Genomic DNA, 72,089 nt, shown 5'->3' on the forward strand with positions numbered 1-72,089 from the left:
GTTAGTAAAAGAAAAATCTATTTATTGAATATATTTCGAAAGAGAAAAGAAAACTATGAAAGTATAGATTTTCCTCGAAATGAAATCCTTTACCAGAGCATTAGATAAAAATGGTTACGATAACTTTTCATTTCACACAAAATTTGTTTTTTAGAAATATATTGAGCAAAATATACTGATGCTACAACAGTACTTCCTTTAAGGGACACCTTCAAAAAAGGGGCACCTGTATTAAAAGGATATTTTTTTCTCTTCCCAGTCCATTTTGACTGGGGATATCTATATACAGGGTGACAAGTAAAAAACTTGAACAGACATGATTCATTATAGTTTTAATGCTTGTAAAGCGGCTGTTTTCAACCTTTAAGGCTCTGCGCCCCCGTTATGAGCACTGATGGGAGCTCATGCCCCCCCCCCTCCGTCAATACGTGGGCACAGTCAAAATTTGAAATTGAAGATAGTTGGGATAGCTGAAGCAGGTAATTAAATAAAAATATTGATAATTTCATAAACAAGTTTAATATATTACTATACATAACTTTGTTTTGAGCATAATTTTATTAGAAATACAGGAAATCAAAGAACTGAATGAAAATAAATTCGAAGCAATCTAGGACCTATAGATGAGGTTAATTATTCACCTCTAACAGCAGTAAAGTATGTAAATCTGATGAAGATCATGAAAAACTTGTTGGATAATCCATCTTTTGTTTCACAAAACCTTTTGCGACCAAGGTAAGACAACATGTTCCAAAATGAGTTTGAGGTACGTTTCTTGATTAATTTTATCCCCTGATCAACAAAAACAAGTGGTGTTTTCCCAATTGTACATATCCCACCCCAAGCTGTTACAGAATTGGGTCGTTGACGCCAATTAACAATATAAGAAGGTCTTGGAGATAAGTGTGTGTGTTAAACCTCATAAAACTTTGGAATCCTTAAAGAAGTCCAAAGCCACACTATCAATAGATCTATTTCAAACAAGTCTAAAGAAGTTCTTCTGCCCTTATATAGAAGTTTGGTAAGACCTCATTTGAGTATGCTGTTCAGTTTTGGTCTCCTTATCTTAAGAAAGATATTAATGTATTGGAAAGGGTTGAAAAGCGAGCTACAAAGCTAATAAATGGACTTTCTCATTTAGACTATAATTCCAGGCTTAGAAGGCTAAGAATGTACAGTCTTTAGCAAAGAAGAGACCGAGGGGTCATGACTCAGTTGTTTAAATTTATTAAAATGAAAAATGTTGCGGGGCTGAAGTTTAGCACTGAAAACGGGACAAGGGGTCATCGTTTTAAGCTATTTAAATCTCAGGCTAACATGGATGTTAGGAAAAATTATTATTTTCGCAGGGTAGTGGAACCTTGGAACAGCTTACCGGAAGAAGTGGTAATGAGCAAGTTTTAAGAGGGCCATTGATCTTCACTGGGGATTGTAAATTGACTAGGACCAGTCTAGCTGGGCCCAGAGCCTGTTGCTGGTCTTCACTTTTGTATTTGTATTTGTATAAATCCTTATGAAAGGAATGTGAAAAAATATCAGTAAGTGAGTTGCGGCCCATTGCCAAAACCTTGTGACACGTTTAAAGCTCTGTGTTGTGGATAAAGGTAGACATATTGAAATTTTGTAAATATATTAGACGAAATAATGTATTCATATTTGTTTTGAAGTTTTGTTGTAATATTTTCGTTAGGGTTGAAACTTTAATGTATCATGTGTGTCCAAGTTATTTCTTGTCACCCTGCATTTACCTCTGATTAAAGTACGCTGTTTAAGGGACAGTCAAAGAAAGGAAAATACAAAGATTAAAGTTTGAAGGACTAAAAAATGTTGAATTTTCCGGAATTCAAGGGTTGGTTTTTGTCTAAAAATTAACTAGTGAAAGTTTCGAATTAATTACAGGCGCAAGGAGAAGCAAGTATCTATTCTTTTGAAGGAAATGGAAATAGTTGCTTGTTTAACTAAAAACATAATGTAATTACTGAATGAATTTTTAGTTATTGAAAAAAAAAACCGTGATACATAAATATGTATAGTTACATATATAGCACTTGTCAATTAATGTGTGCTGCTAATATTCAGAGCAAAGATCATTGTTAAGTTACCACGATGGTATTGAAAATTGTCAAAAGGTTTTTCTTTTTTTAAATTAAAGTATTTCGCTTTATAACAATTAGAGAAATAATTCAGCATATGAAGTGTTTATTACAACTATTTTATAAATACAAAATAATCACAGTGCAGTGTAAACAAATACGTGACATAGGTGTGCAATTTAAACTGATATCTGCTTTCTTTTTTTTCAAATTTGTATTTTGTTTTAACTGTGGTTATGAACTAAATATGGAAAATGAAAAGCATTTTGAAAAAAAAAATACTTTCTTTATGAGTTAATTTTTTTTATTTTCGATTTTAATAAGTTGGAAATTAAAAAAATGTTGACAAAACCTTTAAAAAAATACAATATTTTTAAAAGTATTTTCATAAAGAATTCAATTTAATATTTAAAAAAAAAATCATGAACGTGAAAAAAAAAAGATCTTCCGAGATTCTTAAAATAAAATATTCCCTGAAATAAGTAAAATACAAAAAAATTGTTAAATAAATTCCTACCCTTCAAAAAGAAAACACATTAATTTCGGTAACTGCTGCATCTTGTCATCCATTAAACATATGTTTTAAAACCAAATCAAGAACTTCACACAACAAAACAGCACTGTTTACTCACCCCAGCCAGCTGAAAACAGATCCTTCAATAACAAACAGAATTTCACTTCCAGAGATAATCCAAACGATTCCTTGCGTTTCAATGTTTCAGCAGATTAGAAAAATTCTCACCGTTCAAGCGGAACACGCTCTAGAGAGCTGTCGAGTTAGAATTTTAGGAGTTTACGGATCGCACGGATTATTATCGCTTTTCTTCACAACGGGAAAGAAATTTTTGGCAGTGATCCTTGTCGCCGCTGTTCTTCTGCGCTCCGGTGTAGCTTGAGCATCACGGGAGAGGGTTGCCAAATAGGTGACAGATTTAGGGCGCCAACCTTCGCCAAATAGATTGAGTTGAGTGGGTGGGCAAATAAGAGAAAATTTGGAAGCGAGAAGAGAAGGATATTCAAAATACCTTTTTTTCTGCATAAAATAAAGTCGACAAAAGCATTTTTTATGCTAAAATAATAATTAAGACATAGCATGGTTAAAGTGTTTGTACAGGTATGAATTTGACACTTTTAAATATTTTAATTAAGCTTTTAAGTAAATGAAAATGGGAACCGCATAATTTTAAAACGACGATAGATATGTATGGCTATGTACCCGTGTTGGAAATACAATAAAAATATAAATAAATATTAAAATTTAGAAGGAAAGAAAACTAAATAATCATGAAAAAAAATGAGGTAAGCGTATTAAAATATGCACATGATTTGAAAAGCCCATCAGTTAAAAAAATATAGCAGTTAGTTCTGTATTCAAGATAGGTACGTTCTCTGTACTCGAGATTTTAGGATTTATACTTTATTGAAGGTACATAATCGCTTAGAAATATTAATATATAAAATTTATTGTTAAAACTAGACTTATTTAAAATAGAGAGAGAAAGGAATGTTAGTTTTTTTTTCGTTTACTCCACATTTAGATCAAACAGAACAAATGTATGAATAATGAGAAAAAACGTATAACATTAGTTTTACATTAAACATTATTTTTAACATGTAACGCAAAAAAATGCAGTTGCATTTAAATAGAAATTAAAAAGGAAAAAAAAACTTCACACTTATTTAAATATTCTTAAGTAAAAAAAAAAAAAGGAAAAAAAAGTTAACCCTAGACAAACTGTTATCAGTAGTTTATTGATTTTATAAAAGTGAAATGGACTGTCTTGTTAATCTTTTGTCTCGGATTGAGTTCTTTCTGCTTGGGTAAGTTTAAATTTACTTTCAGTAGTTTTTGTAGTTGAAAAAAAAAAAAAAAAAAGGTTTAGTCTTAAAATTAAAAAAAAAGAAAAGAAGACGGATAAATTTTGTAATTATGTAGCCATCATGCACATAACGACAAAAAAAATGCTTTAATCAAAATTAATTAAAATGTCTTTCATAACATACTGTGAGAATTGATAGTATATGATTATTAAATAAAAGTATTTTATAAAGAAGTATTTATGTCAGAGTAGTTATAAATGTCAGAGTTGTCATGATCACTGAACTATTCGTTTTTTTTTTAAATGAGACTAATTTTTGTTCATAAATTATGAATTTGATGATTGAAAAAAAGTCCGAGACAATATTTTTTTTTTTGATGAAAACAAGAGTTGTAAGAGAGGTTGAATGGATACCGAAATTTTATATTCAACATATTTAACAGCTGTTTTTGTAAAAAACATAAAAGAACGTTTTTATGAGTTTATTTATTTTTTCTGAATTCAAAAAATCTTGCTTTATCGTTCAACGCGAGTAATCTCATTAAAACGAAATTATTTCGCAAATGATCATTAAAAACGTAACGCATTATATGGAATCCGTCTAACCTGTTTAAAAATAAACACATTTATACTTGCTATCATACCCTCTTAAGACTTCGACCATAGATGTTAAAAACCTTATAGTACTTAAACACGTGGAATTATATTTCAGTAAATTTAAAATGCTAATATTTAAATTACGAAATATTTTAATTCTATGACCTTTTATACACGAAAATATGTTTAAAATAATAGCAATCATTACAAAATGCTTTATAAGAATGCGTTTAATTTTAAGCTGAAAATGATAATGTTGCAAATGTGAGTTCAATAGATATTCGCAACTCCAATAGACTATAAAGGGCGCTTCAGCCACTGTATAATGGCGGATGAAAAAGGTAAAACGAACAAATGGCGTAACTTTTAACTTGCTTTGAAACTTAATGAATGACAGTAATTTTTCATCGTGTTTGTCGGAAACTTTCTTTTCTATTCCTCTGAAATTACATTACAACACAAACTGTCTGAAGCCTGTAATTTTCCCCAAAGAAAACACGTGGAATGAAATGTTTTACCTTTTTCTTTAGTATTGTTAATCACCGCAAGGTAGCGTATTCGAGCCCTGGAATTGCGAAAAGGTAACAAAATCATTTTACTTTTAAACGGCTTTAAAATGAGGCGAAAAAAAGAAAACTATAATGTTTAGACCAAAAATTACAGCATTTCATTAAAATTTTAATAATGCCAAAAACAAAGATGCTTGTGATGTAGATCCACCATTTAGGGTTGAAAATAGACTTTTTTAAGTATCCAGAATTCGAAGATTAAACTAGAAATTCCCAACACTAAATCAAACAGACTCTTTTGTGTTAAATCGAAAAAAAAATACATTTTTAGAATTGTTACTTCTATTCTACTTCCTCTGTGCACAGTAACGTGAATTATTTTTCACCTGTTTGCAAAGATGCTTTTTCTTTTTTCTTTTCTGTGCTTATTCTAAGTCAAAAGCAGTTTCCGATCCAGTTTGATATTAATACCTAAGGGTTTTTGTTCGCGATTTGCCCTGGACTAAAACTTCGCTCGTTCAGCTCCATAAAAAGTCCTCAGGTCAAAATGAAAGATGCGGCTGATGTCTCCTGTTTATTATAGGACTATTCCTATAAAACTTATTCGACGCGAATCAAAATAATAATAATAGTAATAATAAATAATTTGAATTTTGACATCTTGAATTCAAATTATGTTTTCCGCAATCACGAGTTTGTGTATGTATGTGAGTGTTTGTGTCTGTGTGCAGGCATGAGTGTGTGGGTATATGTGTGTAAGGGTGTGTGTGTATGCGTGTGTGTAGGATATGGACGCAACCTGGAGACGGTTTTCGCTAGAGGAGCAGCATCGTGAGGCCGGTCGGCGTTGGTGCTGCAGAGGGAGGCGGGGGAAAATAAAACAATAAGACATCAAAACTGTCAAGTGAGAACAATAAGCAATCGTGATTGCACAAAAAACTACACATACAAACAATCATCTCGTCTCATTTTTCAATGCTCAATTTTATATTTAATTTTGTATTTACCCCCAGATCCTAGGAGTACCTGTTTTCCATAAATACTCTTGGTTAAATTTAACTCCTAGTGCAATTGTGTATCCTAAATCCCAGCTGTCTCCATAATACGAAAAACTTGTCAAAATTGATACTTTGCTTTAGGCCATTTTCTTTTGTTTTGTTATTATTGTAATAATTTCATGTTATTAACATTTTAAATATTAATTCAGACCTATCAATATTGCATATAGTATTTATTTACTTAATATTAAGTTTATTTATTAATTAAATCATTTGTATTCGTTCATCAAATAATGCCCTTGTTTATTTTTACTTATTTTTTTTCTTATTCGTTTAATACTTATGTTACTGATTTTTTTTTCATACATTAATAAATAATTGTATTTATTTATTCGTTAATTGTTTTATTATCTATTCATTTATTCATTCATTATTTTATTCACACATTAATTTTATCAAAAATGGTTTTAATAGTTAAACGGAGGATTTTTCATCAGAAAAAAAATGTTATATTTCACTTGGTCTCGGGGAGGGGGGATTTCAGCCAAAAGTATAAACAATATTTCGCTGCAAGATAAGAATTCCTATCGCCAACTTTCGTGGCCTTGTTAACTTTCAATTCTTTGAACACAATCCTAATAAACACAATCCTTTTATCTCCAACGCGATTACGTAATGACTGTATAGAAGTGGAGTAGCCTGCGCTTTACTGCATCATCGATGGAGAAGGAATGTGGTCGTTTTTCCGAAATTTTAAAAGTAGGTTTTTTTTTTCTAAAAGAACGTGCATAAAAATATTAGATTTGACCTTTTTTTTAAATAACTTGACAAAGTTTAATATTTTAAACAATTATTTTAATTGGTGCGAAGATTTAATTTCCTTTTTTACGCATCTGCATATGACATCACAAGTGACGAACGGCCATTCACTGATGCCATTAGCGCAGATCGCAGTACTTATCTCGCATCTTTACTCACATGTACTGGATATGGTTGATAGCAAGCGTAGAACGCAATGCTTACTTCGCTTCTGAATTATCATATTCTGGAAACGCGGTAGGCAGCAAGCGTAAACATTCAGCGCGTCAAAGCTCATCTCCTGTGACATCATAAAGACCACGCCTTATTCGAAAAATCAAACATTTCAAAAAACTAATTAAAAATGAACTGTCTTGAGGGTAAAAGATTTTTCTCGCTCCATGTTTTTTTTTTTTTTTTGCTTATTCTATCAACTTCAGTGACTGAAAGTAGTATTTTCGACTAATGATATGCATAAATTATGAAGTTACTAAAGCATGAACTTGCAAAATTAACTCAGCAAAAGTTTTGAGATGTATTTTTCTGGTTTGTTTGATTTTAGTATCTGGACGTTCCATTAACATGACTTTTTAAGGTGAACCTAGAGACTTATGCCCATGCGTGTGAGACAACATCCCTTATATTTGATTCGAGTATTAACAACTTTGACTTCATCACATCGTATCGAAATTTCTGCACTCAATTTTTCAAATTCACGTTTGGTATTGTTTAAATCATCAATTTTCACACATATTAGTTGTGCATTTTTTATGACGACCAAAATTACAAATTTATTGATTTACATGGTTAGGAAATTTTACTTACAGAACACGTTTATACAGATAAACTTATCGTCTCAAAACAATTGCCAGATACTATCTGTATTCGTTTCTTCTTAGAATTCCAACTTATAAATACAATATCCGTCTACTGTTTACATTTCATTTCATGTAGAAAAAATATTTATATGCTCAGAAAACTAAAAAATTGTGTATTTAACAAATATAAGGTGGTTTCAGTAAGTTATTTTGGATTTTTGTTCTTATTTTTTAATGTATTTTAAATTAAGTTTTTGACTACATCCTTACTGCACCGCTCCAGTTACACTGGTCAACAAAGGAAAAACAATCATGTATGGAAATAAAAGGATGAAATTTAATGTGACCTTAATAGTCACGCTGAGCAGTAAAAAAATGTATTTAACACACATAAAGTGGATTTTTATAAACACATATATCTTTTTGTTATATTTACACCAAAATAGCTTTTTGATTGCAGCCATATTGCAAAACTCCAGTTACTCTGATCAACAAAATAGTAACAGTTATATTTGGAAATATAAGAATTAAATATGATGTGAACTAATAGCCACGTTGAGCAGTAGAAAGATGTATTTAACATACAAAAAGTGTTTTTTTGTTTATATATATATATATATATATATTTGGTAATATTTACTTCAAAATAAGTTTCTGATTGCAGCCATATTTCAAAATTCCAGTTGCTCTGGTCAACAAAAGGGAAAAAATCCTATATGGAAACATAATGATTAAATTTGATGTGACCTTAGACTCACGGTCAGATGCAGAGGGATATAAACGGTAGGGAAAAAAAGTACGTTGTCAGAGAATACGAGTAAAATCTGTTGGTTCACGAGATTTTGTGAGTAATTTTGATGACATCATGAATTATGTATCAAAAGTGCGTGATTAGAAGTAACTTAATTCCATTTATTTTCAGTGCTTACAATTCAAACGGAATAATGGTTTTTCCTTTATAATGAAAATTGAATTTGGAACATGACGTAAAATCCAAATTTGAAGCAACATAATTATCTTTCAAGTATGAAATTTAAACAAATATACTCGACGGAGATGTTTTTGCGTCGAGCGCAGTTCATAATTCGATTTCAGTGAACAATTTCGCTTGTTTACTGAATTGGAAAATAGAGGCAGCTGATACTTATTGACATGCGCTAAATAAATATTTTGTACATATATTTATCTGTATGTACTGTCAAATTGAAAATAATTTTTAAATTCGTGAGTAATAAAAGCGAAAGTTAAGCTATGAGTTAACAAATATTCTTTCTGTTGTTTTTGGATCAACATATTAGTGAATTTAAAATTTAAATTTATTACATGATTCAAAAATATAAGTACAAACTCATTGAGCCGGTAAGAAATACAAAAACGGTTAAAAAAAAAAGGTGAGACTTACTAGAGACTTACCGTACTAGAGTTTGTGTAGACTCATAATCAGTTTTAGTACATTCCTTAATCTAAAACAGTCTACTGCAGAGTCGTCAAGAAGCTAAAAGTACTTCATCATATTGTGAATATGCCAGAAAAGATTTCTACCATTATCTTACTAATTTTGAGATTTTCATTTAGTTATAACATGCTTTAAAATCACTGATCAATTAAATGTAAACATTGACTTAAAAGAGTGCCTTTTCAAGTACAATTTCCCATACATCATGTTTCATCATGATTCGTCATAGCAGTAACACCTATAAGACTATTCAAAATGACGCAGTTGCTATCATTGGACCGCTAGGTGTTTTCATGAATGGACCACTTGACAAAGTGATTCACTCATGGAAAATCTCTAATATTGTTGTAACTTCATCTCAATTACTTTTGAAAATTGCTCAATTGTTTTAAAATAAATATGATAATGAAAAAATAATAATCTCAGTAACTCATGAAAACTCTAATACTTTATTATAATTTCAATTCAAAATTTTTTATAAATTTTGTTTAAAAGTTAAAACATAATAATACAGTTTCAAATACTTTTGCTGTTCCAGAAAAATGCAAAAAATAGTAAAATATGGCCAGTGGACAAGTGAGAGTACGTAACGTGCTACAGTAGCTTACAGAAATGGTATGATCGCACGGACCTTAACGAAGTTTGCCGACAATATAGAGTTCTGAATGCAACTTTAAACAATCGCATGGAAGATAAAAACCGGTGTGTTGTTACCTAAGTCCTTTATTAGAAATTTAGGAGTTAAGACCTTCGAAATAGAATAATTGAATCATATTTTGAAAAGACGTTTTTGGAATTACTTCCGAAAAATTGGGGGAATTGGCCTGTTAAGAGGGCTGAGAAAAAAAAACATGTCCCATAGATTTAATTATGACAAAAATTCTATTAGTACTATATTTTCTGGTAGTTTGAGACTTAAACTTCTAATTTCAGTAATAAAATGGTCAATAGATTTTTCGACGTTTTAGAGAGCAAGTACAATCTTGCGTCGAACGAATGTTTTCAAAGTGTATTCAACAAACACTCCCAACAGTTCAAAAGATATTATCTAAGAACGGTGTTACACAGGTTGGGAAAATATCCATTGTTGAATGAGGTATGATGACAACAGTTGTGTGACTCCTGTTTTTTTTTCGTTACGAAAATAAATCATTTTAGAAAATAAATCTATTTTTCTATAACTTATTGTTATTTGTAGTGTTTATTGATCGCCTGTTACAAATAATTGTAAGTTAACGCATTGATTTTTTTTTTTTTTTTTTTTTTAATTTGAGAATGTGATCCATCGATGGAAACTCAATGTCCATCCATAGCAACCGGTAGCCATGAATGGACCATATGCTAAAATATTTACTTTAAATTTTCATTCTTTACTGTGCATATTTATTATGAAAATGAATATTATTATTAAAAGAGAAATATACTGAGAAATTTTTCCTATAATTGACGTGAAATTTGAGTTGGGTTTCCTTTCTAAAAAATCGAAAACTGTTATGTGGTTCATTGATGGCAACCTTTCCCTGAAAGGCTCTCCAACCTACGGCCTGTGAGCCGGATCCGGTCCGCGAACAGATTTTCCAACGCCCACGGGTAAGCTTAGAAACTGAAAACACTTTTTTTTTTAATCGATAATGTATTTCTTTTTAAGCATTTTAAAAGAAAACTAAGCCTAGAAAATCTCAAAAACCACTACTACGCATGATTGTAATAAGAGGGGAGCAGGAAAGGGCAGCAGTCTCTCCCTATTCGAGAGCCTTAAATTTCACTTTTCTTTCTAAATTCACCAAAGATAGTTTAAAATTGCATTTTTGGGATTTCAATTTCAAAAAATTGCTGGAGGATAGTCGCTTGCCTGTTCTTTTCCCCTCATTTGAGGAAAAATATCCTTAAATGTTCTTTTGGTGATTTTAATTTCAAACTATTTCCGGGGAGAGATTCCAAGGGGTCTCAACATATTTAGCTTAAATTGCGTTTTTGAAACGGCAATATTAAAAAATTTCTGAAACAGCTACTGAATTCTGACCATCATTTCCTTAACTTCACAAATCACCAAAGATTATCTAATATGTATTGCGTCTCCAAAATTAATTTGCAAGGAAGAAAAACCTTTGACTTCACTAAAAATAACCTTTAACTGACTTAATTTTTGAAAAATATCTTGGGGGAGAGTATTGCAAGCCCTCTTTCTCTTAATTTTACTGAAATTGCCTGAAAATGCGATTTTTTTTTGTGCCATTTTTAAAATATCTCTGGAGGTGGACGCTGAAACTTGTCCCCTATCATTTCTAACACCATCGAAAATTGTCCAAACTGCGCTTTAAAGCGTTTAATTTGGAAAAATTTCCGCGGGATATGACTAGATCCCCACATCTCTGTCCTTCTTCTGATTAAAAGACAATATAAAATTTTAAAGTACTTTTGGTGCCTATGCTTTCTTCAAATCAATAAGCTGCACATAAATTCTCGGTGTTAAAAACTTATCTTGCATTTTATAATTTCACTCATTCTCTTTTTTATTAATTAAAAAACAAAAAATCACTGGACGAAGGGACAGCAAAAAACTGCCACCTTGTAGTGCATTGGCTACACTTATGCTACTGTGCGCTTAAAATAATGTGGGTGTTTGGGGGGGGGGGCTAACATTAACTAAACCATCTGAACAGGCCCGCTTTGCCTCCAAAAATTTACAATGTGGCCCTTGAGCGAAAAAGGTTGGAGACCCCTGCCATATAGTATTAGTATGACAGGATTCTTTTCTTTTTAGAACTGTTTCATGCGAAGCAATGAAGAACAAAAGAGCTGCTTTTCCCCCACAGCAAGTACTGATGTAACTGTGCATAAAAGTAACATATGACTTATCCTTTCAAAACCCAGTGTCTGCTCAGGAAGTAGCAGTTTTATGTTCCTAGATATTATTTAACACATCTTTTTTACCTCTAATCTGCAATAGTTTTTTCATAAATATTCAGTAATTAATTTTTCTTTTTATTTAAAAAAAAAATACTTTTTACTAATGGTGATCGTTTATGTCTTTAAAAAGTACCTCTTAATACTTCAAAAATCTTATTTAGACTATGTCTTTATTATACTCAATTGCAATCCTCATATATATAATAACCAATGATCGAGTAACGTTCCTGACGTCATCAACAATGAAATCGTGCCACGGCATGATAATGTGATAATATGTTTTGGTAATGCTTACCATGCAGGGAAAGGCTTTATCGTAATAAGGCTGAACTGGATCCGATAACTTAACTGTTTTACTGGTAAGACTGTGCCATTTCAGGAAAATGAAGGAACGAAAGAGTGGTCAACAATGAACGCTATCTACTGGAGTTAAGGGTTAATCCACTGGAGTTAGGATTAAAATTTTAACCATTAAAATGTCAGCGAACAGGCAATTGGTTCGTTCAAATGTAGAAGTAATTTTCAACCGTCATACTTAGACGGGCGATTTTCTAGTCATATAATAGTATCCGTTTCTTATTACAATTAAAGAATAATTTAATAAAAAAGTTTGTGGCTTAAAAAAAGATTACTAACTGCTGAAGAAAAATGTGTTTTAAATGTTCAGAAATAAATAAGGCTGTATGATTTATTTGTTTGAATATGTGTATAGAAATAAATAATTTTAGAAGTTGATAGTTTTATATTCTGAATATATAGTTCCAAAAATCATTTTTAGTAATTTACTTTGCATGTAAAAGTAAAATAACTAAACAAATAAAAAAGTTTTGCAGCATAAAAAAGGGGAAACAAAAGACAATACTCCGCAGAAAAATAGGCAATCATGCAGTGAATAAATTCAAATATTTATGCCTGTCACTTTTGGTTTCAATATAATTTAGTAGTTTGAAATATATAGATTTCTCCTCTGAGACGTTTAGGGATAAACGCGCCAAGTTAGAAATCCTGGCGGTAACATTGATTGCGCAGGTTAACGTAGCATCATCCCTAAATATCTGAGATACCAGAACGCACGTGCGATTCAAATTCAAGGGTGAATTTTACTGCACTGGATTTGAGGTTTAAAATACTCTAAGATTGAGTATTTCGGCTCAAAGAGGATAATTTATGGTCATGGCATGCTGTTACGAATGGTCAAAAGGATAAATATTCCAACATTTCAGAGTACTTTTAGTCCAGTCAATGAGTGCTCAAAACAGGGGTGTAGCGTGCATGGACTATGCGATAATTTTTGACTTCAGAATATTGTTAGGGGTAGTTAGTAAGTAAACATACTAAAAGTCCCCGACCCTGGGGGGTGAGCTAAAGGTGGGAGTGAGGGGGAAGAAAATTTTGGGTTTTTCAAGAAAATGTCGGAAACGATGGAACAAATGCGTTTAAAATAAAAATTCAAGCTAAATAAATTTACTATGAAACTGTTTCTACACATATGTGTCAAATTTCCAATAATTTTCCGGGTATACGTTGTGAAAAATCGATGATTTTCGGAAAAATTCTCTCTTTTTGTCAAACATTTGCTCCTAGTGCTTCCCAGGATCAGTATTGATGAAAATTTTCAATAACAAAGTTGTAGAACTTTAAATTTCCTTCAATTTGATATGCTACTTTGCTGTATTTTATTCAACCAATGAAAAGTTACAGAATTTCAAACACGCACTTTCATGGCAAAAAATGGAACACTTGCCAGTCACAAACTTCAAACTGACTCGAAAAAATCGCGCACTTCCTCTTTCTTCAATGAATTCGACAATCCTGATGGACAATAAAGAAGTATTTGTGGATTACTACAACTCAAATTATGTTTAAGGGTTGGGGGGGGGGACTTTGTGACAAGGGGGAGGGAAAAGAGTAAAAAGTGAGACATCAAGCATTTTTTAATACTTATATGTTTATAAAAATTAGTTTATGAAAAGCACTTTGTGAAAAATGGAGAGGGGGGTCAAAATGTTGAGAAAAAGTGTAACATAATTTATGAACAGTCCCTGACCAAAAAATCGGACGAAGATTCACAGAACTACGTCTATGCAGTATGAATTAGCTCCATACCCATTGCAATATTTAACGAAAGTGAACTGAGGAAGTGCAGAAGCCAGCATTAACTCAGTAAGAAATTTCTTAGAAGTAATTAATAAGTAAATATACTGAAAGTCCCCGACGCTGGGGGGGGGGGGGAGGGAAGTTAAAAGTGAGAAGGGGGAGCGAAATTTTGTGGTTTTCGATTATATCTCGGAAACGGCAGGAAAAATGTGTTACGAATAAAAGTAAAAGTTAACTAAATTTGTTGTGAAATTGTTTTCATACATATATGTCACATTTTCAGTGTTATGGTAGGTACGCGTTCTTGAAAACCAATACTTTTCGGAAAAAAAATTATCTTGTTCTTTAAGTCTCAGAGTGCCTGCGCCAAGCAGGCGCTCAAGGGATCGTGTGCAGCAATCATGTGACAAGGACCCTGACGGTTTTCTGTGTCTTGAAAATTGAAAATCCACCGGGTGAACACTTGAACTGCAGATTCAAACCTGATACCAAAGAAATACGAAGCTAATGCCCAATCACAGCGACACCCAGCTGACAAGCAATTAAAAACTATAAAGTTCTAGCATGTACTCAAATTCGTTACTCTTATTGAAATGAATATGTGACGCTATAGCAGGATAATGAAAATTTTAATAATAGAAATAAGGTCAATGTAGTTGACCGGAAGCACCTTTTTGTAATTTTAGTTTTTATTACATGATTATTAATCATATTTTGAAAGTGTTTATATGGAATATGGACTGACAGTAATTAGAAAATGAAAATATCAACTTTAAGGTGACATCTTGGTTCTATTCTGAGACGGAAAGGTCGTCAACAGCAGTGGAAAAGTTGTTCTTCGAAATTGGTAATGTATTGATGTCATCGTCGTCCCCTTCGTCCTGGATAAATATTTTGATTCCGCAGTTGCAACTGCCCTTGCAATGCAAGCTTGCGACAGAGTAGTCTAATGATGATTTTCTACAAGTGACCTCCTGGTCACTTGTAGAAAAGCAATCTGTCAAAATCATCTTCCAGATTCCGTCAGAAGCAACATCCGCTTCCGAGAGTTTCAGCACGAGTTTTAGTCATTCCTCCTTTTCCATACCCCTAATCCGGTACTTCACCATTAAGTTCCTAGCTACAGGTTATCTTGGTAGTAGGGCAGAGTTAGAGATCAGTCTTGATGTTTGCAGCTACTTTGATAAATGACCTGTAACGAAACTCATTAAGGGACTCTTCTGTGGCTATAGCACCATATCATGAGAGATAGATATGACCCCATCAGCGTTAATGGATTCAGGGGAAGAAGAAGTTTATATATACCTTAGATACATGTTGTATGATTTTAGATTTCTGGCAGAATGTTGTGATCACTTGAGGATTTGGCTATCAAGGGGACTACCTGGAGGATTTCCTCTCAAATGATAGCTACTGAAGAATTTTGCCATCTGATGATAGCCGTCTTCGCAATATCATCGTCAACATCACCTAAAGCTCGGAGCGTATTCGTCTCGTTTTTCAGCAGCTTCATCATTAGCGGATTTGTCAGCTGACTGTTATTATGAAACTTGGACAGAAACCTTCTTGTTTGACCGTCATTTCAATTTTCTAACTGACGTTGATGTCCATATGGTTTATACAGTCGTCTCTTTTTGCCTAACAGTTTTGTAGACTAGGTATTCTCAATAACAACAAATTCAAATTTAATTAAATCAATGTCGTTATCTATTTCCTTAAACAGTATGTATAGTGCTGACTTTCTGCACGTCCTCAGTCCACCAATTCATACTGTATATACGTAATTTTGCAAATATTCGTCCGATTCCTTGGTAAAGGGTTGTCCATATAAATAATGTCACACTTTGTTTCAACATTTTTAACCCTCTACCCCCTCCCCCTCCCCATTTGTCACAAAGTACTTTTCATAAACTAATTTTTATAAACATATAAGTATTAAAAAATGCTTGATGTCTCACTTTTTACTCTTTTCCCTCCCCCTTGTCACAAAGTCCCCCCCCCCAACCCTTAAACATAATTTGAGTTGTAGTAATCCACAAATACTTCTTTATTGTCCATCAGGATTGTCGAATTCATTGAAGAAAGAGGAAGTGCGCGATTTTTTCGAGTCAGTTTGAAGTTTGTGACTGGCAAGTGTTCCATTTTTTGCCATGAAAGTGCGTGTTTGAAATTCTGTAACTTTTCATTGGTTGAATAAAATACAGCAAAGTAGCATATCAAATTGAAGGAAATTTAAAGTTCTACAACTTTGTTATTGAAAATTTTCATGAGTACTGATCCTGGGAAGCACTAGGAGCAAATGTTTGACAAAAAGAGAGAATTTTTCCGAAAATCATCGATTTTTCATAACGTATACCCGGAAAATTATTGGAAATTTGACACATATGTGCAGAAACAGTTTCATAGTAAATTTATTTAGCTTGAATTTTTATTTTAAACCCATTTTTTCCACCGTTTCTGACATTTTCTCGAAAAACCCAAAATTTTCGTCCCCCCTCCCTCCCACCTTTAGCTCACCCCTCAGGGTCGGGGACTTTTAGTATGTTTACTTACTAACTACCCGTAACAATATTCTGAAGTCAAAAATTATCGCATATTCCATGCACGCTACAATGTGTTCATTGACTGGATTATTTGATTTCTTAGATACTTGTACCTCAAGTTGCTAACGTTCATATAATTTCGGTCATTTCTTCAGAAACAATTGCATGTGTTAAATTAAATGGACACTTTTCTTGAGTTTTTTTCTACGCTCTACCTAACGAATGGATATAAAACTCTGGCCAAGTTCTTAACTAAATTTTCAATATTAAATCAGATGAACATATTTTTATATAATAATAATCAAGTTGATTCCGATCATTATACATTATACTAAGGGTAAAGAAAAAATAATGATTTTTTACTGCATAAATAACAGCATTTCTTGGTTTTTAGCTGCGTAATGCAATAGTTTTCACGAAATTTCTTACAGGTAAAAACATAGCCACTATAATACTTGTTGTTGCTTTCGTCAATTTGCGGTGCGCTGCTTCACTTTTCCAACTGTACCGTAATTTGATGTGAAGTCCGACTGCCAAAATACACACATGCCATAAGGACCCGTTTATAGGATAGACAACCATTCACAGCATAATAACACATTCACACAAAGAAAGGACAAGGACAGGAGAGAGAAAGAGCATCGATGCCCGAACCCGGATTCGAACCCGGGTCCTTCCCATCGCAGGCCGCTCTATGATACTTAATTTTAGTTTTAGTGGTTGATAAATATTAAGTAGTAATTACAAGCTTGGTGAAATTGCATTCTCATTCTTGCTAATATCTCTTCCTCCCTCCATATTTTTATCTAATCAAATATGCATCTAAATATAGCTATTGTTTTGAAGATTGAAAAATGTATGCCGTTTAAGATTAATGGTTTAAGAACATTTAGTTTGGTTTAAACATTGTTAATTATGCTTAATAAACATATTCTTACTTAAACATTTGGTGATTTTTTTTTAAATTGCCACCCTTCGATCTTTATCGAATTATACTTGAAAATAAAATTATATTCTTTGAGTCTGAATTTTTTTCCTGAGTTTCGGGGTTAGTTAAAAGCTGAAAAAAAATGCTTATTTGGAAACACGCAGCCAAATTTTATTGAAACAATTTCAAGTAGTAATAAAACACTTTTTACACACTTAATGATTAAATTAAGCATATAAAACCAATGATTTTGTCGCCCGGAGCGTTGGAAATTTTTGCTCCATATCTGTACTGGTAACAAAATGAGAAATTCGTAATTACTACACAAATATAAATGAACTCTAGTCTGTAACAAGTGTTCAAAAGGTAGTAAAACGAACACATTTCCAAGTTTTGTGATTTCAGATATTAGTTTTTGCCAAATCCCTGATTTTAAAAGTAGTTTTACTTAAAAAGTTTAATAATTTTGTTGAAAACATCTATTTCTTAAAGTTAAAAACAAAAGTTGTGTAATGTTTCTATTTGCAGTAAATTGACCACAAATTTGAAAAATATACATTTTCATATTGTAATGGGCTGAAAAATCTGCCCTACGTGTAAATTTACTACATCTGTTTAATTCAGTTTAAATATCAAATTAGAGATTGATTACGACCATTAGAAAATTCAAGATTCTTTAAAGATATTTGAGAAAACATTATTGTGTTATCATGTAACTTTAATGTTAGAGGTTTATACATATTAGCTGTTATAACTGTGTTTTAAATACTTTGATGCATAGATTGAAACTTTCACCAAAGATATTTTGTTCTATATAAGGAAAAATAGGAAAAATATAGTCATAGTATTTATTGCAGTTATTCAGGACACATGTAAGCCATAGCTTAATTATTTTAAACAGACATACTTTCATTACTTTATCTTAATGTCGGTATAGAATGGAACACTCCTAAACTTGCACATAGCTATCTAAGGTAAGAACTAACAATTGTTATATCCGTTTAAAATGAATTCTAAGCGTTATTAGGTGACTAATCATTAATCTAGCCACCCTTGTACCACTTCATTAGTACTTGTCATCGCTGATTGCAAGTTTACATGTGGTTGTGTTAAAGCAGCACACTGGATTTCTGCACAATCTGGTCTGGGGTTGTACGTGTCGATCAAACTACACAGACGGTGCGACTTTCTTTTTATACAGTAAACTCCCGATTTTCCGCGAGCGGATTATCCGTGGGGCAGATTATCCGCGAGTCATTTAACAATCAGGAACATGTCTTTTCGCAGTAAAAGCAAATACCATTGGTTTTTTTTTTTGACGAAAAATTGAAAATAAACCCAGTTCTTTTTATTTTATTTATTTATTGTGTTTTTTTCATCGGTCATACATTTGTTCTTTATTGATATTTGATTCTGTTTTGCAAAATACAAAACCGTTTTACTGCACTGTATATACGTTCACTGTTTTAAGAAAGTATTATGCATCAATTACAGCTAAGTTTTTGAGGAAGAAAAATTTTTACCGTATTTATCCCTCAATTTAGCCTTTTTGCGGTTTATCCGCGATTTTTACTATCCGTAGCACTTGTGCCTTCCAATTCCGCAAATAATCGGGAGTTTAATGTACTAACCTTTGCGTTTCTATGCCTTTTACTCGTGATCTAGGAAACTTTCGCTTTTATTCCTTTTGAGTTACGAATCATTTTAAATTCCTTCTTAAAGGAGGAAAAATCGAAATGCTGCCGTATTAATGCATATTTTCAAACTTAAACATCACGTAAGGTTTTTCTAATGTTGGGTATTTTTTATCATGTTCATTGGCTCCTTGAAGGACAACTTGTTCCGCTTTTAAGGGTATCAGAAAAAGAAATATTGGACCTTTTGAGAACAAATTCTTGATTTCCATATAAATGCTCTTTCTGATTATTTTTCGCATAAAATTATATTATGATTTTTATCCATACATTTTTAAAAACATTGGTTTCATAATTCACTAGTTATTATGTTAATATCACGACACTATGTGAATCACTAACTAATATTTGTATTAATTAATGAATTCTAAGCTGTAGAGAAAAAAATTGTCTCGTAGGTAATAAATGGATAATAAAAAAAACCTAGAAATCTAAAAATTATTTACTTTTTTTAAAAATCTATTTGTGAAACAGCGGATAGGATTTTAATAAACCAAAATCGTAAGACTTGGGAAGGGAGGGGGGGGGGGAGAAGGGTGACATGTTGAAAAAAAATGCTGTTTCTCGTTTGAAATTTTAAATTTAATGCACATTTTAGTATGAAGAAAATTTCTTTTTAAACTACATATACTTTTCATAAAAATGTTTTTAAAAGAATCTAAACTAGTTTAAAACATAGCGAGAAAATAATTTGCAAATTATACTCTAACTTGAAAAATGTATACACTTATCTGGATATTCCTGAATAATTTTACAAAAAAAAATGAAATCCTCTTTTCTTGTCTAAAAATACCGCATATGTGCTTAAATGCCTTAATTCTCTTACAAAATAATTTTATTTATTTCTCAGTGCGTTGAAATTACTTTAATTAAGACAGGATTAAGTTAAAAATTCAAAGACAAGTATTTAGCCTGAAAGTTATGTAGAATGGCAAAGGAAACACTTTATCTTTCCTTAACTAAGGCTACGTGTATTTATTTTTCCTTGAAACAAAGTCACAGAATTTGAATATAGTAGAAGATTTAGAGCATTATGTGAAGCACTTATAATTGCATCAATTTTAATCCTATTGCTCAAGAATTTATTTTGCAATAGTGTTTCTGTAATTCTGAAACTAGATTTCTACTTAATTTTTCACTAACGATCCAATCCGCAAGCAAATGTTGTAACCTCCGTACAAAAAAAGGATTTTGATTCAATTAAAAACGTAATCTTGCATCAGGTTTATTTATTTATTTATTCATCGTTTCGTTTTTCCAGAATCATTAAAATTTAGATCTTTTTAGAGAACTGTTTTATCAGCTGCATGAAATGTCTTAAAGGATTTTTTTGAAAGTTATACATCTTCCTAAAAACATATATAATTTTGAGCGCTTTTACGGATCGCCCCAAAAGTTATAAATGACCACAAGTAAAAAGAAAGTGCAGGTCAAAAAAACGTTGCGTTTCATGTCTCAGAAAATATTGTGTGATCTCTGTACTAATCTTTATTACTAATAATAAAGCTGAAAGTCTGGATCTCTGTCTGGATGTCTGTGACGCGAGTAACGCCTAGAACGTTCGGCCGATTTTTATGAAATTTGGCACAAGATTAGCTGTAGCATAGGGGTTTGCACCTGGAAGCGATTATTATAAAATTCGATGTTGTTATTTTTCTATCCCAATTTTAAGAACATTTTATCGAGCAAATTATCAGAACATGGACGAGTAAATTACCATAACATGAACGAGCAAATTACTATAACGTGGACGAGCAAATTACCATAACTAGGACGATCAAATTAACATAGCAAATTGGCAAGAAATGTATCGTCCATTATTTGTAAATATACAGGCGAACCAAATGACCTTTTAATTTTCTACTGCGAGCAAAGCCGTGCGGGTACTGCTATTGTCAAATATTTAAGTTCAAATTGTTTTTTCATGCTTGTGAGATCTCTAGAGTCTAAACACAATGTGGGGACTTGGGGAATGTAAAATGTTAGTTTCTTTTTTTTCCCTTTTTTTTTCTCTTCAAAGTTTTAATATCCTCAATTTGCGTCTTATTTTGATCCTTCATGCTATTGAAAGTTCCCAATTAAGACCAACGGTTGGGAGAAAAGGTTTTGCATGCTAAACGCGGACGCGATATATATTTCAATTACGCAACACCATTCTGTTCATTTTGAAAATTAAAGCTCTTTACTGCACTTTAATGTCTTGCAAATGAGTTTTGGAACGCAATTGCCTCTCGACACGTGACTTGTGGTGACTTCAAATTCCAATCCGAATCAAACTGTACGGCTGCTTTCATAGCCTATGCTCTTAAAAAGGTCCGGTAAACAGGACATGCCGAGCAGTTAAAGCTATCAAAGCAAGTGGTAGCGGTAGCTATTTTTGAGCAATCACGATTGCTTATTGATCTCATTCGACTGTTTTTGGCGTCTTTTGATTTTTCCTACCGCCACCCTCCGCACCATCACCGTCGACGGGCTCCTCACGATGCTGCTCCTATAGCGAAAGCCGTCTCCAGGTTGCATCCATGTCCTACACACACGCGCATACATACACAACTGCACGCACACACACACAAACACATACACACACACATACACAAACACATACACACATACACATACACACATACACACACGCATACATACAGACACCCACACATTCACACACAAAAACATACACACACACATACACACAACTGCCCACACACTTATGCCAGCACACAGACACAAACACACATGCCTACACACACATACACATAACCCCTACACACAAACACATACCCCCACACACAAACACATACCCCCACACACAAACACACACGCCTACATACACACACTCGTGATTGCGAAAAACATAATTTGAATTCAAAATGTCAAAATTCAAATTATTATTATTTTTTTTTTTTTACACATGAATGGTACATGCTTATAAATCCTTTGCACGTGATTAAGTTCCTTTTATACCGAAGAAGACGTTATTTCTACCTCCGTCTATACCTTCAAAGCGTATAGAGGTAATATTTTCTTGTATTAATATTTATATTTGAAGGTTTATTATTATCCATCCTTTCTTTTTAGGTGTAGTTTTCCTTTCATCAACAATCAATTATATTTTTGTAAGACAACGCGAATTTCATTAAAACTAAAAAATAGCCCTAACTCTAGTAGATGAACTTTTAACTCCAGTAGATAGCGTTCATTGTTGACCACTTTTTATTTTCTTCATTCTCCTAAAAGCAGTCCTACCGGTAAAACAGTTAAGTTACCGGATCCAGTTCAGCCTCTTCAAAATAAAGCATTTCCCTGCATGTCAAACATTACCAAAAAATATTATCAAATTATCATGCTATGGCGAGAGCTTCATTGTTGGTGACGTCAGGAGCGTTACTCGATCAGTGCATTGGCTATTATATATATGAAGATACCCACCAGGAGGAATATCCGACAGCGAACAAATGGCACTTGTTAGTCATTTCAAAAAACGAGTTCATTCCATAAAATAGGTAGGTATGGAAAAAAGGTTGCGTGCCATATTATTTGCGAGTTTAGGCGAACAGTTTGACGACATGAATGTTCTTCTTCTTTTTTTTTTTTTTTTTAATACAAGCTTTGTAAAAATGGGGAGTTAATTCTATGAGGACAAAAAAAAAAAAAAAAAAAAGGCAACATTGTAGCCAACCATTCGAAAATTACCGTCTGCAACATTTATTTTGCTATTTTTTAATTTATATCAATTGATATTGCTGTAAATATCTTGAGTAAAATAATTTATTTCTTAATTTATTGTTTGCAGATTGAAGTTTGTTGATGTTTATTTTTATTGTACAAAATGACGTACTTAATTTTGATGACTCATGCTTGAGATTTTTAGAATCAGTTGAATTTAAAAAAGAAATGTGCCTTGGTGACTGTTCAGATCTGAAATGTTTAAATAGCAGCAGTAACTGCATTGAGCTGGCGAAAAAGTAAAAAGGGAAGCTTTACGTTATTTATTACAACCTTACTCTCATCACTTTTTAATTCAAATTTACTATTGTAGGCAACGCTTCTTCAAATAAGTAGGGCAATGTGGGGCAAAGTGAAATGGCTAAGATGACTGAGCTTTTTCAAAATGAATAAAATAGAAATTTGTTTTGAAAATTACAATACAAAACGAAAGGACATTGTATTTTATAATAAAACTTCCATTTAAACATTTTTTAAAAATTTTTGGCAGTAATTTTGAAGCTTCAAAGAAAAAGTTTAAAATTTTCACTTTTTTTTTCCAAGGGGCAAAGTGAAAAATGAAATATTTTTGTATTGAAATATTTCATATTTGATTTTAAAAAATATTTTTGATTAAATGAATCTGTAAATAAAATTTGGAATGAATAATTGAAAAGAAAATGGAACAATAAACGAATGATTAAATTAATTATTTAATTAGCTCAGGAAGAAAAATAAATGAGTGAGTAGAAGAGTGAATGAATAAGAAAGTAAATAATTTTTACAAAATGAAAATAGGCAAATGAATTAATAAATAAATGAATTCGCAAGTGTTTTAATAAATGATTGAGTGAATCTACGAAATAAGCTAATTCAATTTGCCCCATCCACTTTGCCCCGCATGAACTCGACTACTTGAGCAAAATAGTTAAAATATAAATAAGCTTAATATTAACTAAATAAATATTGCACCGCATATTAGAAGGGCTCGATTAATATTTCAAATGTAAATAACAAGATATTTATAATTTTACTGTTTGACCGCGGATTGTATGCAATTTGGCAATCTGCCAAGTAAAGACTATTCCATCTGAATGAATCTAGCAGGGGAGTAGGGAAAATAACGATGGGATTTTGATGCACGCGTTTTATAATGTCACTAGTGCCTTATTCATTTATTGCATTCTCTAAAATAAAATAAGGGAAAACAAAAATAGTTACCATGGAAACAACAAAAAGAAAAGAAAACATTTTCATTTCATTCAGGAACGTAAAAGCAAAATGGTAAGCTCAAAAAACTTTGTTGTGAACAAAAAATGATTTAGTTTTTGCCGAGAGAATATAAATCGAATATATTTTAGATTGAAAAACTGTTGCTGAGAGAGAGAGAGCTTTTTTTTTAATTTTTACAAAAATAAGGCTAAATAATAGAGAGGCAAAAGTGTACATCTGTAACAAACCAACAAACACCCGTATAAACTAATAGATACTCCCATTTCCGCCTATAAACTGGATATCAGCCTTTCCATGTAATCGATGGTCAGACAGTACAATGTCAAAAATAATTTTTGACTTGCAACAAATATTAGAATAAGAGTATCAGCTTTTGAAAATCGTCTGTATTATCATATGCGTTAATCTTGGATGGTATTTTTTCCTGACTGGAATAGATTACATATGCTACTACGTAGTTAAAATATTACCACATGGGTGGCGCTAAACGCGGAGTAAATACCTAACGCGGAGTAAATAACCTTTTCACTTTGCCCCGCTATTTCACTTTGCCCCACGTTCCCCTACATTAAAGAACTTTCAATGTTACTAAAATCTTTTTTTTAAATATTTACTCTATATAATAAAGGAAAAATGTGGATCTCCAGGTGTGAAAGATTATGCTAACAAATGATGCTACAAAATATTTTTATATTCACAAGAAAATAATTTCATGTGTCTTCAAAGTACTGCGTAATTTGGTAGTCAAAAAAATAAAACCAGTAGTTAAAAAATTTTGAAATTTCAGATATTATCTTTTTTTTTTGATAGTTTACCCTAGTTTCTTATACTATTTTAAACTAAATAAAACCAAAAGAGGATTATTCTAAAGGTAGTTATAGAGTGAAATATTGTACTGCACTGAAACCATCCAAACACTTTCGCTATTATGGTGACCTCATTTCTCGGGAAATATATTTTATGAAACAAAAATCGATTTTCCGATCTTAGAAATGTCGCAGCAAAGTGAGGGAACTTAATTTCCTTTTAAAATGGTCAATACTACGTTAACAATTAGTTGATATCAAGTTGTAAGATTCTGAAATGAAGTTTTCGTGAGTTTCTGGACAAGATAATTCAAGTTTTTTTCCATGTTTAAATTATCAGTTTGCTTTTGAGAACCCTTTTCAGAAAACATATTTAGTTCAGAACTCTTATGGGAACGCATTTGAGAACATTTGTATCACCCTGACACTTATGTCCGTTTTTAGACCATTTTGTAAAACACTCATCTTTTTCCAAAATCGTTGGGATTTACAGTAGTTTTTGTTGTTTGCTCATAATTTATCGTCACCGGCAGTAGATTTCGGCCGGTAAAGACCATCCTTTAAAGCAGGTATTTGCAGCAACGATCGATAATGTTGAAATGTGACGATAGTTATATCCTCATATATATATATATATATATATATATATATATATATATATATATATATATATATATATATATATATATATATATATATATATATATATATATATATATATATATATATATATATATATATATATATATATATATATATATATATATATATATATATATATATGATCGATCTATATGATCGATGATGGTATCGATAATATCATTGAGAAAGTTAAAGAAATCGAAGGTTTCGAATCAGTTGACGCTGAAAATGTCGAAGAGTGCTTTAAAAGCGACGAATGTGAATCAGGATTTCAATGTCTAACTGACGAAAATATCATTGAACTTGTTACTGAATCAAACGCAAGTGATGATACCGAAAACGAAGATGAAGAACATGAAGAAAGTACAATTTCACATTCTAATGCTCTACAATCTGTGGAACATTTATTGGATTACATGAGTGAAAGAAGTTACGATTACGGAGAAATAATTTTATAAAAAAAAATCGTACGAACATACGCAACAATATTAAACAAACAAAGAAAACAAAAATGCATCACCGATTTTTTTTAAGTTCCTGGGTTGTGTGAGTGTATATATATATATATATATATATATATATATATATATATATATATATATATATATATATATATATATATATATATATATATATATATATAATAGCCAATGATTGAGTAACGCTCCTGACGTCAATAATAATGAAACTCGCGCCACGGCATGATAATTTGATAATATGTTTTGGCAATATTTAAAATGCAGGGAAAGGCTTTATTGTGACAAGGCTGAACTGGATCAAGTATTTTAACTGTTTTTACTGATAAGACTGTGTCATTTCAGGGAAATGAAGACACGAAAAAGTGGTCAACAATGAACGCCATCTACTGGAGTTTAGGGTTAGTCTACTGGAGTTAAGGTCAAAATTTCAACTGTCAAAATATCACCAAACAGGCAATTGCTTCGTTCAAATGCACGAAGAATTTTTCACCTGTTCTGCCTAGACGGGCGATTTCCTAGTTAGTATTATATTGAAATATGTTATTGATTGGTAGTTAAAGAAAGCAGTTATTATTTTTCTTTTCCGTTCAACAAAATTTGTTATCATTCTTTTTTTACACGAATAATCATTAGAAATAAAAAGGCAATAAATTTAACATTTTTAAAAAATGAAAATTATCTTTTAAAAAAATGCTTCTTGAAAAGAGGGTGCATGACACTTGTTCCATCTGTAACTAAACTAATACTCCCCACTCCAGTTGTGACAGTGAAAACGATCATTTCGCCATTAGCATAGCGAAGGGGAGGGTTCATAGGGTCTGAGCCCTCCCCGAAATGAGCAAGAAAGTTCCAAAACTATATGTTTTCTACTTCGAACACATAAAGAAACTTATATTTAAGTGCTTTAAAACTTCATGGGACCACCACCGAGATGAAATACTGATTACGCTTCTGGATTTCAGAAGTGTCTCCAAGTGTGTTCTTACTCTGTTTGAAATATGTCTCTAATTTGATTTGAAATATGTTAAAGTCCTTAGATAACAAACGACACTAGAAATATCCTTAGAAAACATTCGACACACTTTCAGTCAACAAATTTAAAGCACATTAGGGTTCCCTTTCTTCAACATTGGTTCCATTCAGAACACATTTCAGTTGATATCCAGTTGGAACATTTTTTTTTTTTCAATTAAAGTGTCCCTAATGTGTTCTGCTACTGCGCAGTGTGGATTCAGACAACTCTGATGCATTTTTTTTCTACTAAGTACATCCTAAGTACCAATGCGTGTATATCACTTTCGGATATTCCTATTTTTTTAAGCATTTATGTAGTCAAGGGTGCTCCCCCCCCTCACTAGCTAGGCACGTAGCAGCGTTTTACTCCTTTCTTAGACGTCTGATAGGATCAGCTGTCGCTAGTTAGATATTCTGTATCAAGAAATGTTTATATCAAGATACGTAAGTTTACTTTAATTGGAGCAAACTTAATTTGGCAACACTGTGAAAGCTAATCAGATCCTAATCACAGCATTACGACACTAATGGGTTAGATTTGCTCCAACTATAGAGAAGATTCTTCCTTCCTAGCCCTTTCAGACGCGGAATCCGGTATACCGGACATGAACTTTAAACAGCTGCTAATCATATATTAATTGAATAAATTTCTCGATTTTTTCGTAGTTAACTCTTTACAGTCTGCTTATTATTAACTGTGCAAGACTTTTTCATTTCGGTATTGACAACATTAAGAAATAGGGATTAGAAGAGAATGGAACTGGCTCATTTTCCCAACCACGGATTCTCGTCGCAAAAGTGAGGGATTTTTTTCTTTTTTTTTAAATATATAATCTTTGATTGATTATTTCAAATGCTTATACAGTCAAGCCCGCTTAATGGAATATCGGATAATAGAATATCCCGCTTAATGTAATAAAATTCCCATGTACTACGTCGTTGATATGTGTTATTTTTATCCCGGATAATGGAATATCCCGCTTATTAGAATAATTTTCCCTGGAAAATTGCCTATTCCATTAAGCGGGCTCGACTGTATTATGTTTTATTATTGTTTAGAGCATATTTTACAATGAATTTTGATGTTTCATCGTTTTTTTATCTGAAATATGTATTTCAGTAATATTTGTCCGGATTATTAGACGTGTCATAACTATTTTAATTTTTCACCTATAAACTTGAAATTTTGTCTATAAGATGCTCTCTACCATAGTACACTTTCTACCAAATAAAAACATTTTTGGTTAAGTATTTCAAAATTCCGTCTGAAAGGAACCCTTGGCTGTTGAGCCATTTGGTAACGCTCTGAACAGTATAGATGGGCCTCTCTGAAAAGGTTGTCCGGGAATTCTTTACTTTGGTTCAGAGCAGAGCAAGCCTTCAGGTATTCCGTGTTCACGGTTCCATAGCCACATAGGTGGCACTCTAATGATGTTAGGACACCAGTAGCAAAGGCAAAACCTTATACAAATATGTCAAATACACCACCAAATACACCACCAATACACCACATGCTTTAGCCCTTGCAAATGGGCGGTAATTTACTGAATATAACTTGTACAGATAGTTTAGATTACGAAGACCACGAGTAGGCGATCTGTATCATCCCCACTGAAGTTGAAAGGAGGTAACAATTAGTCTCTTGCTCTGAACATCATCACTTTCCCCCACGTATTTGTTAGTATTTACAATACATCGCGATTAACTGAAATCTTTTTCGTTGTTGTTCCCCTGCATACTTTAATTACGTCGCTTTTTATTTGCGTTGCATATTACTTGAATTCATAGTTTAATTTAGAAACAATGTATATGGATACCGACAACCAGAGTTCTATTTTATGAGTATTCACAAAGCTGTTTTACACGCTTTATTTTGACTCCTGATGAATGGGCTCTGTCTATGTAGGGTTTGTTTTTCTTTTTAACAAACCAATGTGTCACGGTTTATTCTCATTAGCCATCCCTGTCTTTTATTTTTCTCAGTGGTATTGCTTCACACATTTATTTTGCTCGTTTTCTTCTTCTTCTTCTTTTTTTTTGTTAGATTTCCAAAAAAAAAAAAAAAGGTAATAATTCCATTTCAAAACTTCTTAATTTATTTTTTAATTTACTGCTACCTTTGTATCTAAAGCAGGGATGCCCACCTGGGGGGGGGGGGGAGCATGGCGCAGGATGCTCCATTTAAATTTTTAGAGGTTTGTGTTTCGAGGGTTTTTTTTTCTCTTTTTTCGGGGGGGGGGGAGCTCTTGCTCAAGGGGGGTCTTTACAAAATTTAGGGAGTGCGCCCTTGATCCTAGGGGTGGGCACCCTTGTCTAAAGCAACTTGTTTCTGTTTTTCCTTTCAGAAAACTTTCGGAACTAGACATACTTTCGTCGTGGCTAGCATAGGTTGTATTCTCTTTAATGATCCGAAAATTAATTTCGTTAAAGACATTGTGGGCTCTGGACCAAAAAAGACCGAAAAATTCTTGCGAGAAAGCATTTTGAGGGGAAAAATACTCGTCATAAATTAGTTTATTCTGCTCTTCTACTATCAACTTCATTCTATAAATTTCCAGTGAGATGAAAAGATCAAATAAATCAATACTAACAACCGTTGATGGAAACAATATCATAAGCTCCTGTAGAAGACAGAAAGGGGAAAAAACGAAGAACATGGATTCGATTGCAACTAAACACAATCACGCTTTCTATGTGCCTCCTCTAGACAATGAATTGACAATGATTTTGTTAAAGACATTGTGGGCTCTGGACCAAAAAAGACCGAAAAATTCTTGCGAGAAAGCATTTTGGGGGGAAAAATACTCGTCATAAATTAGTTTATTCTGCTCTTCTACTATCAACTTCATTCTATAAATTTCCAGTGAGATGAAAAGATCAAATAAATCAATACTAACAACCGTTGATGGAAACAATATCATAAGCTCCTGTAGAAGACAGAAAGGGGAAAAAAACGAAGAACATGGATTCGATTGCAACTAAACACAATCACGCTTTCTATGTGCCCTCCTCTAGACAATGAATTGACAATGATTTTGTTAAAGACATTGTGGGCTCTGGACCAAAAAAGACCGAAAAATTCTTGCGAGAAAGCATTTTGGGGGGAAAAATACTCGTCATAAATTAGTTTATTCTGCTCTTCTACTATCAACTTCATTCTATAAATTTCCAGTGAGATGAAAAGATCAAATAAATCAATACTAACAACCGTTGATGGAAACAATATCATAAGCTCCTGTAGAAGACAGAAAGGGGAAAAAAACGAAGAACATGGATTCGATTGCAACTAAACACAATCACGCTTTCTATGTGCCTCCTCTAGACAATGAATGCGTAAATCAGGGCCCACGCATTGTCAGTTGCTTCGTAACTTAAGATTCGGGCGGACAGTTACGGGCCATTTGGCGAGACAGTTATTTGTTCCCGGGCGAATCGACCGCATGTCACACCGATTGTTTACCGTACCTGTGCTGATATATCTGCGCTGGTTGTGGAAATTGGCGTGTTTTTTATCCACGGATACTTTACGCAGCCCTTTCTGTGCCATCGGTACCGTTTTTTTTTTCCTTTTCTGAAAGGGACGGTTGATACAGCTTTGAAAAGAAATGAAGATTTGAATCCAGACGTAGGAAAAACATGCATATTTAAATTTGGTTAAAAAAATAGTTTAATTTATTATAGTACTAGTTTTACCCGCACGGCTTTGCCCGTTGTAGAAAATTAAAAGGTCATTTGGTTCGCCTGTATATTTGCGAATAATGGATGATGAGTTTCTCGCCAATTTGTTCATTTGCTTGCCCATGTTACGGTTCCACGTTATGTTAATTTGGTAATTTACTCGTCCACGTTGTGATAATTTGCTCGGTAAGATGTTTTTAAAATTGGAATAGGAAAAGAACAAAATCAAATTTTCGAAAAATCGTTTTTAGAGGTGCACACCTCCATGCTATAAACTAATTCTGTGCCAAATTTTATGAAAATCGTCCGAACTAGAGCCCCTACATATACCAGGCCGAACTGTCCGCCATTTTGGATCAAAAGTCTGAGAAATATTACCACACTAGATGTGTTTTCGCTTCCTTTCAGCTTCATTTTATGTTAGCGTAACGCATTCATTTTTGTCCCGAATTGTTATTAGAACTACAGAGTGTCATATTTTGAAAAAATAAACAAACCAACAAAATATCAAGAAATCGAAAGCATTTCAATTGGTGAAATATTACATATATTATTATTATTCGGTTGTTTGTATGTTTAATTAACTTGCTAATTAATTATGAAACTGGTATTACTTTACATTATTAATGCTCTTAGTAGTATTAGTGTAACTATATATTTTTATGTGCTGATACTGTATACTTGAATTTCCAAAAGAGTGAATTAGTCCTTTTTTTTGGCAGCATTGCGTGTTTGGATCTTAGCAATTAATTTATCAACTGATTTAAAAATGTAACAGTTGTATAAACAAAAAAAAAGCATATTTCTTTAGACTAAACTACTCCATAGCAATAAAAGTAGTACCGAGAACTTACATAACAATGTTTACTGCTTTCGCACTGCCGAGTTTTAGCTTCGGATGTCCAGCAAATCGTCAATAAAATTGAATTTTATCTTGGGTTATTAACTTGGAAATTTAAAGAAACGAAATCCTTTCTGTGAACTATTAACACAGTACACTGTGGCCCATTCACTTATTTTTATGATCTTAACATTCTTTCTTGCGTCTTTTAATAATTCACCCTATGGCAATGGCTCAAAAACAGACGGTCACTTTGATCCAAAATGGCGGATGCGTTAGCTCCCTAGTTATAGGGGCTCCTGACAGAGAGACTTTCAGCTTTATTATTAGTAAAGTTTTTTTTTTTTTGGTCATTATGTGTATTATACACATGGGACATCCTCGCAAAAATAGTACAAATTAATGCATTTGAATTTCTTCATTAACTTAAAAAGTTCCCACGAGCTTATGAAATGTATATTTCATTATTTATTTTTTATTATTTGTGTGTAATAAAGCATTAGTAAATTCTAAATAAATAATTTATGAAAGTTTTCAAAAATATTTTGACCACTTCGTGTAACAGGGTGCAGCATATAAGTTCTAACTATGTAGAGAAGTTAATATTACAGAGCAATCAGAGCATAAAATAATTGTGCTAAAACTGTTGTGCTGTATTGTATACGAACAAGTTTTATAAGGAAAAATGTCCTAAACAGTATAAAAACTTCAAAGTCCAACAACAGTTTCTATAATATTTATTTAACACTTACATTTTGATAACTAACTTTCAATGCTGGTCTTGTTCATAAGCTGATAAAGAAAACTTCACTTCTTAATATTACTGCGGCTGAATTTAAATTTTAGTAACATTTATTGTTGATTATTTACTTTTAAAGGACTCCGGTACACATTTTAAAATTTTTTTATTATATACTTTAGAGTTTTGAATTTTTTTACACTGATTCAACATCTAATTAATAAGCAAAATTACAACATAAATATGAAAAAAAAAAATTTTTTTTATTTAAGTGTAATTTTTTTTTTAATGGGGTTGTTTTTTAATTGCTATAACTCAAAATATTGTTATTCAATTTTCATTTTTTTTTCAAAAAAGTATGCACAAATATCTAAGCTTTAATTTTTATTCGGCGATTTTAAAAATATTGATTCAATAAAAAATAAAAAATATTTGAAGAAAAAATTTGAAGACACTTTAAAAAAAAAAATCATATTTTTTGCAGTAAACGTTTTTTTCAAAATCGCCGAATAAAAATTAAAGTAAACTGTTTGAAAAAGACATGCTCCCTTAACCTTCAAAATTTTCGACTTTCTGGAAAAAATATATGTTATGCATAATTTGATTCTGAACAATTTGATACCTTATTTTTTACCATACGCCAAAAACTTTTCAAGTTATCGTAAAAATGCGTAAACTTTCCCCGTAGAGATTTATGTTAATAGCAGCTGTTTAAGCCTCTTTTTCTCAGGTACCGGTTTCTTCTTTGTTTTCTCGTTTTGCGCGCATGATATCTCAGAAAGTTTCTTATATATTTTCGTAAAACTTTTTTATACATGTTTGTCTGGTATATATTAATTATCTGAACCTAAATTTTAACTAAAAATGAAAGGTAATATTAAAAAATATATATTTTTTTGCCCAAAATTTTGGAAAATTTTGATTATGACTTGTAAAATTTCAAAAAAAAAATAAATAAATTTTAAAAAAATTAAACAAATTTAGGTTCAGGTCATAAATATAAAACAGACAAACAAGTATGAAAAGTTTTACGGAAATATATAAGAAACTTTCTGAGATATTATGCGCGCAAAATGAGAAAACCGAAGAAACCGGCACCTGAGAAAAAGAGGCTTAAACAGCTGCTGTTAACATAAATCTCTATAGGGAAAGTTTACGCATTTTTACAATAACTTGAAAAGTTTTTGGCGTATGGTAATAAATAAGGTATCAAATTGTTCAGAATTAAAATATGCATAACATTTATTTTTTTCAGAAAGTCGAAAATTTTGAAGGTTAAGGGTCCTTAGACCCCTTAAAGTTTTAAAGTTAAATACACATTAGTTAGGTGCGGGCAACAAAAAGAATTATATCTTTTGTTCTAATAAAGATAGAAACACGATTCAAATGTTCTTTTAAGTAGAAAAAACGGAGTAGTTTTTTAAATGATAAAAAAAAAAATTGCAAAATTTGACGGTTTTTGTGTCCCGGACCCCCTTAACAAATATAATAAAGGATGTTTTTTTTAGACTTATAGAACTTTAGGTTGAAATAAAACACCGTTAAATGATATAAATCGCCATGAATTTGACTTTAATTGAAAGATGATTCTTTACCTTGTTTATTTAAAAGTGATTTTTGGTATATGGCCACTTCGGCTGGCTTAGAGAACGTCTAATCGGGAAGCACTTTTTGCAGCAGTGGGGGCCGTATGTGAGTGATATGTGGCGAATGTTCTTGTCCAAGGCGTCAAACGTCAGTGGCTTAACGGTGTAGAACTGAGACTTCACGCAGCCCCCACAAAAAAAGTCCTGCGTAGTTAAATCGCATGATCTCGCAGGCCAATTCACGGTTCCATTAAGCGAAATTATTCGTTCACCGAAAGTTTCTTTTAATAAATGAATTGTGACACGCGCTGTGTAGCGTGTTGCACCGTCCTGTTGTCTATTCAGGATGAAATGGCAAACCAAACTAAACACAAAACAAGTCATAACTATCAAAATGGCCCACAGATCAAACAGTGCTCCCAACTTAAAGTTCTATACCTCTAAAAAAAACACCCTTTACAAGAAAAGTATTAACGGCAGATATTTACAAGTTTCATTCAATTTTGCCATTACGAAATTAAGTCGGGTTCAAGTTAAAAAAATAGGTACACCTAATTGATTAATTGTCTAGATCACTGAGCAGTGCAATTAAAATGGTATAAAATCTATTGTGTCAACGGTTAAAAAAAAAAAAGAACTTTTCTAAACAGATTTCGTAAGAATTGATTGAATAAATTACTTACTATCCACGTAGCTCCCATGCAACTTTTTTTATTCTTTGATGTAAGATAAAAAGGCTATTAATCTGAACGAGTTTCCAATTAAATAGAACATGATCCTTCAAACTAAAACTATCATGTTCTTGAAATTGAACTTTTAATTTTACTCTTACTTTTAAATACTGTAGAAGACACTTAAATCATGATAATGAAATAAGGTAATGTACAAAAGCGTTCCTTTTTTTTTTAGTTTTATTTTTTCACTTGTAAGAAGTTTCCTTTGTCTAATGACTGAGTAAAATAAATTTCGTTTGATAAGTATTAAATTATTTCTCTTTGCATTATCTTTAGCAGGTTATAAATAGTTACTTAAGAACATGTCTCTTTTCTTTGCTATTAGGAAAAACTTGATGCATTTACTTAAAATATGTCGTTTATCTAAAATATGTTGTTTGATTAAAATTAGTTTAAACCTTTAAATACAATCTCCAAGTTTATGTTAGTAGTTTAGTTTAGACGTAATTTGTGACCAGATTTTTATCTCTAAAAGGCTGCAAAATGTGTGTAGTTTATCCTAAAACATATTATTAGATTACATTCTAATTTGACTTTTATTTTCAATAAAAAAAATGTCAGTTGGAGGTTATGGACAGAATTTTTGGCATTATTTTCTGCTCTGAAATACAGAAACTGTTTCAAATTTAAATGTCACCATAAGTGAAGCACTTTATTTTTAAGAATAAAATTAGATTGAATTTAATTTTAATTTATTTAGTTTGTTGTAATAAAAAGTTTTTTTCACCCTGAAGTTCTCATTGCTTATCAAAACAATAATGAGAAATAAATAATTTTTTGATAACACTGCATTTAGAGAAGAAGGGATTTTTAAATTGTTTATTTTCTCTTTGTACCAATAGGTCATGTAACAAGTATCGTCAGCGGATTAATATTCTGTAATTACATCTCCTAATTTGTTGATCCAAAGCTGATTGTTGCATTTGAAAATATTACGAAGTGCGCAATGATGTGCATCTTCTTTGTGGCAGAGCTCAAGATTCTAAGTTAATTGTATAGTCGCCAAAGAAATGCTCATATTACATTAATACATGAAAGAATTATGTGTTGAAATAAATTTGGTTGTTTTAAACCAAAATCAGTAAATTTTTTATGGTATGCATATGAACTTTTTGTACAAAAGCGGAAAATCACAGCAGAATAAAATTAATATGCAAATAAAACTCTTTTCTGGTTTAACTTTAATACAACAACACAAAAACCTTTAAAATAACAGTTACAGATAACATAATATTTTCACTAAATGTGAGTCAGCATTAATTTGAGTATTTTATTTAAAAAAAAATCGAAAAAAATAACTTTCTTTTTTCGGTACAAAAGTGAGATAAACATTAATTCCCTTTTTATTAGAATCTATCAGTACCCGCACAGCAATGCCCGTGCAAAAAATTTAATAGAAGTCCGTTAAAAAAAAATTGACGCCCACTCCCCCTCTAGATGTGAAATGATCATCTTTCTTTGTATAAAATGCGTACACAGCTTTTCAAAAAAAAAAAAAAAAAAACTATTAAAGTTTCTTTGGAATTTAAAACTTTTCGTCAATTTATTAAATTAGATTTGCAGTTGCTTTAAAACTCTATTAGCGAGTGAAGGGTTTTTTACTGCAATTTAAAATATTCCGCCAAATAAACAAAAAATACATCAAATAATATCTTTCAAATGTAAAAATAATTCCACAACACTATTGCTTATCGCCAAACTCGCCCAGCAACCACGCTATCATAATCCATCCTTCTAACAAAAAAAAAAAAAAAAACATCCCGTGGAACATTCAAAAATCATCGGCAGAAAAAAAGAAGAAAATGTCGTACATTTCACTCGGATAAAAACAAATCAAGAGTTTCTTTTCTTTCAAAACAAATCGCCAAAACAATAAATTACATTTATGGTTGCTTTAAAACAATAATCCTAAGCTGAACTGCACAGCGACTAACGCGCCATGCGACCACGCTACCGGAACCCAGCCCTTTTGCGAGTGAAGCGGATGTTTTTTCTTTGGCAATAATAAATGTTTCACTAAACAAACAAAAAGGTATAAAATCACATTAACAGTAGCTTTCAAATCTTTCTATATTAAGAGCTGCGTTATCCGGCTTTGCCCGGTCTACCTTGAGAAAAAAAAATTGTGCAAAAAAAAAAAAAAAAAAAAAAAAAAAAACACCATGCAAAATTACCCTTCCAAACAATGACGACAGATATTAAAATACTTTTAAGAAATTAAAATACGAAATATGGATTTTAAAAGCGTGACCATGGAAACACGAAATAAAATAAGTTTAAGAAATTAAATGCAACATAAGGAAAGAAACAATGGATTCAAAACGCATAACTGTGGAAACGCGAAAATAAAATGGTTGACAAATTTAAAAACGCTTGTAACTTTTTTCCCTTTGAAGATAGAAGCTAAGTTTTTCGACCAAAGGTCGAGAGAGATCTTGAGTAAAGAATGTCGCTTTTTCCAATGGTTTCAAAAAGAAATCTGTGGGACAATTCCTTCACTTTTTATTGATAGATTTAATGAGTGCCTAAATTTCAGCTAAGCCTAAAAAAGTTCGAGCTAAAAAACGCAAATTACTCCCGCCGTAGTTAAGTTAGAGCATTGAAACAAATTGTTTAGAACACGGAAAATTCTACCCTTTTCTGCGTGTATAATATTAATATGTGCATTAAATTTTTCAGTCCCATATTAGGGAATTTATGTGAAATTTGGGGCTAAATTGGAATAACTAAAAGAACTATCTATCGGATTTTTTGTAATTATGGCCTATGTCATTCAGTAAGACTTCCTTTCATATAGTGAAGGAATTTTTCAAATAGCTGCAGTGGTTCCAAAGATTACCTCGAACATATAAACACACAAAATTCCACTCTCTCTCTTTATAATATTAGTATAGATTAATTGCGGAGTTACTTTTTTTTTCCTTTCCGATGACGAATAAGTATTATAGTCATATTGAGAATTTCCATAGTATTATTCTTTCTTGGACCACTAAAACATTTGTCAACTTAAAATAAACAAAAATGAATACCAGAATAACCAGCTAGTGAATGACACAACCCCCACTGAATAAAGTGCTTAGGGGTTTTTTTTAAATATAGTTTTAATGAATTGGCAGTAATAACTTCTTTACATTTACAAAACAAATTCAACTAGAAAATGATGCGTTTGTCCCACTGGTTGGGGTGTGTATTAACTGGGTAAGGGCAAATGTTTTTTTATTTTATTTTATTTTTTTTTTAATTTTCATTTCTGTCCGCAAAAACCTGATACATAATCGTAAAAATTCCCCCAAATTTTAAATAAATAGTACAAATGAATTTAAATGTTTTTGCTGCTATGCGCAAAATTCTACAACTTTTCCCGATGAAATAAAATTTTGAGAACTAAATTGCTTTTACTTTTCATTCACTAATCGGTCTTCCCTGCATCAAGGAAAAATCTTATGCTTTTTTTTCTAACCGATTGCATTATTGTTTTCATTTTTATTGACCTAGTGGGCTCCGCCCCTTTTTTGCTTCGTTACCCAATTAAGTCTTTAAAATAGAAATAATTCATAAAACAACTATCAGCGAGACAGGTTTAAACCTAATTTGTAAGTATATGTATCACTTTCATTTTAAACCATTAAAAATATTTTAAACTTGACTCTCTGTTGTTTCAGAGATTGTTTTTTGTAAAAATAAATCACCAAGAATTTTTAAATAATTAAGAAAATTAATGGGATTTTTTTAAAACTTTCAGCTGTTATCGATTTTTTTCCATAGATAAATAGAAACAAAAAGCATTTAAAAACTACTTTATAATTTAGGATACTTTTAAGTTTTTTTTCATTTGCTACGAGATAGAAAACGTCATTCATTTAAATTCACACATAAGTTCTTCTCTTATCGAAATCTTTGCAAACTCGCATATGTTACTTGATAAATAGGATAATAGTTTCGAGTAAACTATTTTATATATTAAGACGTTTAAATGCTGTAACTTAACCTAATTGATACTATAATTCCTATCAAAATTCCTAATCATTAAAACGCTTTTACGAGTTTCTAAGAAGACTAACTTTGACGTAGTATAGTTAGTTTAATGGCGAACTATTTCTAAACATAAACTTAAACTATTAAGCGCAAAGAGCCATATTTTATTCCTTTAAAAGCAATCATTAAACATATGAAAATACCAGGTACTTGAAATAAATTTCTCATTTCACATTATGCCTATAACTATAATTTTGGTAAACCTATTGCTTGTAACTATGATCATTTAAAATGCTCTTCGTCTTTATTTTATTACTAGTGGTACCCGCACGGCTTTGCCCGTAATAGAAAAATTAAAAGGCCTTTTGGGTCACCTGTATATTTACAAATAATGTATGGTGAATTTTCTCGCCAATTGGCTTGTACCCATGTTACGGTTCCACGTTATGATAATTTGTATCTCGCCAATTGGCTTGTGCCCATGTTACGGTTTTACGTTATGATAATTTCGTAATTTTCTCGTCCATCTTATGGTAATTTTGTTCTTAAAATTGGAATAGAAAAAGAACCACATCGAATATTCGAAAAACCGCTTCGAGGTGCACACCCCCATGCTACAACCTAACTTTTTGCCAAATTTCTTGAAAATCGGCCGAAGGGTCTAGGATCTATGCGAGTCACAGAGATCCAGACATCCTACAGACATCTTCCGGACATCCAGACATAGAGACTTTCAGCTTTATTATTAGTAAAGATTTACTAACTAATACTTTTTGTTCTCAGAATAACTTTTGATAAGATTACCATGGTAATTATGTATAACATTGCACTTAGCACGATAATTTATTTATATTCCCGCCTCGTTTAAAAATAACTTCAAATATTGAAATATAATTAAAAGCGCCTGCGCAAAGAACAGCATCAACGATGAGTTCGCAAACAAAATCAACTTGGAACTCAATTTGTTGTGAAAAAGCAGAAACAACGAAAGAACTTTTAGACGTGAAGTAAGTTGATATTTGGTACTTTTATCATAAAATATAGGTTATTATAAACTTGTATGTGTAAAAAAATGTGTAAGAAATCTAATGTATATCTTGTAGCTTCAAGCTTTGTAAACCACTCTCTTATTTATTTGTACTATCCAAAAAACTAAATGAAAATGCTATATTTGATACAGCCTCTGAAGCTTAGTCTTTACTTGGTTTGTTTCCACTTTAAATTGGATCTAAAATTCTCGAAGGTACTTTAATGTGGAATAGCTTCCATTTTTACTTTCTTTTACAAAAAAAGAAGTATTGTATTCGTGAAAAAAATTTTCACTCAAAAATCGACCTTAATTTCCATTTTGCTCACACCCGAATGAATATTGAGTTTTTTTTTTTTCGACTCGACCACACGTGGATAAGTGCCTAAGAACGTATAGACACGCAAAACATCCATTTTGACGATTCCCGAGTTAGTTACAACGTGTTTTCTCGTGACGTCTGTGTGTACGTATGTATGTATGTGCGGATGTGTGTATGTGAGTATGTGCGGATATGCGTATGTACGTATGTGCGTATGTGCGTATGTATTTCGCATAAATCAAGATCGGTATGTCCTAGAAAGTTGAAATTTGGTACGTAGACTCCTAGTGGGGTCTAGTTGTGCACCTCCCTTTTTGGTTGCATTCGGGTGTTTCTAAGGGGTCTTTTCCCCCCTTTTGGGGGGAAATCATTGTTAATTTCGATGTAAACTCAAGTGGTGTTACAATTTGGCGGAGACTTGGTGATATATCGCCCGTCTATTGGTCGCCAAGTTTCGTCGCCCACTTGGCGAAAAATTTGGTGATTTTTTTTAAGATCTGGTTTTAATTAGGTCACTGTTGGTGATATTTAGAGAGAAAACTATTGAATCAAATTAAAATTACCAACAATGGGAAAATGACATTAAATTGGAGCAAAAGGAAGTCATATGAGGCACACATCAGCTCGTTTTGTTTGTCATTTTGAGTAATTTTCTACATTAAGATAAAAAGCTGAAAAGTAATTCTTCTGCGCTCTGCTGTTTCGAAATTAAGTTTATTCAAACAAATTTTCTTTTTAGGATTGCAGTTTTTATTAAGTTTCTGTATTAAATGAGATTACACAGTATATTATGTGTACCTTAGTACGAGTCAAGGGAAAAATGTTAGAATAGAAAATATCGAAGAAAAAAAATAAACAGATGCAAAACAGTTGTATAAATGCTTAAGAAAATATATCTACTTCAGAAAAGTGTTAACTCAGTTTCTATTATTTAAATATCTTAGTTTGTTTTTAATTAACAGTTAAAATAATAACAGTTTATTCGTGTTTTTTCCCTAATAAAAGCACCTTTAAAAAGTCTGTCGCATCAGTTTTTAATAAAATCGTAGACAGAAATTTTCTTTAGCTTACTAATGCTGTTATACTTCAGGATGTATTTTTATCCCTACTGTTAGATATGTTAAAACTCATTTATATGAACTTAACTCTTTTTGATAATTTATTTAGTTTTATTTCCTCTGCTCTAAAAAAATAGGAAATGTACTTGGTATGCTACTTTCAGCTAAAAAGAAATTAATAACTATTAAAAGAAAACAAGATGTTCAATATTTTCAGAAGTACACTATAAGAATTTCTAGAAAATTTCTAGAAAACTGAAATTCCATAAATTCTTAAAAAATTTGGGCAAACTTAACATAGCAGCGTCATAATGATGTGATTAAGATCAGCGTAAACTTCTCAGTGATGCCAGGTTATGATTTACAGGGAAGCTAAAGCAGGGATGCCAAGGTGGGGAGGGGGAGGCGTGCAGATTAAGCAATCAAAACTTTTAGAGGTGCTAAAAAACTATTTAAGTGTCATTGGGTAATTTTTTTTGGGTGCGGAGGGGCTTCGTAAAATTTGGGGGGAGATGGGAGTGCTCTGCCGTTCATGGAGAGGGGAGGGAGCGCACCAAAGCTAAATTTGCGTATTTAGATCTGCAATAAGAAAAACTATCGGTCATCTCGATAAACCAGCGATTTGAGCAATTTACCTTTAGCTGCGCAGGGGTGCCGAGGAGGGAGGGGGAGGGGGTTATGACGCAGACTACATCATTGAAATTTTTAAAAGACATTAAAGAGTACCGTTTCTTAAGTTTCTCCTCATCTTCGGGAACTTTGAAAAGAGAAACATTTTCTTTGCCTGATACGTAACTACTTTTGATTGCTGATATAAAACAAGATATAGCTTTTTTTTCCTTATAATCGACTTCGATGTATCCGTTAAAATATTTTTAAACTCTTGCATATTTTTTTTTTACGAATTATAACGAAATCCCGCATTAACTAATGTAAACTCCGTCATAAGTAGCATACTCCCTAACCGCACTGCCCTCTAGCGGATTGCCGAAAGTGCGTCTTCAAGAATCGAAGGGAATACAGCGGCAGTCGACACATTACTCTTTCTAGGCACTATAGTAATACACATATATTTTGTGAAAAATTATCACACTCCATTTCCTTATCTCTGTCTTTTTTAACAAAAGCCAAATGTTGCCGTTTTTCGCAAATATTTTTTGAAGTTGAAATAAATTTTTATTTTACTTCTCATAGTTAGTATCCCAATTTCTTTTTTTAGTTATGTGATTTTAAAATTATTTTGTGTTGCAATTACTGCCTTCAGGGTAAGAACATTTATACTATGACGATGTTAACTTTTGTCACCTTATTGCTAACATTTTAATTAGCAGATTTGCAAGCTACCAGTAAATAAAGTTACAAATCGTTTCTCTTGGAAAAAAAAATAATATCGTTAATTTTATATCGTGCAATTTCTCTTCATTTCCCAAATTTTTTTGGAAAAGCAATGTCTTTGCCAGAATTAGTCACGATTTGGACCGAATGATCAAAGAATTGATTTTTCTTTCTTTGTGTTTACAGGTGTTACTCTTGAGTAATATGAGCAATTTATGACTTGTCCGTGACGTGATTCCTTATTACAAATTTTCTTAATTTCTCCTCGTATCGGCCAAGATAGTAAAAGGTGATTTATATACAGTTAACTAATGTTTACCGAAGAAAAAAAAGCAAAATTATGGTTTGTTGAATACTTTTTTTCAGCTATTATGCTTTGTGATAAGAAAAAAAATCGTGAATAAAGGGGGGGGGGGCTCCACTGTCCTGGAGTAACTAAATAGATATAATTGGTGTAAAGTTACACATCGCTTGCGGAAGGTTATACCATGGTAATTAACTACTGCGTAAGATTTCACTGATTTCTGCGCAAGGTTGCACTATAATTTTCTAACTGAAATTGCTTGCAAAATTAGCAAAAATTAAGCATTCCTCTGACTTTCTTGAACGAGAACTCATTTTTAAGTGTATATAAGCTGTCTTATACTTCAAGTTAGCTATTCGATGGTTTAAATTATCTAAATATTTAACTCATCAAATAAAAACTTTCCATACGTTTTAAATTCAAAGTATAAAAATTAATTAGTAGGTTACAATACTGGAAATTTATAACGGTAAAAACAAAATAAAGAAATGCTAGAAACTCTTTGTCTATTGTCTTCCCTACAGAGCTTTTACTTTAAATCATTCATTGATACAATTTTTATTAATAGTTCATACTTTTTCACGTCCAATATACACCAATAACTTTACACCAATTCGAAATTTATTTTAATATTACATATTTATATAATAATTTAATAAATTTATAATGGTAAAAACAAAACAAAAAAATGCTAGAATTTTTTTGTCTATTGTCTTCCCTGCAGCTTTTGCTTTAAATCATTCATTTATACAATTTTTTATAAAGTTCATACTTTTTCACGTCTAATATACACCAATAACTCCACTCCCCCCCCTTTACACCAATTCTAAATTTATTTTAATATGTAAACAAAACATTTTTATCGCACTAAGAGAGAAAATCAGGACACCTGAGTGGGATCGAACTCAGTCTCACAGAGTGGTAGCAAATCACGAGTGTTTTTCCCCTCGGCCACCAAACTTAGTACCGGCCTTCGTTTCGCTAATAAGAGTTTACCAGCTCCGCGCCGATGCCAATTTTTAAGCATGTGCTTTGCATTCCACTGACTGCAGGTGGGACTTTACACAAACCATAGCGCAAGAATATTATATTCCAACAGTCTGAGTTTTAAAAAAAATGATCCTACACACTCCATAATTTGTGTAACGTTACACCCATTAATCCTGGTAACCTTAAACAATTCTTTTACAGTGGGCTAACGAGTTTTAAACAATGCCACAAAGTCTATTCTTTAGTAGTTAGAGGCATTAACACTAAACTGGACACATATTCTTCATTCAGGATTTTGTGCTTTACATGTTATGTGAAAAGTTTCATTTCTAAATTTTGAATTATTTTAATATAACGTCAAAGTGCAAAAAAATTGGTTAAAAGGTTTCATTTTAGGTACTCATTGATGACATTACATTAAAGATATGTTATACTTCCTATAGTTATTGATTACGCAAGTATTTATACCCTTGTTTACGGATTGAGCTCTATATAACTGTGAATTCCTCTCTATCTTTATTAGTACTAAATAGCAGTGTGCTCAGGCCTGGATTTACGTACAAGCTAAGCAAGCTATAGCTTAGGGCCCCCGCTTTGTTGGAGGCCCCCGACTCCCGGAAATTAGCATAATTCGTTCTAGAAAAAAAAGTACTTGAAAAAATAAATTTCATTTTCAGGTGCTTGAAAACCTTGAAAATTTGGATAAGTGTGGCCATAAACCACAAATGGGGGGGGGGGGCAATATATGTAAAATTCAACTCCTTGCTACATCCTACACCAAAACTGTAAGAACCATGGTTCTCTCGTTCCTGAAACATATTGCAAATGTTTGTGACTCACATGTTGCATATCTTATTATTTATATAATTCCGAAAGCAGTATTTTGGAAATTCTTTTGCTATTGCTTGCTTTTATCTTACTTATGCTTATTGTCATATTGTCAATCTGTTTTGCACGGAAAAAAATACACTACCTATATTCCTTTTTGTTTTCTGCCCCACTTGCTGTCATGAGAAATCTATGGTTTCTTTTTTCTTTCAAATTTAAGATAACTGTTTCTTACAAAGTTAGAGCAGGACAGTAAAAATATACAATCAAGTATTAAAGTATCATAGACTGGGAAGTAAGAATGAAGTGAATTAAATGATTTTAATTGTTCTAGAGTCCTTAAAAATAATTAGATAAGTTTTTGAAAATATTAAGCAAAGTAGGCCCAATTTTATTTCTTATCAAGTGTATATAAACTATGAATTGTTCAAATGGACAGAATGTTGCTCTCTTGTAACCTATTTTCTAAATCTTTACACCATTTATTCTTAAGCATTTTTTACTATTAATCATTTTATATTTAATTGATTGTTGTATTTGTTGGTGGGTTGGAGGGATGATTAAGCAAATGTCAGCAAGTAACAATATATTGTCTTTTCTCTTCCCGCGCTCTTTCTCTATGTCAACTGCTGTCATTGATTTCTCGAATCAAAAACAATTTTCACTGTGCATTTTCTGAAGTTGAGAAAGAGTATGAAGCTTTAAAAAGTCTTGTTTGTCTATTTCTGTCCTGATATTTTTGTAGTTCCAATTACATCTTATAAGGCTTCACTATGCAGAATTTTATATCTATTTTTCAAAATTTTCTCCGGGGAGAAACCCCCGGATCCCCTACAATTAGGGTTATTCTATTCTATTCTCCACTTAAAAGGGAGTCCTGGATTACTTCCTTGATACCTTTCCACCTCTTAAGATCAACCCAAAAAGATCATCAGGGGAAAAACCCATTAAAAACACGATCAGAGAAGTGATAGTATTGCCGTATGCATCGAAGGAAAAGGGGCTAACGTAGTAAATGGGAAAATTTTAAAAATTGCCTCTTACACCACAGAGAGAAACGTTGTTCAAACTAAAAAAAGGGGTCCCATACCGGAAATAGCTTAGGGCCCCGTTAAGTCTCATTCCGTCCCTGAGTGTGCTTCAAAAAACCCTCCTAGAAACAAAAAGCATTTATATAGTCATTTGCAGTCCTGTCCGATTTTCTCCATTTTCTAGCAAATCTCTTAAAGTCCTAAACTTCGCAATAAATAGGAATTCAGAGCTGACTAGATAAGGAGCAAAGGTTTTCTAAATTAAATCAAAAGTTTTCTCCCACTCTCCGATGAGCAGTCTTTTCGTAAGCTCAGAGAAGTTTAGAAACGTTTAGAGGAACATTTTAATGCTGAGATTGAGAAGACGGCATCGTGCTCGAACTCTGAATGAACCTTGAAATAGTTTTGTGTGCAAACGAAAACGTTTATGAAACTGTTTGCTGGCTCCACCCGAAAGAAAGCAATTATTGTTTTAAGCTATTTAAATCTCAGTCTAATCTGAAAATTAGGAAACACAACTTCTTTAGTTAGGTTATGGGCACTTGGAACACCTCACCAGTAGAGGCTGTAATGAGCAAAGAGGGTGTATAGTTTTAAGAGGGCCATTGATCTTCGTTTGGGACTAATAATCTGACTACACTATTAAAAATTCAGGTAATACTGCAAAATGGAGTGTTTACAGTACAGAAAAAATAACAGTGAGTTATACCGAAAAAAATAAAAAATTGCAGCGCCAATTGATCGACTTATAGTGCAAAGTAGATAACTCTGTATTTCCTCTTACTTGACGCGTCACAACTCGTATGGTGGGCAGCAAAGCCGCCTGCCAAGTCGAAGGTCCCGAGATCGGACCAACAGTTCGACTTTTGCGTTTTTTAGCTTGCGTTTTTTCTATCGCAAAATTTTACAGTAAGATAGGATTTTATGGTAAAAGTTACTGGCAACATAGATGTCAGTAACTTTTCACGAAACATTTCATGATTTTTTTTAAGAGTAGCACTAGCCTAGATGAAACTAGAGCCTGTTGCTGGTCGTTTCATTTGTGTGGTATATTTTTATTTTTTTACACAGCTCATGGTCAGCGCGAAAAAATGAGCTACACTACCTGGCGATACGTGACCACGCACATCATTTCGTTTCTCTAAAAAGTGGCTTGTATTAAGAAACACTTTAAGATATGTCAACGAAAGGTTGGTGTCTTACATTCTTGGGTTTCTTCAGTGTGAAACTCAGTAAACAGTTAATGATCATGCTTCATATATGTCTTCTTTCTTTGTAGTGGTCCCATGATGGTCTAAGCTCTTTATGAGAACTTTTACTAATTGATGTGCTTTGTTATCTTATAAAAAAATATATTTAGCATGTTACCTATATTTATAAGAGAAATATATTTGAACTGAATCCGCGATTCCAGAGCTTGAATACACTACCTTGCGGTGATTAACAACACTAAAGAAAAAGGTAAAACATTCCATTGCACGTGTTTTCTTTGGGGTAAATTACAGGCTTCAGACAGTTTGTGATGTAATGTAATTTCGGAAGAATAGAAAAGCAACCTTCCCATAAACACGATGAAAAATTACTGTTATTCACTAAGCGTCAATGTTACGGCATGTGTTTGTTTTTCCTTTTTCATCCGCCATTAGACAGTGGCTGCAGCGCCCTCTATAGTTTATTGGAGTTGCGAATTATTAACTGCTAGATTTTCACATCGTTGTACAAAAATACCCACTGATGAATGAAAAGAAAATGTGTGCCATATATGTTATTTGTGTTTGATCACGTAAGTACATAATTAAACAATCGGAGAAAATTGAATTTTTTCAGTATGACTGAAACATTTTGTTATTCTTTTAAGAAACTACCAGTAACCAAATGAATCAGAATTTTACGAAGTTCTGCATTGACGTATACAGAAGCCTATACTCGGTCGGCATGGATTTTATTAGGGTACAAATTGACATTCGCTGATGATTCTGCTATCATTGCTGACAGATTCGTCAAACTGATCTTTTTTATGGTATTCTAAGGCGGCTGATGTCGCAGTAAAAGAAATATTGCTCATAATACAATGGTATAACTTTTATAAATCGTTCTAAATATTGACCGGAAAAGAAAAGAAAAACATTTGACATTATTAAAATAAACATTGAAAAAACATTCAAAACATTTTATTAAAAAATATATCGCATCTTCATGACATTGTTCATAACTCTTTAATTGTATTTGCTTTATAATGCATAAAGAGTAAATTTTTATTCACGTTATTCTAGAAATTGCTTTAAATCCTAGGCTCTGTATATAAAATCGGAGTATGTACTTTATCTAAAAATATTCTTAACTCAAATGTTCTGTTAAAGCAAAGAATGTATGGGTATCATATTTTTTGATATAGATATGGGATCGGATTTACTATCTTATTTCATTCTCCAATGAATTTAGTTTTTCTAATCTTCAAAGCTTTTCATTGTTGACGTATTGACGTACGGGGATTAATATATCTGCGTATAAACAGTAAAAAAAAGTGCATTAAATAAAATTTTTAAAAAAATAACATGAAAAAAATGCTCCTAGTCTTCAGATGAAAAATTGTTCTTGTAGAAAGTTTTTCACCTTACCTCTTTTTCGTTATAAAATATATTTTTTGGTATTTAATAATAGGATACATAACAATTTTGTACATTTTTATGCACAAAAAATAAAAGCAAAACTTTAAAGTTCCTGGATTAAAGTAAAATAAATATGTACAAATGTCATATCTGCAATAATAAATTGAGCCAAATATGAAACCTCAGAAGTAATGTTAAGTTTTAAAATTAATTCCCTAAATATTTTCTTCATTAAACATAATAAGTTTTCTTGTTTAAACGAGAATTTACTCTTGTCTTTCAGATATCGTTTTATGAAACCTGGATAAAATGTATGGGATATTTATTAAAACAGTTCCTTTATAAGAGTAGCTAACGTTTAATTTTGTGTGAAAACAAATGAGATAAATTAATGCCGCCCAAAATATCAAAAATATACTGCACACATTTACATATTTTGAGGTTTTAACACGTTGATTGTAGCCATAGAACGAAATTTTTTCCATTTGAAGTTGGAAATTAAATTAACCTGAACTTTGACTTGCTTTGATTTCGACTTAAGTAGATTACTTTTTCTATTTTTAAGTTGGAAATATACTTAATTTGATCTTGATGCATGATGTTAGTAATTGGTTCCTCACACTATCAGTAATTTGTGCATGCATGTCACTAATAGGAGAAAAAAGAAGCATCCAAATTTTAAGCATAAAAATTAATTAATTTATTATTTTGGTAATTTTAATAAGTGAAATGGAAAAAAAAACCAAAATTGGCCTAATGGAAAAAATTTAAATTGTGAGGATCGATTGATAAACACGGGTGAAATTGTTGAAAAACCAAAAAATCGTCAGAAAAGTTTCAGTAGTTGGTGCTTTTACCCTACGTTATCTTTTGAAATTGCAGCTGTGAATCTTTTCTAATACTCGAGTTTTCCAATTCTAAGAGAAGAGAGGTTTTATTATAAAATGATAATGCCAGACGTTTTCAAGGGATTCCCTTGACGTCTTTTCAAATGCAGTCAGTGTACAGGCTGTTCCTCTATCAGATGTAAAAATTTAAAACTTCTGTCTGGTGCATCCCCCCCCCCTTTTTAAATCAATTTCTAATCGTAGTTTGAGTCTTTCAAACGCTGCCTGAAATTGATTGAATCCTACGAAAAGACGAGCTACATTTGAACTATATATCCCGGTAACATTTTGCAGTTTCAAATGAAGTGGTTAATGTATCATTTAATGATTTATTTAAAAAATACTTTTGTTTAAATTAAAAACTCTTTGGGTCATTTATACTTTATGTGAAACTTTTCAGAAATAAAATTCTTCAGGATGTTTTCGGATAAAATGCTTGAGTTAAAACTCTTAGAAAACACATTTGGGGTTACGGGGAAAACATGAGTTTAAAAAAAAACCATCCGTCATAAATACATAAATATCCAAATTTTAAAATTTCATTTTTAAGCCAACATAGATTAATTTTTACTAAATTTCATTTTTAATAAATAACCTTACTAGAGAAAATTTAAACAATGTTTTTCTTCGATCTATTTTCCTTTAAATACAAAGTAAACAAAACTAATTGTACTTCACCCTAACCTTAAACTTTCCTTTAATGCCAATAAAAATTAAATTGCAATATCTAAATGCACGATGCGAAAATTTAAAGCCCATAAAAGAGTACTGGGACAACACAAGTGATCTAAATTAAGACAGAGAGGTAATAAAATCTTATCAGGCGACAAATTCAAGGTAAACAGTAATTGGCCTGATTGACACATTTATGGTCAATGTTTATCTTCAGTAGTAATTGTGTTAGCAGAAGAAAAAATATTGTAATGTCTTCTAAGTATCCTTTTTATCTTCTCAAATGAGATATTCTGCAATTAACACTGTTTTATAACTACATGCCCTAAGAGTACGAATTGTTTTGGATGGTTAAAGGTTTTTATTTCAATAATACGCTTATTAATGTCACGTATTATTACGTTGTTAAGTATAGGATTTAGAATAAAAGAATATCCCGGCTTTAAAAATTTTTATTTCCTAAACTATTATACTTAGCACTACAAATGATATATAAAAATAAAGATAATCTGAAAAGATTTTTTTTCAACGTACGTAACTGCTTAAACGTGCACGTTCCGCACTTACGCAGCCAGAAATTCTTTCTGTATTGGGTTTTTCGGTTACACAGTCCTTGCACATGTATTAACTACTGTATTTGGATTGGCAACAATCTTAGAACTAAGCCCTGTGAGGGGTGTTTTTACCTCTAATTCACCACCCCCTACCCCCTGACGTTCCGCAACGCTGGATTGGCCGTGCAGGTGATGACGATTTACCCTTTATGCATTGGCCAGCTAGATGCCCAAACCTAACAACATGTGATTTTTCTCTTACGAGGTTTCCTCAAAGACAGTGCATACAACATTGTAATCGAAAAACCTAATTGCGTAAAAAACCTAATTATACCAACCAGCATTGCAAGATCTGAAAGATCGCATGTATGTAACATTACGTAAAATTGACAGTGAAACACTCTAAAATATATGTTATGCTAGATGTGTGTCGCGTTACGAAGTCACACACATCGAGCATTTGTGAGTAAAAAAAATGTTTATTACTTCCTTTTACAAAAAAGGAAGTATTGTATTCATGAAAAAATGTTTACTCAAAATTCGGCCTTAATTTCCATTTTGCTCACCCCCGATTTAGTGTTGAGATTCTTTTTTCAAACCGACCACATGCGGATAAGTGTCTAAGAACGTATAAACACCCGAAATATCCATTTTGACATTCCCCGAGTTAATTACAACGACTTTTCTCGTGACGTCCGCATGTACGTACGTATGTATGTGCGTATGTGCGTATTTGTGTATGTGGGGATGTGCGTATGTGAGTATGTGCGTATGTGTGTATGTGCGTATGTGCGAATGTATATCGCATAACTCAAGAACGGTAAGTCCTAGAAAGTTGAAATTTGGTACGTAGTCTCCTAGTGGGGTCTAGTTGAGCACCTCTCTTTTTGGTTGCATTCGAGGATTTCTAAAGGGGTCTTTTGCCCCTTTTGGGGGGAAAATTATTGTAATTTCGATGTAAACATAAGTAGTGTTATTGTTTGGCGGGCACTTGGCGCCAGTCTTTTGATCGCCCAGTTTTGTCACCAACTTGGCGACAAATTTGGCGATTTTTTTTAAAAAAATCTGTTTCCATTTGGCCACTGTTGATGATATTTAGAGAGTAAACTATTGAATCGCATTAAAATTGCCAGTAATAGGGAAATGACATTAAATTGGAGTAAAAGGAAGTCATGTGATGCACAAATCAGCTCGTTTTTATGTATCATTGATATTGCTAAGTGTAATAGTTTATGAAACATAATTTTTTAAAACCGGGATATTTTTTTATGCTAACCCTGCATTTTAAATGCATTTTTAAAAAGTATGCAATGCATTGCAATTATCGCTGATATTTTAATGATCAGGATTGTTTTTTTTAATATATACTATGTGGCTCTGCCCCCTAGCTCACCATCCCCCGAAGATTGCTTCGCAATCATATTTGGTTCCCAAAGATTTAAATCGTCAATTACAAAGAACCAGATTAAAAACGCATTATGAGCTAACTCCCTTTGGATCAAAAAGCACCCCTTTCCCGGGTTTCAAAATAACTTGTACCACTTTGCAGAGCTGTAACAGCTAAAGAGCTCCTGAGCATTGCAAAACGTAGTTTTGTACGTTTGAAAAGTTGCTTTCATATTCGTGGTCTCTAGTAATACATTTTGCTCTTCAGCTCGGGACTTGAATTGAGTTGAGCCTAAGATTTTCCGTTAAAATCGAAACCCTTAAAGTGTGGGAATAAGAAAGAAAGAAAAAGTGAATCGAAAATACGTAACTATGACAGGGCCAAATAAAACATCAAGAATTATAAATGAGATTAGATTATTCGAACTTAATTTTTAACGGCTTTTTTCCCTTTGGAAATAGAAACTCAGTTTTCCGACCACAGCTCTTGTTGGATCTGGAGTGAAAAAAGCCGCTCTTTCCAGTGGTGTCAAAAAGAAAACTGTGAGACAATTTCTTCGCTTTTTACTGATAGATTTAAAGAAGAAAGTAATGCCTAAATTTTAGCTAAACCTAAGAAAGTTCGAGCTAAAATAACTCCCGCCGTATTTAAGTTAGAACATTGAAACAAATTGCGCAGAACGCGGAAAATTCAACACTTTATAACGATATATAATATTAGTATGTGCAAGTAATTTTCACCCCTTTAATAGGCAATAATAGGCAATTTGTGCGAAATTTGAGTTTAGAAAAAAAATTACAAAACAACTAATTCGAACTTTAAAAAATAAACCTCAGGTGCACACCCCCGGGGCTCGAAGTAATTTTGTACAAAATTTCAAGGCTGTAGGTGCTATGGGGTCGTCTGGACGCACGGCAGCCACAGGCTTCCCTCCAGAATTTCTTTGAAACCTTACTTTTATTTACTACAAAAAGAGATCAGTGAAAAATATTAGCACACAACTGCAATATTGTTGAAAAGTAGAAAACGTGCTATGAATAAAGGTTTTAATACTCATTATTAAAAAAAATATCGTATTGAAACTAGTTTCTGCAAAAAAAATTATGATAACACGAAAGAAATTCTTGTATTTTTCATCAAAGGTTTCTCTCAAAGCGGCTGCCATCAAATTCGCTATAAATTTCACGAAATTATACTTCTGATTGGTGCTGAGAATATCACAGAGCACTGTTTCAATTTTAACAAAGTTTTGTTTCCAAATTCACAGCTAATTTTACAGCACAATTCTGTACTTGATCCGAAAAAAACAAATAGGGAAGACGGGGCTAGTAATGGCAAGGGTAGATTGTTGCAGAGGCAACAGTAGCTAAAGGAATATAGTTGAACCCCTCTATAACAAACCCTCAGCAGGCTGATTTAGGAGATCACTATTGCCTTGGGTTCGTAACATCCGATTCTTCGAAACACATAGGTACAATTCATGCTAAGTTACTATTATATTGAATGTCTTTGTTACGCGATCGTTTTCTTAGTGATCAGGAAAAAATTAAGTAAACTATTCAATTGTACTGAGTAATTATTAAAATCGTCATTTGGTTAGTTGTAATATATGATACATATGAAACTATTTTTTTTTCGAATTGTTTTCTAAAGACACACACATTTTTCAATATTTTTTCTAAAAATGCAATCAATTTTTCTTCAGCAGATCCAATGCAAAATGTATATTATTAGGTATATCAATTATCTCATCAATGTCATAATTTCACAAGCAATTAAACAGAAAAAAATGCAAAAAAAAAAGATTTTATATATATATATATATATATATATATATATATATATATATATATATATATATATATATATATATATATATATATATATATATATAACCTATATATATATATATATATATATATATATATATATATATATATATATATATATATATATATATATATATATATATATATATATATATATATAACCTATATATATATATATATATATATATATATATATATATATATATATATATATATATATATATATATATATATATATATATATATATATATATATATATATATATGTGTGTGTGTGTGTGTGTGTGTGTATCTAATTTGAATTCTGACACTTTGGATTCGAATTATGTTTTTCGCAATCACGAGTTGCGACAGGACTCATTGGAGGCTATTGTTTCTAGAAACGGCTCATGTACTCTCAAGCCTGCCCCTCCTCCTGGTAGGTTACATGTATGTATGTGTGTAAGGACTTGTTTGTGTGTAGACGTGTGTGTATGTAGGAGTGTGTGTATGCAGGACATGCACGCCACCGCCTAGGAGGAGGGGATTCCGGTGGACAGTGCTGCTACTGGAGGCTAGGACCAGAGGAGCAGCTCCGTCCTCCGGCGGACGGCGGTGCTGCAGAGGCCCCTGGTCCATTCTGAAAAAGGAACCGGACATCAAGGACAGTCAAATAAAAGCAATAAGAAATCGTGATTGCTCAAAAATTTCTTCACTTTTTCAGTTCCGGTATTTGATGACGACTCTTAAACTAAAGTTGAAAAATACCAAAAAAGAATCGCAATGAACTAACGAAGCAACGTAAAATCGAAAGTATGCATGGATTCGCATTGCTATAATCATTTCGGCTTCAAATCCGTTAATGCGTAGAACTTAAATAAAAACCCTATTTTCGCGCATGCATCCAAAATATGCCTTTGTCTGGCGACAAGAGAAATTAGGAAGTTTCAGTTTCTCTAGGGGTAGCCCGCGATAGCGAGATTTACGTTTCAAGTGGTGCCGTGTGTTATGAATGGAATTTATATTTTCCCTCGTAATTTCGGAGTTAAAGTTATATTCTTTCAGAGGATGCAGTGTGAGAGAGATGAGTTGCGCTCCCTCTAGAAAGATAAATATGCGATAAAAAAATCTCATTAGAGTTTTTTCGTTTTTCATTTTTTTAAAAATAAAAATATTTCTGTTCAGTAAATTTTTTAAACCTTTTATTTAGCGCAATATCAATGGTTTATGCTTAATGTGAATTATGAATCGTGTTGATACCTCGATTGATTAATTTTCAGTTGTTGCATTAAGATGCTTTCTTAACGAACACACATTCACTTTTTAGGGCCCACGAGAGGCCATGTCAGCTTTGTCAGAAACTAGGGGCGCGGTCCTTGGAAGGGCCCCGCTCTGAATCGTAGTAGTGTAAGTTTTGAAAACTTTATAGGAGAGGGCATCCGGAGACCAAACTGACAAGGGATCCACCTTGATCTTCGACGGCGTAGTTAATTTTTCCTTTTACTGTAACAAAAAAATAAATATTAAATAACTGTTTGAAGAATGCAGATAATTTCTTGAAATTTCAAATACTTACCCATTTCACCGAACTATGAAAGTTATGTATTTTTGATTCAGTATTTCAATTTCTCCATAATTAAGTCCCATATTTCCTTTTTAAACCGTATATCGGACGGATATAAATCTAAGTATTGTTATCGCGGTATTAAATATACATCGATATATGACACGGTATATCGCCCAGCCTTAATGCATATACATCAATTGACCAAATGTAATCGAATCTGCATCACGTTTTGTATCGTGAGAAAAAGCAGTTTTAAACAGGATAAACCAAATGTGTTAAGTTAAAAAAAAAAAAAATGTGCAGAAATCTTATTAAATTCTGAAGATATTTTAATGATTTGAGGCTTTTCCCTTTATTAAAAATTGCAGTTTTCATGATGAAACCTGCAGTTTTTCTGCAGAAAATTTGCGTTCTTTGATCGCCCGCCACCCCGCCCCGTCCCTTACTCCCGCCTCGGCAGACCGAGCGATAAATGCTTGTCTATGTATGTACTTTCGCTTCACGCAAAATTTTTTAATGTACCTTATGATCGCTTTTTTGAGCAATCACGATTGCTTATTGTTCTCATTTGACTGTTTTGAATTCCTATCATTTTATTTTCCCACCAGCACCCTCTGCCAGCATTACTGTCGCGTCGACCGGCCTCACGATGCTGCTCCTCTTGCGAAAACCGTCTCCAGGTTGCGTCCATATCCTACACACACACACACCTACACACACTCATGCCTGCGCACAGACACAAACACACACTCCTACACACACACACACATACACATACTCATGCCTGCACACAGACACAAACACATATGCCTACATACACACACACACACACGAACGCCTACACACACGCGCGTACACACACACAGCACTGCATACACAACACGCACACACATGCATACATACACACACACGCACCTACACACATGCGCCTACACAAACACACACGCGCATTTATACACACACGCTCGTGATTGCGAAAAACATAATTTGAATTCAAGATGCCAAAAATTCAAATTATTATTATTTTTTTTTTGTGTAGTAAGCTCTTGATCTATTAGGTAACTTGTAATAATGTATGCTCTTCTGAAAACAAATATTTAGTAAAGTTTTCTAGGAAATATAATCTTGCAATATTATTCTCATTTTACAATGCACCTATGTGTAGGATATTTTAATGACTTGGAAGTTTCAGATCCTTACATAATATACTTGTTTTTTCATTTCAGTTCTCAATGATTAATTCTATTCACGAGCGAAGTTTTTGAAAGTGTCATTCTGGTTTCGATGACATTTTATTCTTAAAAATAGAACTTCTAAATTCAGCAAATCTTTTCTTTCTTTAGAAAATGAAAAGAAAAAGTCATTTCTTTACCACAAAGAGAATTTTTTCATTAAATAAAACTACGTTTTCCCCCTCCGATCTTGTCGAGGCATTGTCAGATTAATTTTTTAATCTTTCTAGTAAATTGATTCCGTAACATCATCTGTTTCCTGTTTGATGTTTTTTCTATAGGGGAAAAGTAATTCCAGGATAAAAATTTTGAGCTATATCTTATTTTAGAGAAATACTTCTGTTAAATCTAAAACTAGTTGGCTGAATTCATGAACTAGTGATAACAATAAAAGGAAATGGATTTGTAGTTTTAAAATATCCAAACAAATTTCATGAAAACATGATTTTCAAAACGAATTATTTTTAAAAGAGCATTTCTACCCTCTAAAACATACTGCATGTAAAAATAACAATAAAAAATCATGTAAAAAAACAAAAAAAAAACAAAAAAAAAACAAAAAAAGAAAACATTCAGGCGAAAAAAATATTTTAAAATCATTCAGTAAATTACCGCTCAATAACCAGGGCTAAAGTTGGCGGTGTATTTCATGTATTTCTGCTTTAGCCCTGGCTATTGGGCCCCGGTAATTTACTGAATATACCATGCCTTGCCTTCAATCCTCGAGTTGAACCGAATCATTGCTTCGGTCACTCGTCTGGTCTGCGCTAATTCTATGTTAGTTACCAGTTTGGCACTCTTGGCTTCCTTAAGAGGTTTTCCATCTCCAGCTCAGTCACTTTCCTATGCCGGGCTGATGAGTGCTAAAGCACGAAACTGCAGTCCTCGACTGGAAATGACTGAGGTGGCGGTGTATTTCATGTATTTTAAAATCATGTTTAAATGCATTTCTGTGGAACAAAAAACGAATAATGTGTTTTAGTTTTGGGTACATTTTTTAGGGAATATGGGTATAAAGAGAAAATGAATGCCGTGTACATGTCATGAAAAAAATCGGAATTAAATGATGTTTTACTTAGAAGTATGGGTTTTCTCACATCAGACTGCATTATAAATTTGTGTGACAGCATTATTGAAGATTGCATAGAGTTTATGTAATATTAAGAGCATTATGCTACAGCATGGCCCCACTAAATTTCACTGCCATTGATTGATGGATGAAGGGGTTCCGTTCAACGCCTCTTGCGGTCAACATGGGAGGCGTCCAATCAAAAATAAACAAAGTTTGAAACTGATAACTTAAGTGGTTATTTTTAAGCGCTGAGGCTAATTAAAGACATGCTGCCATACTGGTGACAAGAATAACGTTTAGTTACATCATACTTTTAAAATAAATCTTGAATGATGTATCATCATTACGCGGCAAAAGTAAATACAGTATTTTCTATTAGACATTTCTATTTGTTAAATACTTATATATACAATGTGAGTATTGCTCTATAAAGCTCAAAAAAATGTAAAAGGTAAAAATTTGTAGTTTTAACTCAATTTCAATTAAAATGTGAATGACATTTTTGAGAAAAAAAATATTTATTTAATTATATTTTCACTTCATGAATTTTTCTTCGATACTGAACAAAAAAGCATTGCTCTTGGTATAAGAATTTATCTGAAAAAAAAGGAAAAAAATCGAAAACTATTGTGTGGGTTGTGTAATAAAGTATTTAATTGTTTTTATCTATACAATTACGGTCTCCTTATAAAAAACTTTTAAGTAATATTTTGCCCCATTAACTGCAGCAGTAAAAGTTCAGCTGAAATTGTAGAAGGAAAAATTGACGATGTTTTCTTCTGAAAAAAAAAATCAGAACAATAAAATTTAAGCTAATGAATATTACCTAATTTATTTATTAACCCTTAAAAGTGAGGCAATGTTGTTTTTGTTAAAGGGTTAAACTTTAGTACTTTATCTTCGTTTCACACACAATTGCTCAAAGCAAAACAGATATACAGTCGAGCTCGCTTAATGAAATATCGGATAATAGAATATCCCGCTTAATGTAATAAAATTCCAATGTACTACACTGTTGATGTGTGTTATTTTTATCCCGCATAATGGAATATCCCGCATATTCGAATAATTTTTCCTGCCAAATTGCTTATTCCATTAAGCGGGCTCGACTGTATTTCAATTTGAATAATATTTAAATGATCCATGAAGCAAATCCTATTGCTGTTTTACTTAAACTCTATGCATAAAGAAATAGTTGCATGTGTGTGCGGATGTTTCTTGTAAAAATCCACAGTTTACGTCGGATTTTTGCCGTACTAAGCACAGATGCTCTTAGAGGCTCAGGATCTCCCATAGAGGAGGAAGAGTGTTTCACCAGAAAATCCGTGAAATGGATTTTTTACGTTTATTAATAACAATGACTGATTTTTACTTCCTTTTACAAAAAAGGAAGTATTGTATTCGCGAAAAAAATTTCACGCAAAAATAAACTAATTTCCATTTGGCTAACCCCCGAATGAATATTGAGTTTTTTTTTCGACTCGACCACACGTGGAAAAGTGCCTAAGAACGTATAGACACGCGAAATATCCATTTTGACGATTCCCGAGTTAGTTACAACGAGTTTTCTCGTGACTCTGTACGTACGTATGTATGTATGTATGTGCGGATGCGCGTATGGGCGGATCTGCGGATGTGTGGATGTGCGGATGCGCGTGCGTATGTGCGTATGTATATCGCATAATTCAAGAACTCGTAGAAAGTTGAAATTTGGTACGTAGACTCCTAGTTGGGGTCTAGTTCTGCACCTCCTCTTTTGGTTGCATTCGGGTGTTTTTAAGGGGATCCTTTGCCCCTTTTGGGGGGGAAATCATTGTTAATTTCGATGTAAACTCAAGTGGTGTTACAATTTGGCAGACACTTGGCGATATATCGCCAGTCTTTTGGTTGCCGTTTTGTCACGAACAGAGACAAATTTAGCGATTTTTTTAAAAAATCTGGTTTCAATTTGACCACTGTTGATGATATTTAGAGAGTAAACTATTGAATCACATTAAAATTACCAATAATGGGAAAATTACATTAAATTGGAGTAAAAGGAAGTCATGAAGTCATGTGAGGCACACATCAGCTCGTTTTTTTTTTGGAATTGAAAAAATGCAAAGAGATCTAAATTTAAACTTTTAGTTATAAAATTGCTCTTTTCTACACGTTTATCGAAAATTTACAATTTGTTTTCTTTTGTTGAATCCTAATTGTTGAACATACGTCACTTGACGCAACTTTTATTTCCGAGATGAGCAGCTCAACTCCGAGCAAACGCTGCTAGTATCATTATAAACGTGTTTAAAAGACTTTAAGTTAGCTTAATTATTTTAACTTATGTCATTAAAATTGATACATTTAGACCGTTTCTTTATATTCACCCATTCGAAGTTTGTTTTCTAATTGGTCCCTTTGTCTCTCCTATTTTACTTATTTATCTCTCCTTGTCTCTCTCTCATAATTTTTTGTATGGTGTGTGAGCCAAAATATATTTTTACTACAACAAATTATGCATATTTTTATTTCAATAAGCATTACAATTTATTTTGCGTTGCGGTTTCTTGTAGTTTATGATATGAAAGGCAGATTTGTATTTTACGTTTGTGATTTACATTACACTTACAATACATGATATCTCCATGTGTCATTGTATAATTTGTTTGCCCATTGTGTTATGTTTATATGCCTTTTGCGTTATATTTTAGATCGTTAGAATTGTTTTGGATTTCACACATTTATAAAAATGCAAAACACACTTTAAAAACGTTTATATTTTATTTCTATCAAATAGTCCAACTATTTTCTCCAGAGATAGAGTCTCCCCCTCCCCCCAGTTCGTTCGATGTCATAATATATATGGAGTGAAGAAATCAGTGAAGCTTTTTGAAAAAGTGTAGCCAAAATTATTTTTTTGTAGCCGTAAGAATGAGTCGTTCTGCCAAAAAAAAAAAAAAAAAAAACTGCTTTAACTATCAAAAAATGTCGCTTCAAACTTTTTTCTGTTAAAAGAAAATAAATTCAATACTGTAAAAACTGCTCATTCAGCAATTTGATTTGGGTTATCTCTTTAAATTTAAGATACGCCAATTCTTAGTTCATTTAAATTCTTGCAGATAAAAAAGTTCTCTTACAAGTGAAATATTTTGAGAAATGGTGTTTAAGAGGTAAAATTAGTAACAAAATAATGGATATAAAAATAGTATAAATGAATGTAAAGAAATACCAACTAAACTTTCCTTCAGAGAGTAAGCATTGATACTTAAATCTTAATTCATTAACCAGTTTTTTAATTATTAACTTTATATATTGCTCTTTAGCTACAATTAAAAATGATTTTCTTCATGAAAAATAAATTGTACTTTATATGTAGACCAATTAATGGTTGAACGAAACTTCGTTAATAAGAAGCTTTTAGGAACTAGCATCTATAACGCCGCCTTAAAAGTAATGCATAAAATTAATAGAATGTTCAACAGTCAGTGGCGGCTCGTGGGAGGAGCCGGAGGGTGCCAGGGCCCCCTCACTATTTTCAGACAATAATTTATACTTTTATTTATTTCCCCCTTTTTTTGGCGGACGTGCTTTAAATTAAAAAAAGGATTGTAGTCTTTTCCTGCGCATAATTCGCGGATTATGTGTTAAAAAAATGTAAAACTAATGAGGTACGGATTATACGCTGCCGCGGATAATCGGTTCTTTTTCCTCCCTCAATACCAACGCATATAACCTTAATATTTACAGCAGGATTCGCAGAGACCGTTACCCTGCCTGCATGCTGTTTATTTTACATTGCTTGAATGTTCAGGCTATGTAAAATAAACATACAATAAAAAAAAGAAGCCTTCATTTGCAAAAGGTTAGACAGTTCTTTCTTTTCTTGACTGTTTGTCTTCAAGTAATTAGCGTACTATAATGACAAAATAGAGTTTAAAATAAATTTAATTTTCTCCACTTAACTCAAATATTTTAACACAATTATTTATTTTAAGAAAGTTAAAATATTAAAAAAACATTAAAAATACAATTTTTTTTTCTTTTCAAAAACCAGGGGGGGGGGGCAAGTGCACCCATGATCTGGCCCACTCACTTTTTCAAGGCACGAGCCGCCACTGTCAACAGTATATTAAACTTACTTTGCAAGCAAAAGAATAAGAAAGTGGGATCGGTGTGATTTGTTGGATATGGATTTGAAACATCAGTTAATTAAAAGGGTAGAAACAGTGTTGCCAAAAAGCATAAGTTTCTCTATATGATCACAAAAACTGTAATTATATAAAGAATCTGATTAAATTGATTGTCAGACAAATTATTTGTCGCACAAATTATTTGTCGGACAATCCCTTTAATCAGATTAACATTATTAAAATCGTGGTTTCTGTAAACCTGAAATCAATTAATTCGAAACCATTTTCTTTGTCATGGAATAACTCTTGAAGGTTCTATGAGCTAATGGTTCACACAAGTGCTATTTCAAAATAATATTTCTTTTGCAAAACTAATTTTTATAACGGGTATTTTCTTCTGATTTACAGCATCGAATGTAGCTTGATCAAAAGCGTTGACTAAATTGCTATAAACAAGAAATAGTTACTTTGTTATAATTAAAGATATTATTTAAATTCTCGAGAATGTATACAACGCTTAAGGAAAAATCAGTTACTTTAAAAAAAAATGGTTAATTTACTAATGCAATGTTTCGTTCAACGAGTAGGCTCAACATTTAGAGCAATAAATAACGGAATATTATATTGTGCATCAGAAATGATATAGTACCATATATGGCATGCATATTGGTCAAAATTAAGTCTAAATATTTGTTATTGCAGTTAACAACATTATTAAATTGCTGTCATAACGAGTATTAAAATTAGATGTATATCTTATTGTAGATTCAAAATCATTAACTCTAAATACCGATATTATGCAGATTAAAATTACCACTAACAAAATGAATAATATCAAAACGAAAACAATTAAAATATCAAAAAAGTGTAAAATGTTTTTATACTGTTCATTAGCTGAACTATGGTGAAAAATATAGGTAATGCATGCAAGATATTTAAGGTAAAACTTTAACTTTCTATAATCCAGAGAAATTCAAGATCTGAGAAAAAAAAATATCGGTTAAAAAACTAGTTCTTCATAGCAATGGTAGCACCCTCACTTAGCTTGAAGGCACTTTAATTAAAATAGAACTATCCTTGAAGATTAATCTGCCTATTATCAGATTGGAGAAATTAATATATACCCTACAAAGCCAAGTTTTAGAAAGACAATATCAAAAATCTTAGGCGCAACAGAACTTATTTTATTAATTTTGTATTCAACTTTGTACAGCACTACACTAACTTTTTAAAACCACCAAAAGGCATGTGGCGTCAAAACTCTTCAACGGTTGAGCTTATTTGGAGTTGTTTTTTCAATTTCAGAAAAGTTAACCGGTGTAGAGTATTCTAAGCTGGTTTTCATACTTGAAGGACTTTAATTAATACCAAATTAGCATTCCTTCACGTATATTATCACCAGTCGAAAGAACGATTATTTCATCATTTCATGAAATTTTATCAGAAATTTCAAGTTTTATCTATCGGAATTACAATTTTAGTAAACTTTAAAGAAATATCTTAGCATTTCACACAATTAATAATTTAGTTGTTTTGGAAGGATATTCTCAGAAAGATCGGTGATTAAAATTTTTTGTTGCCATTATTTTTTACATTATTTTTCTTCTTTTAGACCCTTAAAAAATAAAATAATGTACCTTGTTGATGGTCTAAGTGCTTTCACACTTATAATTAAAAAAAAAAAATCGCTTTACTCTTACATAAAAGTATCCAAGTGAGTTTTTAAACTCGTTTGTTACATTTTATATGTCTAATCTCAAGGGACGGTAAAGTCTATGTTTTTGAAAGATTAACTTACATTTTCGAGTTTTGTCTGAAAGTGTAAAGATGTAGGTTTTGATTATATCAATTCTTTCAACAAGGAAAGGAATAAAATAAATATATAGCAAAAGGAAAAAAACGATATAAATGGTGAGTATTTCAGTTTAAATTTAAAATTTAAAAATATCATGGAAGTTTAGGATTACAACAACAAATTACAAATGCAGTAAAATCTTCTCGAACTTCACACCAAGTTACTCGTACTTTTCCTAATATAATATGGATAGGTATATCTATACTAATAGTATAAAGCAGTAGAGTTTGTTTGTTTGAAAGCACTAATCTCAGGAACTACTGGTTTGAATTGAAAAATTCTTTTTGTGTTGAACAGTCCATTCATTGTGGAAGGTCATCATAGGCTATATCACATCACGCTATGACTAATACGAATGGAGCAGCAATAGAAAATGTTATCAAAACGGGGAAATTTAGTTATAACATAGAATGCTTGGAACGCAGGACATGAGTAGCCACGGTGGTTCGACCTGAAGATGCGGGCGTCGCGATCCATTTAGCGTAGATTCGAGTCAACCATGAGGCAAATCTCGAGGATACGTTTCAGAGATAATCCTGAACAATGTTAAAATGATGTGTACAAAAGATATACATAAGTATCCTTTTTTCCCCTTATTAGTTAACTAATAATATAAAGCTGAAGAGTTTGTTTGAACACCCTATTCTCAGGACCTAATGGTTCGAATTGAAAAATTATTTTTGTGTTGAATAGTCCATTTATTGAGGAAGGCTATAGGCTATATAACAACACGCTATGACTAATAAGAGTGCAGCAGCAATAAAAAAATGTTAATAAAACATGAAAATTTATATATGTACTAATGTTATAACGCTAAAGAGTTTGTTTGTTTGAACAGGCTAATCTCAGTAACTACTGGTTCGAGCAGGAAAAATTCTTTTTGTGTTGAATAGACCATTTATTGAATAAGGCTATAGGCTTTTTTTTAAAATCAGACTGTGCAAAATATTTGCAATTGCAAATTAAATGTTTAATTAATTGTTTAGTTCTATGATTTCCTAATGGATGGCGGGGTAAGTTTAGTTCTATAAATTCCTAATAGACGGCGAGGTAAGTTAACTCTCCGAGAGGGTGCTGGCCTGCAGTGAGGATAGTTGCGAGGAACCATGCCCATGCTATGCTCTTGTAATCAGCGAACAGATTTTTGAATGCTATTTTTTCGATGTTCAGGTACATAATTTGATTTTGTAGGGTTTTTCAATTGAGTTTTGTTTTTCTTATTTCTTCAACGTTTGTTTTTGTTCTTATAGTTGCAGATAGTTACTTATCTAAGTAAATTGTTTTGTCGTATTATTCAATTGCGATTGTTCTTTATAACGTTTTTATTATAGCATTGTTTATTTGGCGAAACATTTTAAATTGCAGGGGAAAAAAAAACGTTTTACTCGCTCAAGAGCAGGGTTACGATAGAGTGGTTGCTTGGCGCGTTAAGCGATGAACTATGTAGTTGAAGGATTATTTTGAGTTTTAAAGCTTCTGTTAATATTTTTATGTGTTTTGGCGAATAGTTTTAAATTCCAAAAAGACTTTAATAGGTCTTTTGGAAAGGTGTGTACGCATTTTAGTTAAAGAAAAATGATCATTTCACATCAGAAAGGAGCAAGGGGGGGGGGGGGGCGTGGATTTTTTTTTTTTTTTTTTGTTTAACGGACTTCTTTTAATTTCTTAGCATGGGCATCGCCGTGCGGTACTGCTATTAAATATATAAATAGCAAGAATAAAAAAATGAAATGTTTTACAGATTTTAACCAGCGCAAAATGCAGCTAAAGCATTAAATGTATTTTAAATATATCTTGGTTGTAAATGTCTTCTCCAGGTTTGCAAGTGTATGTAAATAAAAATGAATGATTTTTTTTTAAAAAATAACATTTAACAATAAAAGGTAGACAGACATTGAACAGCAAAAATTGAAAAAAGATAGCAAATATCTTCGTCGACGGAGTTGAATAGATTATCCTCTATATTACTGTATTTGATGGTTTCTGAAGAGATCAGTATCATACAAGCCAGCAAGATAAATTAATGATAACAGCCTACATGTTTATGTCAATTTTGAACATTAAATTGAATTTTTGGAACATGAGAATGAATTTTTTTAGAACATTAGAATGTTTTTTTTTTTTTTTTTTTTTTTTTGTTTTTGAGCATTGGAGTCAATTTTAAACAAAATTATTTCCAAGCCGAGTACATGAATTGATTCATGTGCTCGGCTTACTAATAAATCTGCTTTAAATTTCTCCAAAAATTCATTCTAACGTTCTAAAACTTCAATTTTAAAGTTAAGAGAACACAACATTACTGAATAGTTACTATAGTTTTACTTTTCTCGATAAAAACGAAAAACACTATTTTTCAGAGTACAAGAAAAAAAGACAATATTTGAAACACTTCACAATTTTGAATGGAAAATAAAGCTTAAAATTAGAAAAGGTAAGAAATTAAGTTTAACAACTTTACAAGCGTCACAAAACATGCTACCATCTATTGGATTAAAGCGTTTCAAGATAATCGCCTTTTTTCTTTTATCGATTGGAAAAAAGTGAATAGAATCAGTTCTTTGTGAGACAAAGATATTTTCCATTAACCAAAAACAAGAACATGAAACTTTTTGATTTTACATGTCTTGCAGAAATTGTCAGATTAAATTTTTAATCTTTCGGGTGAATAGATTTAGTAACAAGATCTGATCTGGTTCCTTTTCCATTTTCTGTATTCGATCGAGATGTCATTTCTAATTTAGAACTTTGCTTTATTTGAAAAAGTTTTATGATATTTCTAATATACTTACCAGTTTATTGAATTCGGATAAAACAGAAAACTGTCAGATATCAGAAATAAATTTTCCAGTCCTTAATGATTTTTTTGATTGAAAATAACAAACTGTTATTGAGAAAAATAACATGTAAATATAGTATACTTTAGATTGTATACAGTTTTAGGTTGCAAATTAATAAGAAGTTGAAAGAAGTTTTAAGAAATCCAACGCTTTAATTCGATTTTAAATTCAAACAATATTTAATTTCAGATTTTTACTATACGGAAATAATTTAAGAGCATGCTCAATTTTTAACCCTGTTACACGTAAAATGATTTCTTGTAGAATTATTTTTTTCTGAAATAAATGAATTTTTGTTTTTTATATCATTCAACTAAAAATTACTCTTAAACTAGTTCTTCGCAAGCAATGATGCACCTGGGATGAAACTTCCATATAATGGGATACACCTTGAATACAAGCGGAAAATTTCTGATTAGGGACAAGACATTTCATTAAAAACCAACTTTAAAAGACTCATGTCCTGTATTTAAGATTACAGGTTTAGTAGTGAGGCTAGATATATATATTATGTGTCTTAAAATAAACAAAAGTTTTTTTCCATACTTCAGTCAACCAGTTTTTCCCTTTGATTACCGTGTAAATTGTAACGCGTTTTTGTATCGTTGTAAGTTTTTTTTTTTTTGCTAACTCTCCTCAACTGTCAATAGCATATTTTTCCTTATTTTTCCTTATATTACTAGAAATCAAATGTATTTTGATTTCTCCCCAAAATAATTTAGCTAGGGCTCTAACTAGATGAAATTAAAATGTGATAACCCTTAAATACTCTTAGACAAAAAAAAAATCCTTAAGCGGCCATCCATTTAGATTTTCAATTTGTGTACATGATCGGAACTAAGCAATCACTTCGGGCTTCAAAAGGGTAAGATTTTTTTGCATTCAATGCATTTTGAGGATTTAAAGACTTATTTTTATGTTACAGAAATATCATTCTTATTTTCTAAGCCCTGATGAACGATTTTCAAAAGTTTTACTTTCTTCAAAAGGAACAAAATCTTAAACTTTTATTGGTTGTAAAATCATTTTTTCATCACATATTTGCTGCTTATGATATTATAGGATCGATAATTAATACCTTAATAATTCTATCTAGTTTTCTACATTGATTATAATTTATCCAGAATGATCGATATTATCATACAACACAGCACCGCTCTTTATGTTTCATTAGGTGACTGATTCTAAAAGGAACAAATAATAAGATAGAATTAGCAAAATTTACAAGCGGGTAATCCAAATAAGGCCAGCCACCCATTTTTACTTCCTTTTAAAAAAAAGGAAGTATTGTGCTCGCGAAAAAAATTTCACTCAAAAATCGACCTTAATTTCCATTTTGCTCACCCCAGAATGAATGTTGAGTTTTTTTTTTTTTTTTTTTTTCGAGTAGACCACACGTGGATAACTGCCTAAGAAAGTATAGACACGCGAAATATCCATTTTGATGATTCCCGAGTTAGTTACCAAGAGTTTTCTCGTGACGTTTGCATGTACGTATGTATGTGCGTATGTGCTTATGTGCGTATGTATGTCGCATAAGACTCCTAGTGGAGTCTAGTTGTGCACCTCTCCTTTTGATTGCATTCAGATGTTTCTAAGGGGGTATTTTCCCCTTTTTTGGGGGGAAATCGTTGTTAATTTTGATGTAAACTCAAGCGGTGTTACAATTTTTGGCGGACACTTGGCGATGGATCGCCAGTCTTTTGGTCGCCAAGTTTTGTCGCCAACTTGGCGACAAATTTGGCGGTTTTAATTAAAAATCTGGTTTCAATTTGGCCACTGTTGGTGATATATAGAGAGCAAAGTATTGAATCACATTAAAATTACCAATAATGGAAAAATGACATTAAATTGGAGTAAAAGGAAGTCATGTGAGACACACATCAGCTCGTTCTATGTGTGATATCAAACGTTCTCTATATCGTGACTTTATCCTTGTCAGAAAGTCTAACTGATGATAAAGCGTTATTAACCATCAGATTGACGAATTCCAAAACAAAATCGTCGCTTCTTGCCATTATTACTTCCTTTTAAAAAAAGGGAGTATTGTATTCGCGAAAAAAAGTTCACTCAAAAATCGACCTTAATTTCCATTTTACTCACCCCCGAATGAATGTTGAGTATTTTTTTTTCGAGTGACTCGACCACACTTGGATAAGTGCATAAGAACGTATAGGCACGCGAAATATCCAGAATTATATCGAGTTTTCTCGTGACATCTGTATGTACATATGCATGTATTTGCGTAATTGCGGATGTGCGTATGTATGTCGCACAACTCAAGAACGGTATGTCCTAGAAAGTTGAAATTTGGTCCGTAGACTCCTAGTGGGGCCCAGTTGTACACCTTCCCTTTTGGTTGAATTCGAGTGTTTCTAAAGGGGTCTTCTGCCACTTTGGGGGGGGGGGGGGGGTATCATTGTTAATTTCGATGTAAACTCAAGTGGTGTTATAATTTGGCGGACACTTGGCGATACATCTCCGGTATTTTTGTCGCCAAGTTTTTTCTCCAACTAGGTGATAAATTTGGCGATATATATATATATATATATATATATATATATATATATATATATATATATATATATATATATATATACAGGGTGTCTATAAAAGAACTCCGGGGTTAAAAAAATTAATATTTTTTAAACTATAAAAGATAGCGAAATTTGATCAATTCCTTTGAAACAAACAGCTCAAAGAGTTTTACTCATACCAATTGGGAATGTTTCTCTCAACAGTTGGCAGCGCTGCGGAGCGTTGACCTTGAAATGACGTAGAGGCTGCGGCAGGCAGTCAGTGTCGTCTGGACTGCCGCGCTATGGCGACGCCTCAACAAAAGGCTCAATGTGTTATTTGGCTCATAGAAACTAATTCTGTTGTTACTGTACAAAGAAACTTTCGACGTAGCTATGGTGTTGACCCGCCTACAGACAAAACAATTCGTCAGTGGTTAAGTGCGTTCAAGGAAACAGGAAGTGTTTTGAAGCAAAAGTCGCCGGGTAGGCCGCGTGTGTCTCAAGAGAATGTGGACAGAATCCGAGCTTCATGCACTCGAAGCCCTAATAAATCGGTAACAAGACGCAGTCTGGAGTTGGGGTTACCAAGATCAACAGTCCATAAGGTCATTCATAAAAGACTTCGTTTAACTGCCTACAAGATTCAACTTTTACACCATATGAAACCGGCAGACAAGGTTAAGAGATTCGACTTTTCTGTTTCCATGCTGGATAAAATTGATGAAGATAATGATTTTTTAAAAAGTGTGGTTTTTAGTGATGAAGCTACTTTTCATGTGAACGGAACTGTAAACAGGCATAATTGCAGAATTTGGGGTTCAGAGCCGCCCCATGAGTTTATTGAGTACGAACGTGACACGCCCAAAGTGAATGTTTGGTGTGCTTTTATGCATGACAGAGTCATAGGTCCCTTCATTTTTGCCGAAAGGAATATCAATGGTGATGTCTATTGTGACATGTTAGAGGAGTATGTTTATCCTCAGTTGGATGACATTGAGGCGGAGAAAGGTTTAGTTTACTTCCAACAAGATAGGGCGCCGCCACACTTCAGTTTGCGTGTGCGTGAGTCACTGGACGCTCGTTTGGGAAACAGGTGGATTGGAAGGGAAGGACCTATTCCATGGCCACCAAGGAGCCCTGATATGACTCCGTTGGACTTTTTCTTCTGGGGGCATATCAAGAATCTTGTGTATGCGGAGAAAATTCGAAATGTTCGCCATCTCAGGGAACGAATAGTGAATTGCGTGGCGTCCGTTCCCCCAGACATGCTCGCCAGGACATGGGAAGAGGTAGAATACCGTTTCGACGTGTGCCGTGCCACTAACGGAGCTCACATTGAACTTTACTAAGTTGTTAAAAAATCTTGAAAATGTAAACTTTCTAATCATGTATAAAACATGTATGTACGTTTTTTACTTTATTAAAATATTTTGTCTTAAAACCCCGGAGTTCTTTTATAGACACCCTGTATTATATCTGGTTTCAATTTGGCCACAGTTGGTAATATTTAGAGAGTAAACTATTGAATCACATTAAAAATGCCAATAATAGGGAAATGACATTGAACTGGATTAAAAGGAGGTCATGTGATGCGCACATGAGCTCGTTTTCTTCTATGATTTGATAACCGCAGAAAAAGAGATTTTTGCCCGATAAGAGCCATACTTGTCTTTATTAGGACTCACGTGTCCTTATTAAGACACCAAAATTTAGGATAGAAGATATGATCCCGTGCTGCATAAGCTGTACATATCGTCTCCTCAGAGAGCCAGCAAGACATCTAATCCCAAGAATAACAGGAAGAAAATCGACTGTTGCTCTGAAGTGACGGTTTGTGTGCGATCTGTGTGTAGCAGTAACCACAGAGCAGAAATAAATGACCTATGATTGTCCCGAAGGTGACGATTGAACTTTTTCCTCTCTATTAAAGTAAATATGCAAATTAAATGAGCTGATGTGTGCATCACATGACTTCCTTTTACTCCGATTTAATTTCCTTTCCCCATTATTGGCAATTTTAATGTGATTCAATAGTTTACTCTCTAAATATCACCAACAGTGGCTAATTTAAAACCAAATTTAAAAAAAAAAAACAAAAAACAAAAACGCCAAATATGTCGCCAACATCGAAATTAACAATGATTTCCCCCCCAAAAAGGGGCAAAAGACCCCTTTGGAAACACTCGAATGCAATCAAAAGGTGAGGTGCACAACTAGACCTTACTAGGAGTCTACGTACCAAATTTCAACTTTCTAGGACATACCGTTCCTGAAACATGCGACATAGAAAAGCACATACGCACAAAGATACGTACAGACGTCACGAGAAACTCGTTGTAATTAACTCGGGAATTGTCAAAATGGATATTTCGCGTATCTATACGTTCTTAAGCACTTATCCAGGTCGAGTCGAAAAAAAAAAAAAAAACTCAACATTCATTCGGCGGTGAGAAAAATGGAAATTAAGGTCGATTTTTGAGTGAAAATTTTTTCGCGAATACAATACTTTCTTTTTTGTAAAAGGAAGTAAAAATACAGTATATTTAAAAGAAAAGGAAAACCATAAAAGTTTGAATTATATTTAGAACTTCTGTTATGGTATTTCATAGGGCAGACGATAATTTTGTAATGCTAAAAAAAAATGCTTTTTTCTTTTTACGCATTTCTTTTAATGGTTGTAACGAAAGTTTCCGGCCAAGAAAGAAAAAAGTTGTGCAGGCGATATAAGCGGTATCTTGAATTTTTCGTTACAACAACGTTTTTCGTTTCTTTTTCTGAAACAATGCTATTGACGATTCCCGAGTTAATTTACTGGCGATATATCGCCAGTCTTTTGGTCGCCAAGTTTTGTTGCCAACTTGGCGACAAATTTGGTGATTTTTTTTTCTTCAAAATCTGGTTTTAATTTGGTCACTGTTGGTGATATTTAGAGAGTTAACTATTGAATCACATTAAAATTGCCAATAATGGGAAAATGACATTAAATTGGAGTAAAAGGAAGTCATGTGAGGCACACATCAGCTCGTTTTTAAAAAACTAAACTAAAAATATTACTTTGTGCTAAATTATAATGGTACAATTATTTTACTCCAAACTATACTATTAAAAAAAACTACTTTTTACTACTCTGTTCATTTTTATACGTTTTTCTATTTCCCTTTTCTTTGCTAGTACAGATGGGGATGCATTGACGTTATGCCTGCTTTGAGGATAAAACATAGTTTTGTTTTAAAACGTTCCTACTCAAGCATAAAATGATCTGCCTATTTCACTCTTGGTTTTTGATGCTGAAAGTAATTCTTTCGGTTATATTCTGGGATCCCAGACGTTCAATTCCAATATATCTTTCCCGCGTATCGCTGCAGTAAAACGGGGTAGTTCTTGTTTCGTGCAGAA

Source organism: Uloborus diversus, chromosome 5 (assembly GCF_026930045.1).
Source record: "Uloborus diversus isolate 005 chromosome 5, Udiv.v.3.1, whole genome shotgun sequence".
Lineage (NCBI taxonomy): Eukaryota > Metazoa > Arthropoda > Arachnida > Araneae > Uloboridae > Uloborus > Uloborus diversus.